Raw genomic sequence first — 60,741 nt, 5'->3', positions numbered from 1 at the left:
TGGGGTCCCCTGCCACTGCCTGGCTTTTAACTCAGATCCAAGCCATCTCCCTGCTATTGAGCCAGTCCTCCGGGATGCTCTTCACCAGAATGCCCATCCCGTAGCCCTGTGAATTAGCACTGGGGCAGGTGCAGGCCTGAGGGTGGAGTTCCTCCTGATAAACCCAGGGAATTGCAATTAGCAGAAGGCTAAGTCCTTGGCTTGCTCACTCCATGTTTTTCTGTAGGTAGGCTATCATCCAGCATGGGATGAGCAACATCATGCTCTCCAAATGGCCCTGTTGCCCTCGGTGTGATTCATGTTTTCCCTAAACCATTTGCAAAGAGGAAATAAGGGTGGGATTCCCTTGGCTCGTTCGCTGGGGTCTGTCTGTGCATTGCCTGTCATCGTGCCCTTCATTATGCTGTGTCTCTTCTAGAACATGCAGTGGAGATGGGACCAACTGAGTCTGGGGGTGTAGAAAGGGACAGATCTCCCCAGATGGCTGGAGTCTGGTTTTAATCTTGGTCTGCTGTAGATGGTGTGTTTTGCTCTAAGAAGCAGGGACTGGGGGCCTGTTCCTCCTTCGTGCAAAATTGCAGCATCAGGTTTGGCTTGGGGAGATGTCCCCACCAACATCCTCCCATCCAGGAAGTGGTCTTTGAGCATTAAACCACAATCCACGTGTGAAATCTTGTTTTGCTGTTGTGGGTGGTGCGGTCCCATCCCCTGAGCCCACCCAAAATTCTTCTAGTTCCCAAGTAGTCAAAACTGTCTTCTTAGGAACATGTTCTATTTGGTCAAAAGCGTCGCCTTTTCAGCAAAACTGCAGTTCTTGAACAATTCGCTCATAATGCCTCTGCGCGCAAGGTGATCGGCAATTGGAAATCAAAAGCATCTTGTCCTCACAAGTGAGCTGCTTCAGTCAGTCTCTGTTACAGATGTTCTTTATGCTTGTGCTTTGTGCAAATAGGTTGTTTGACTTCTTTTTCTCCTCAGTGTTTTTGTAAACGAAGTTGTTTGAAAGCCAGGATCCTCCAAGAGCTAACGCTTTCTACTGGATTCCCCTCTTAGCAAAGAGTTATTTTGGATGAAGAGGGATTAAGGACACCAATGGTACTAGCTCATGCTTTGTTCTTTTAAGAAGTTCTTTAGCAAAAAAGTGTTGTTATAGCAGGTGGCAGCTTCTGTTCAAGTGTGTGTCACAATGACCGTGGCTATGTCAACGAGCGTCTACATGCAGCTCTTTGCTCTTGCTTCGCCAGCCACGCGTTTTTGCTTTGAGGCAGTGCAGGAGGGATAGGTGAGACAATCAGCACGCTGAAAACCTTTACTGTCAGGTTGGTTCTGCCATGGCAGCACAGTGTAGAGATACCCGAGCCAGCTCAGGTGCCACTTTACATGGTTGAGCTCTCCTGGAGCTAAGTTAACCTATGGAGAGTTGCAGCTGGTTTGGGTATCTCTACAGTGCAGAAGAACCCAAAGTTTATGGCCAGTGCACGGCTCTTCAGGGACCTATATGCAATGAATTGGAGCATCTCAGATCCAGTGCCTGTGGAGAGGCATTTGCATAAATAAGGTCGTGAACCGTAAAACCTGAACTCAATTTTTGGAATCCTCTTCCAGCTGAAGCCTGAGATGTTTCAGCGGTGTAGTGATGGGAGATCACTGCTTAAGCTGGACCTGTTTCATAGAGAACCTCAGTCTCTCACCTTCCACTTGGTCTGCAGTTTTTTGGCTATAATGGTCTCAGGGTCTGGGTTCAATATAGGGGCTCTCAGTGCTAATCTATACCAGCAGCATTACTTCTGATGCAAAGGAAAGGGATTTTAACTCTCAGCCACCTCAGTCCAATGTAAACTAGCACTCAAGTCCAAGCCACAGAGAGCTCAAAATAGGTCCAGATTTCCCAAGGGCGCTGGGGGTTGCTTGGTTTGGACACATCTTTAAATGACCTTTATCAGTGATGAAGACCATCACTACACAATATCCTCTTGGTGAACCTTTCACTCTGTTTTTAAAGAGGAGATGTCACACTGAGAATTTTTTTTTAATTAATTAACTGATCTTAATTAAATACTGAATTCGCTTGCTTGCTCTTGATGAATTTTCATGATTCTTCACTTGCTGCTAAAGATCTTTCTCTTGTTCTAACCTGCTGGCTTTGGCATTGGTACCGTATGTTTCATGGTGGTCTCACTAGCATCTTTATGGCAACAAACGTATAGGAAGAAACTGAACCAGGTACCAGCACAGAATGACAAAAAATGTTGAATTTTGTCAGCCACAGCTCACATCTCAAAGTTTACTTTTCAAAACATGATCTCTTTTATCCCTGATTTACTGACCCCAATAATTCCTCTCTACCAGAGCTTGGTGACATGGCTGTAAGAGGTTGGGTTATTTTTTCCTGGAGGTTAGGGAGATACTGAGTAAGGGGGTAAAACTGAATTTCATTTGTAAAGAAAACACAACTAAGGTAATTTTTACTCCAGTGGGTGAAACTGCTGTTACCAGCATCTGCTGTCCAGCACGACAGCTTGTAACGCAGATCAGCGGCCAGGAGTATCTCTGCCCTCGGGGGCTTGCAACGTTCAGCTGGATTTTGGTATGGAAAAAGAGAGAATACATCCCCCTGAAAGGCCTCCTTGCTGCTTGTTTTCCTCAAACGTGGAATGAGATGTGTCACTGAGGGCGAGGGGAGCAGCAGAGACTTCACAGAAAATTTTTCATCGTTCCCAGCACTGGATGTGGGATTTTTCTCTCGTTTCTCTGTTTGCTTGTGCTCTTTTGGGCCCATGCTCAGTCACGACCGTTGCAAGCCACCAAGGGAGAGAACCCCTTCCCACAAAGGACACAAACAGCCACGGCGGCTTTGCTTTCCTGAACAGTGGCTACAGTCAAACGAGGTACCGCGGGGATCTATTTCATATAAGAGTATTTGGAAATAGAGCCAGAGCGGTCGCGTCAGCGGGATCACAGAACCAGTCAAGGCTGGAAAAGACCTTGAAGATCACAGAGTCCAACTGTGGCTGCCTATTTCTGCAAGTGATGGCTGTGCTGCAGTAGTCCCTTACTGCTGGGACTAACCTCCTTTTCAGTTATCGCTCTTCTTAGCTTGTTTTTAAGTGTTTAGACTCTCAGGCAGTCAGTTGTTAGGAGTGTTCACGGAATAGCGTCCCGCAGGGATTGCTAAAGAGTAGGGCAGGGCCGTGCAGAAGCCGGTGGCCAGGCGCTTCCTCACCCGTTGGGTTCCTCTTTCTAAATGAGAAACCTCCTGCCCGGCTGAGAGGGGAACCAGCCCTGCTCAGCCCTGTGAAATGCTGATGGCCAAAAATTGAGGGATTGAAGCCATCCTAGGTGGATTTTTTTTTTTTTAAACTTCCTGCAGTATTTGCAATGTTTTCAATCTCAGATACCGTGTTCTGGTAAACATGCTTTTTTATTTAATGGCACTCTCTGTGGATACTAAGTCCAAAGGGACTCTGTCACTGTTGAACAAACTTTAAAGGCCCTTCAACTGGATTGAAACTCTTAAGAAGTGGCTTTTGTTTTCTCCGAGCCCTCTCCCTGCAGGCAGCTCAGGCAGGGGAATAAATTGGGCTCCTTCATGGGCTCCTCCGCTGTGGGTCTGCCCCAAGAGCGGAGCCCTCGAGGGGCAGCGGCGTTGCAGCAGAGCTCTTCCCTGCAGCTGCCGATTCCCAACCGTGGAGAGATGTTTGCAGTGGCAAAGCCTTGGTCCAGCTGTGGGGAATTGCAGGAAAGGCTTCCTCTCAGCCTGGGAGGGTACCCATGCCTTCAGCTGAGGCTACAGTGCTCTTGGACAGTAATAAAAAATAAATAGAATTTTCAGAAAAGAAGGAAACAGCCCAATGTTGTCATTATGCAACACTCTGGCTGTTTGGGGCTATTCTTGTGGGACGCCAGCTTTTCCATCAGCTGGTTGCGCAACTCCGTTTCTAATGACATCAAAGGGGAAGGCGATGTTGGCCATTGAGAAAGGGCTGGAACAAAACTTCCTACTGGAGCTTGGGAAAGGGCAGCCCAGGGGCGAGACGGCTCCGGTTTCCCCCCGGGGCTCGTGCTGAGCTCTGCCGGCTGGCGCCGCAACCTCGGCAGAGCCCCGCGGACTGAATCGCAGCCTTGTGCCAGCCCTGGGAGCATCCGGCTGTGGAACAGGCCGGCTCGGCTGGAGCCGGCGGCACTTGGCTGCCGACCAGGGAGTGCGGCAGCCGGCTTCCCTGCGGTGACGGGAATCCGCTGTCGCGCCTCCGCCGAGGACCCTGCCCGTGCCAGGGCATCCCGCGAGACCTCGGCATTGAGGGATGCTCAAGGGGCTCTTAATTTCGGGTGGCTTCTTGAAGAGTTACAGCCAGCCAGCCTTACGCTGGATTTGCCCGTACTTGAGAAGTTTCTTCCCAGTTTACATGGTCCAAACTGGAACTAGCAGCTGGTGGGGGGGTGCGTGTGTGCGGGATGTGGCTGGGAGCCAAAGGCAAGTGCCGTTCAGCTGCACGTAGGAAATGTGGCTTGGATTAGGTTGCCCCTAAGGAACTGATGTCCAGAGGTTTATTTCTTTGCTTTTTAGCCCCCTGTTCCTTGCGTGAGAAGGGGTGTTGCTTCCTCCAGCTGTTGAAGTGTTAATGAGGAAAAAAAAAAAGTAAATATTTTTTTAAATATTGAATTAATTTTTAAATGGCCTAAAAGAGACTTTATATCTACACCTAAATTATTCCCGTTGGGTGATGTTCATCTCGGCGCAGGGGCTCTGCAAGCGCTCAGATGCTCCCCCACGCCCCAGCCAACGGGATGTAGTGCTGCGGGGTCTGGCTGTATCTCCTGCACTGGGATGAATATTACACGTAGGGAAAAAAATCCTGATTTGTTCAGGGGACAGGGTGAGGTCCGTGTCCCACCTAAGTCCTTGCAAAGGAAGAATTTTAAGTGGTACCCAGACCTTGCTCTGCCCCGCAGAACAAAAGGAGGGTGAAATTCACTTCTAGTGAATAATCTGACTTTTCAGAGATACCTTTCTTCTAAAGTTCATATTTTTGTTGGGTTTTTTTTAAAGACAGAAAAAAAGGATCTTAACGTACAGAAGAAAATCTAGATCTGATTTACAATTTTGTTATATTTGGTTGCTTTAAAAATATTTTACTAATTTAAATGTTGCTGTAGATGATACTCTATTTATTATAAAGGGGTAAATATCTTTTAGTCTTAATACTTCTACAGTAAGCGCTGTCTATTTACAGTGTTTGTGTTCCTGTCAACACAGCTATTCCACGACTGACCGAGTGCTGGTCAGTCAGTAGTGACTTAATCAAATTGCCTTGTAAAACAAAACGTCTCCTGCAATGTATTTTTTCTAGTATTTCTTGATTCTTTTATGTTTGTGGTTAACAAACCTGTTAAATGTTTGGGTTGTTCTATGTTTTGGGTTGTTGTTTTGTTTTTTTAACAAAGAAAGCTGAATTACAATTCTGTGGTTTCTGGTCTTTGCCTCGAAAACCTTTATTTTGCCAAAGGTTGCCTTGTTTATCTCACATCCATCAGCACCTGAGCCCCAGGTTTCCAAGCGTTCCTCGTGCAGACGGGTCTAGGAGCGTAGCTGAGCAACGACAGCATCAATTCCTCTATCACCATCCTCCTTTTTTCACTTCTAGTTACCGTCACCGGCTTTGCGTGTGTTAAAATTAAGGGAACGGGAAAGTGGGTGAGCTTTGGGCCGGAGGTGGTAGCAGATGGCAGATGTCCTAATTTCCAGGGTGTATCTGCATGGTTACGTGACAGAGATGCTGCTGGTAAAAGCTTGCAGCCAAAAAAAATGTCTTAACAGCAGGAAGGTATCAGACTTTACACAGGGAAGGCGATCCGCTGCTGCAGTCCCTCTTCCCCGTGTCCTTCCGCGCTGGAGAGATGCTCTGTCTGCAGGAGCCCCGGCTAGAGGAGGGGGACGCTCCGGCCTACAGAAAGGCGGAGGTGTGAGGGTCGCTCGAAGGTTTGCACTCTGGGATATGCAGATGGCGGAGCTCGGAAGTTTTCCTTCCTAAAGGAGACGATGGTGTTCAGGCTATTCTGTTGACATCCCCCCACGCCCCAAGAGGAAGAAATGAGCATGAAAGGAAGGCTGCAAAGGAAACACAGTAGTAAAGAGACTTCAGTGGTGAAGTCATAGGCTGAATAGATGTTCTACACAAATTTCGTACTGAATTTTAGGTGCTACAGTCGACCAATGTCTCGAACAATGAGAGAATTCACGAGAAAGAGGCAATTCTTGATTTACTCTTGAGCATTGTGGCTGTTTGGGAAAGGAACACTGGAAGAGAATCTGCAGCGTTACGTGCTCAAGCCCAACTTCCTTGTAAGACCAAACCCAGCTACCACAGTTAACATTTACCTTTAAATATATATGTAAAAAAAGGAAGAAGGGAGTTGCAGAAATGAGAATGCAGTTACGAGGATAACGTGTGCGGCGAGGCACAGGGGCTCTCCAATACGGCTTTAGAGACTCTTAGTGGAGGAATCCGAGTAATCCAAGAAAACATCTCGAAAAGCCAGCACGGCTAAATGGCAGAGTAGCCCGTGCCACTGGCGATTTCAAAGGGATCGTTCAAAAAGTGACAGTTGTGGCCAAAGAAGGAAAACAGGAGAGAGAATAAACTCTGGCAAATTAAATACAAAACCTCAGTACGACAAGTCAGCAGTACATTCACGAGTGGGACGCCCACGGCCCAAGGAGAAGGGCTGTGATGCCTGCGGGACACCTGGGCCCCGCGCTGTGCTGCAAAGCGCTTCAGCAGACGGGTAAGGCAGTAGCACAGACACAAAACGAGTTATTTGCATCCGTGTTCACTACAGACTCACTTGGAGAAGTTCCCGTGCTGGAGCCCTTCTTCACAGGGAGCAAGCCCAAGGAATTGCTGCCAGATGAAGCATCGTGTTTCGGAGCAAAGCCCCAGCTGTGGGATTTGGAGGCCTTCGAGAGCCGCAAAGGGTCCCAGATCGGATTAAGCGCTACCAGCAGGCGTGTGCAACCCACTGCACGACACGGCGGCGATGCCAGTGGGAGGGCAGGTTGCAAACGTGATGCCGGCACAGGTAAAGGGTCCAGGAGTAGCCCGGTTGCAAGAAGCTGTTGTAGAGGGTACAATGAGCAGAGAGACGGAGAAGAGAATCCTGGGGAGAAACACGCAGCTTTTGTACAGGGAGGTCAGTCCCAAGCCCACCACCAAGCTGCCAGGACCTGGTGTCCTCGGGGTTTGAGCAGCCTCGGGTCTCACTGAGCTTCCCACGGGGTTTGAAAGAAGGAATTAATCCTGGTAATAATTGTCTGGGAGAGAGAAAACACTGGTAAAAGTAGCGAATAATGGAGGGAGGTGGTCTGCAGAGCTTGCTCTTCGTTCGGGCCAGTTCAGCACACACGATCTGGAAGAGGAGATGGACAGGGGTGGCAAAGTCTCCTGGAGAACGAGGATTTTTCAGGCTCATCAAATGAAAAGTTGATTGCAGCAAGGGATCTCCTGGCAGGGCAATAAAACTGCAGGTGAGAAGAGTGTTAGGAAGTGAGAACAAAAAAGAGAAATTCCACTGGCTCTGCATACATAACGTTGCTCCCGGTGCTTGTCCCGAGCGCTGAGCTGGTCCGGTCACCCCACCTGGGCCCGGGGCTGCAGGAGAGGGAGCGGGAGAGGATGAGGACTCGCAGGAGCACCGGGCGAGCACTCAGCCGGACGGCCGACACAAAGGCAGGAAGTGTTTTTTCGCATGCGGCAGCATTAATCACGCGCTCAGTGTCAGGGGATGTTGTTGAGACAACTTTCATGTGTGCATAGAAATTCACAAAGAGATCAGATAAGAGGGTTTGTTATTAACCGCAACAGCCCTAGTGCAGCCCCAGCCTCAAGAAGCACCATTTTTGTGAGTTCGAGGATGGACAGACAAACCTGAGCAGGGCTCAGACCTCGTGTCATATGAGCCCTCTGAAAGATCCCCACTGACGGCTGCTGGAGACGTGGTCCTTTGGCCACATGTTGACTCTTGGCTCCCCCCAAGTTGTCCTTTCCCTCGGTGCCGCTGCAGCAGCCTTGCCTTCGTGCCCAGAGGATGAACGTTGATTCATCAACGGTGGCAGAAGCAGCTCCATGGTGGTAGAGGAAGCCCCGTGCTGGGCTTTGCCCGGGAAGGGCTTGCTGCACGGGCGCCACTTGTGGACCCAGCACGGTCCCCAAGCAGCACCGAGCTGTCTAGACCCATCTCCCCAGCTTCAGCCTCGTGGCTGCTGGTCTTTTGTCCTGGCAGCTGGAGGTTGCAGTGGTGATGGGAGGCAGCAGGCGTGGGAACGCAGCCCTTCTGGAGCACGCGCAGGCAGCGGGACCGATGTTTTTCCTTCCTCGAACTAAAAATACGACATTTTTCTCGCCAAACCCAGGAGCGCCTACGTGTTTGGGTGGCACAGAGAGAGGCACGGGGGCCTGCCACCAAAGAAGAGTGAGCCCTTGAAGCAGCAGGTAGAAATGCCTCTGCAAAGTGGAGGCAAGCCCAGCAAAAAGCAATAAAAGAGTTGTTTATTTGAAGATTTGTGTGAAAGATGAAAGGCACTAAATATGTTTGGGTTGGGAAGAAGCCACTAAGGGTGGGGCGTGACACAGGCTGGGAACTGCTTCAAGGCTGCAAACATAAATGAAAGCAAGGAGCTGACGAAGAATTGTGGATAGAACTAGTAAAGGGATCCTCTGAGGTAGATAAATTAATACACCAAACCCAAGATACAGGTATGAGGAAATTTAATAAAAGGAGAATTCATGTTGACAAACTTCCTTGCAGCAAAATACACTTGACAACAGAATTGTCCCCTTAATATTGAAGCAATGGAAGTTCTGCGTGGAAGTTTTTAAAGGAGTTGCTAATATTTCACCTGTTACACCAAAGCCATGAAGTAAAGGGGTCTCTTCAGAACATGCTAGTCTGTCCTGATTTTGCTGGAGACCTATTTAAGGTGTCGGAGCTCAGAGGCACAGGATTTATAGGAGAGTGGATGTAAATCTTTAACAAAAGTTTGCCTCCAACCCCCTGATTACCAGACCTTGAAATATAGCAGCGGGATTTTTTTACAGATACCTATAAGGTTCATTTCCCCCTGCGTATTTACTGAATATGCAAGGTTTCGGCTTATTTGGACTGCCACCCCCCTCGCTAGGACGGATGGCGCAGGAGATGGTGGTGTGGTCGGGGGGGGACCTGGAAATCTGGGCTTTCCTCCAGCCAACCACCACTGTGCCTGGCTGTGCCTCAGTTTCCCCAGCTGTGAACGATCTTGCCCACCTCCTGAGAGCAGGTAAAAAGTGCTGCCTGAAGCAGGTGAGGCAGTAAGTGCTGGAAATTCCCCGTGTCTTCATCCAAGCTGCACAGCACAAAAGATAAATCCCCGCTTGAATCCTTACATCGAATTAAAGACCAGGGAAGTAAGAAAAGACAATTCCTCTTGCCTGAGCCTCTCCACCTGTCCTTCCGATGCTGTCCTTCTGGGGCCACCATGCAAGGCACCTCGTGATCACATGAAGAGCTCTGCCAGCACCCTGTCCCCAAAAGTCAGCTTGCAGCTGAGGTTTGCTGGAGCAGAAGATGTATCTGTTGCCTTAGTCTTGTGCAATGCACAACTCGGAGAGCCTGCCGCCGGATTTGAGTTAGCTGAAAGCCCTTTCAGCACAATCCAATCACCCACCCCGTGCACCAGGAGCCGTGGCAGTGGTGTTGGTCGGCAAAGAGCCGAGCGGCAGCCCCGTTTGGATGGAGCTGGCAAGGCGCAGAGCAGGGAAGGATGCCGGGGTGAGGGACAGTCCCTGAGAGAACAGAAACAGGCAGGATGACAGATTATGTAAGAAAAATAATTCTTTTTTTGTATTAAGAGCTCTTTTCAACACCTCCTTTTGGAACGGATTCCCTGCCTCCCCTTTGCAGCCAGGGCAATAAGCACTGAAATGATCCTGCCCTGCTCTCCCGGCTTCTCTGCATGGGTTGTCATCACTTGTCACTGTGTCCCCCAGGGCTGGACCACGTCGCCAGCAGCGGCACAGACACGCACAGGTTACAAAGCAGCCTTGGTGGGTAGGGATGCATTTGTCCACGGCTGCCTCTGGGCAGACCAGTAGAAGGTCTTTGTATGTGCTCTGCCTATGCGTTGTGCCAGGCTCTTTGCAGGATTCAAAGCAAGCTTTGAGCAGGGTTTCATCAAAGACCTCTCCAGACTTCTGAAAATGAGGTGCTGTCCGTAACGGCATCAAGTTATGAATCTCGTAGCCTCCAGAGCAGTCAACAGTATTATCACAAAAATGACTAATAAAAATAAAAGGCACAGAGCTTTTTTTTTTACACACGCTAAGTGCCATAAGCAAATTCTAAGCATGTGGCAATACGCCTGTACAAACCCTAAAAGCGTAACTACATGGTGGGAACACGAGTGTGTTCTCCACTTTGGGCCAGTTTTCTGGCTGGTTTGGTCAACGTCTCCAGGAGCCTGGCTCTGAATTTCAGTGAGGTCATTTCTGCTCTAACTTGCCTGGGAAAATCACAGGCTCCCCCCTCTCCCCATGCGGCTCCTCGCCTTGCGTAACCGCTGCCGGCTGCAAGGGCAGGAGAGCTCGTGCCTCTTACCCTTTGGCTTTGCAGAGCTCGTAAATCAGGTCTGGGCATCTCAGGTATTTGGGAGGTTTTGCGGTATAACGAGCTGCATGGAGGTGCCGGTGCATGTTATATCTGAGAGCAAGGTTGCTGCAAAGACAACAGATCAGTTAAAGGAAAAAAAACAAAGTAATGTCTGGAGGGGATGCGTTACCTCTGCCAGGAGAAGGGCGGGTGGTGAAGCTCCTGCTCAGCAGATAGGGACCAAAGCCCTGCGAGGCTCCGTGTGATAAAGGATATGCAAAACACATTTGGGCCTGCAAGGACTCGAAATGAGGTTGCTGCTGGCCCTGGCTTTCAGTAAACAAAAGTCTGCAGACTAATTGCACATGGATCATAAAAACAACAGTACATGTAAGCTTTCTACATCGAGTCTTGAGAAAATCAAGCTGAACATTTTGGGGTTGTATCAACAGCAGCTGGGGAAGCGGTCGTGTGGCCACAGGGAGATCTGGCCAGCCAAAGACACACAAGGAGGAGCTCAGATTGCAGACATTACTGCAAGGTCTGAAAGGGATGCCCAGACTTGGCAGTCCACCCTGCCCTGCCCCTCTGCCAGGCACTGGCAGCCGTGAAAGCTGCCTGCAAGTCACTGGGATGTGGGCACTGCTGGGGGAGAGCTGGCTGGATCAAGGAAAAAGCCACCGTACGCCACGGGGACCCAAAGGGAACACGCTTTGGGGACCAAAGCTGCCTGACATGCTGGGCATTACCACCTTTTCACTGTTTCACTATTTCTTGCATGTTTGAAGTCAGCTGGTTGTTCATGTTGTTAAAAGATTTTCCAGACGTCCCGATGAACTGCAGGAGTTACAGGGCTGGGGACACTCATGCCAAGCTGAGCTCCCTGCTGGTAACTGCCGTCTCCTAACGCTGCTGTTGCCGCCTGTCCGTCTGTCTGCAGCGTTGCTCCTGCTAAATGGTATTTAGTCATTTGCCAACATTGTGTTTGCATGAGGAAGAAAAAAAAAATCATAGAATCACAGAACTGTTTGGGTGGGAAGGGACCTTTACAGGCCATCTAGTCCACTCCCCCTGCAGTGAGCAGGGACATCTTCAACTAGAGCAGGTTGCTCAGAGCCCCGTCCAGCCTGGCCTGGGATGTTCCCAGGGATGGGGCGTCGACCACCTCTCGGGGCAACCTGTGCCAGGGTTTCACCACCCTCATTGTGGAAAATGTCTTCCTTAGATCTAGTCTAAATCTGCCCTCTTTCAGTTTAAAACAGGCCCTGCTAAAAGGTGTGTCCCCATCTTTCTTACAAGCCCCCCTTAACTCCTGGCCAGCTGCAGGAAGGTCTCCCCGGAGCCTTCTCTGCTCCAGGCTGAACCCCCCCAGCTCTCCCAGCCTGTCCTCCCAGCAGAGCTGCTCCAGCCCTTGGAGCATCGCTGGGGCCTCCTCTGGCCCCGCTCCAGCAGGTCCGTGTCTCTCCTGTGCCGAGGGCTCCAGAGCTGGATGCAGCACTGCAGGGGGGTCTCCCCAGAGTGGGGCAGAGGGGCAGAATCCCCTCCCTCACCCTGCTGGCCACGCAGCTTTGGGGGCAGCCCAGGACACGGTTGGCTTCTGGGCTGGAAGCGCACATTGCCGGCTCCTGTCCAGCTTTTCACCCACCAGCACCCCCAAGTCCTTCTCCATGGGGCTGCTCTCCATCCCTTCACCCCCAGCCTGTGCTGATACCGGGGGTTGCCCTGACCCAGGGGCAGGATCCTGCACTCGGCCTTGTTGAACCTCATGAGGTTCACATGGGCCCATTCCTTGAGCTTGTCCAGATCCCTCTGGATGGCATCCCGTCCCTCAGGCATGTCAACCGCGCCACTCAGCTTGGTGTCATCTGCAAACTTGCTGAGGGTGCCCTCGATCCCACTATGTCATTGATGAAGATATTAAAGAGTACTGGTCCCAGTACAGACCCCTGAGGGACACCACTTGTCACTGATCTCCATCTGGACATTGAGCCGTTCACCACTACGCTCTGGATGCGACCACCTGACCAATTCCTCATCCACCAAACAGTCCACCCATCAAATCCGTATCTCTCCAATTTAGAGAGAAGGATGTTGTGGGGGATGTCAAAGGCCTTACAGCAGTCCAGGTGGACATCGGTAGCTGTTCCCTTGTCCACTGATGTGGTCACTCGATCATAGAAGGCCAGTAGGTTGGTCAGGCAGGACTTGCCCTTGGTGAAGCCATGCTGGCTGTCTCAAATCACCTCCCCGTCTTCCATGTGCCTTAGCACAGCTTCCAGGAGGATCTGCTCCAGGATCTTCCCAGGCACAGAGGTGAGGCTGATGGGTCGGTAGTTCCCAGGGTCCTCCTTGCTACCCTTTTTAAAAATGGGTGCAATGTTTCCCTTGTTCCAGTCACCGGGGACTTCACCTGACTGCCAGGACTTTTCAAATATCACAGAGAGTGGCTTGGCAACTACATCAGCCAATGCCCTCAGGACTCTGGGATGCATCTCATCAGGTCCCACAGACTTGTGCCTCAGGTGGTTTTGAACCTCACCTTCTCTTAAGTGGGACGGACTTTGCTCCTCCAGTCCCGGTCTCATGGCCCGTTCACTTGAGAGGTGTGGGAAGAGTGACTGGCAGTGAAGACTGGCATAATAAACAAATAAACCATATTGACGAAGTTGCTTGAAACAGTCTTTTCAAAGAGGCGCTGGCTTGCCACAATGTAAAGAGTTTAAGCTCTCACATGACACATTGAGTTGTGCAATTACTGCAGAAATCAGCATTGGCTCTAGACAGCATGGTCACGGGGGAGAGCAGGAACCTGATAAAGCAGCCAAATGGAAAGGTCTGGGCTGACGAGCTGCTAATTGGACAGTCTTTCCTCAGGTAGAGAAAATAATTGCTTCGGAATAAAAATGCCAGTTCTTAGAAAAAAGCCATTTAGAGCCACAATAATCGCAGTGTAGATAAGACCCTCTGAGTAACCAAAAATTACTATCACTGGTCACATTTTTTCTTTAGAAGCAACATCTGGGGATGGAAAAATCCTTTTGTCACTTGTTCTTGTTTGTTTTCTTCATATACCTCTAATATTTTCTAGAAAAACCCAGAAGCCTGGCATTACCTAGTTAGAAAGCCTGCAAGCCTCCTTCCTCTCTAGCTTTTCTTTAGTTTCCGTGTTTAATTAAAATCAACACTTTAAATTAAAACACAGAAAACTTAAGCAAAAATAGTCTGTCTTTTTCTAGTACCCCATGGAGTTTCCGAGCAGGTGCTATCACTGCTGAGCAAAGGTTAAACAGGTTTTTTCTGTCTTATTAAACCAAATTTGAGAGAACCTCCTGCACCCAAGACAAACAAGATAAACCCCAAAATCTTGCAAAATATTCTCTATGGGATTTTCTTCTTGCTGTATGGGTCAAATACCATCTGGATTTCTTCCCTGCCTTCAGCACAGAAAAATAAGCCTGCAAAACCACTTTTACACCCGCCTAATTCTGGCCACGGGCTTGCAGCCTCTTCAGTGTCTGATGCCAGACCCTACCGAGGGCCGTTGCAGCAGAAGAAAACAGCTTCCACGGTGGGAAAGCGCCCACAGAGACACAGTCCTGCCCCGTCTCCCCCCGAAACGGAGGGCTCTGCTTCCTTCCTCGCAGGAGGCTCTTTTTTGCTGGAGAGGAGCCTTATACTCAACCCAGCAGCCACGAGGCTGCTCAGTGCAGAGATGTGGTGGTGTCTCAGAAATGGGCTGTTTTGCTACAGAACAAGATCCCCAGCAGAAACACAATTCTCTGCAACTATTGGTGATTTAACCACCTTGTTGTCGTGGCCTGTTCTCACCTGTGTGCTGGGAAGAAGGCTTCAGCCTGAGCACTTTTGGGTGCTGAAGCCAGTCTGTTGATTCATGCAGGGGTTTAGGCAGGGAAGGATGTTTTAATTTGATTTTCCTTGCCCTTATTACATGAATTCCAGCCTTTCTGTGGAGCTGCACACCCTGCTTTGTGTGCCACAGTCTCCCAGGTGCCAGTCCTGGTGCGAATCACGGTGGGGCCAGTGCTGCTGGTGGTGTTTCGGGGTGGTTTGCTTCGAGCATCGATGCAAGTGCTGCGAGGGACACTCTGCTGCATCCTCACCCCCAAAACCCTGCCAGGATGGGGAGCTACAACCGGCAACCCGCAGCGGCGGCATGTTCAAACCCTCTCGGGGCCGGGGTTGGAAAGAAACCATAGAACAGGGGAAACTCCTCTCTTACCCATCTCTGAGAAAATACATGGAGATGAAAGGACAAAATTAACCTCAAGGCTGTTAACTCCAGCCAGGTGTGATAGAACCAGGGCTTGGGAAGAGATGGAGAATTGGAGACAAAGAGGAAAATTGACCTGGAATGAAAAAGGGATTTGATCCTGCATTAGATCAAAGAGCAAAAGGCACATTGGGAAGAGCTTCCCTGCGGGTGCATGGTTTGGTGGTGGGACAGGCGGAGGAGTGCTGGCAGGGAGCGGGAAGGCGCTGGCAATCCTCCCCTGTACAAACAACCCCAAAGGAGGTATTAGGCAGGAGGAATTAGGCCACAACCTTTCAGTTTAGCTTGCAGCACCTTGGAAAGTGAAGGGCTCTGGATACTGCTGCTCAAAGGCCAACGCAAACTCCCTGCATTGTTTGGGTGAAGTTCCCCATGTTTTTAGACTGATGAAGTTACCACCTGGAGCTAAAGGATTTTCCCCAGCTGGTCTTGGTGAGGTTCCCCTCACAGCCTCAGGCATAGGCAGTGCTCGGCCCGCTGCCTCTCCCCAGCAAATAACCACCAGCTTGTTCAAACCCTGCTGGCCCCCAGGTGCAGTGGATAAAGGTGAGGGATTTGGTAGGAATGAGGAACTCCAGCACCGGCCCGTGCCTGCCTCAAACTTTGCCCTTTGCCAGGCAAGTCTGTGCCTGGGGAGAGCCGCCAGCCTCTCCGGGGAGCTGCTTTGCAGTTCAGAGCACCGCCAGATCGCTTTGCTACGTATTTGTCTGACGTGTACCGATTCCCACTGGTAAAAAACAGAAGAAATGACCTTCCTGGCAGACCTCTCCGCTGGATGTTCCACGACAGTGGTGTCCTACAGAAGGACTCATTGCACTGTGTGGGCTGTGCAACATCTTCATTTCAGGGTGTCTTAAAATATCTGTACTCTTTTTCATGGACCGGCATCCCCTGGTGCCACAAGTGAGGTGGAGGAGCCTGTCCATGAAGGCAGCAGAGGGGAATGGGCAGCTTCTGCAGCTGGCGTCGCAGATACATCCCCTGTGTCCTGCTCTTCCTCCTGGTGCCTGTCCTGGTCTCACCCTTTGTACCTGGAGAGCAGGAAGAGCGATTGTATTAAATCAGAGCTGTCCCTTTGCACGGGAGAATAACCCACCACTCCCGCTGGCTGGTGTGCTGACAGCCTGGGCAAGAGGAACAGCACCAGAATGGGCACCCTGCAGCCCACTGGACCCGGGCACCCGGCCATGATCCCGCTCCCTCTCTTGTGCGGCTGGGTTGCTTCTCACCTCGGTCCCGTAATGTGACAGTTTATCTTGTGGGAAAGCGTGAAGCTGGCCTGAGTGTCAACAGCCACCATAGAAACCCAGTTTACACTCCTGATCCTTGCCAGACAGCGCTGCAGAGCAAGCAGCAGATATCAGAGTAAATATTGGTTTTCAAATGGGAACGAATTCCCATCTGCTTCATCAGCAGAATGGATCATTTGTGGTGTGTCAGATTGTTTTTCACGTGGTTATCTTTATAATAAAGCTGTGCTTCCCATTCAAACAGCACAGAAAAAAGCTCACTGTGACATATCACCAAGATCTGGTTTTTGCTTTCTTGTGTGACTCTTTCTTTTTAAGTAAGAGAAATGACATCACAGGTCAGGAAACCAAGACGGTTATTTCCAAGACAAAACAGTACACATCATTACAGCGATAGAAAAATTGTTAATGGATATTATTTTCACTGGGATTGCAGCTTGAGGTTAAAATTAAACCTTTTCTTTAAAACTGAGTCAGTGGTAGATAGACAGATATGGGGCAATCACCTATTACATCACGTCTGTAAAAACACCCTGAAACATGTTCAGAAGTGGATGTGATGTCATCGTTTAAAAACAAAATCATACTAATTGCTGGAGTTTGAATCTATCCAAACACTCGATGCAAGAGAACGGTATGTGATAAGGTGGTGGGCTTTGTAGATGAAACACTATCTTCTGCTGGAAGGAAAAAAGAAAGCTTTATCTACATTTCATGGTCCCTAAATTGCTAACCATCCCTAGAGGGTCTGCTAAGTTTTTGAGGGTTCACAGGAAAAAGCGAGAAAGAAGCAACTCAATATAATTGCAACCATGGAGCACGCGTCTCCCATGTCTCCTGCTCCATGCGCGGTTTCTCATACACACCACAACCAGCACTATCACACCAAAGCACAGACCCTACCGCAGCAGCTCCTTCTCCTAAAAGCTAATGCTTTAGGAGAGTATTTCTGCTCACAAGAGTGGTTAATATACCCAAACGTACCTTTTTAAGCCATCGAGAATGAATATTTTCTTTTCTTTTGCAAAACCACAAGGAATCTTGCCAGGATCATAATTACCTGAAGGTAAATGTTTAGCATGATAAGGGATGTATGGAGCTATCTTTACTGAGGGGCTAACAAAACCAGACTGAACTGGAGCTGGAGAACTTACCAAATCCCTCCACAGTGCATTGCTCAGAATGATAAAGCCTTGTCAAATCAAGGTAACAGCAGCAGGTACGGCAGTTAAGTTGATAATCTTATCTCAATGGCTATCACAGCACTACCAGGAAAAGCAAATGCCAATCAGTTGTGGAAAAACCTACTCACCCATCAGGACAGGGTCAGTGGCTTTTTGTGAAGATAAAACAGAATTCATTTCATCAGTGTCACTGTTACCGGGGCTGAGGTAGGTAAAAAATCAAACACTAAGGGTCAGTCCTTGTCCCTTACCTCTTCAGCTGTAAAAAATTGTAAAAGTGGGCATGGAAGAACAGTGAGAAACAACCCATGTCCACTCTTGCCACAAGGCAGGTTGGTTTGCTCCAACTATCTCTGGCCAACATTGGCCTCACAGGGTCTTAGACATGGCTTTAGAAATTTCACAGCTACCCCAGACAGTCTCTTCTCATGTCTCACTAGCCTGGCAGTCAGTAAGTTTTCTCTAATGTCTAAATTAAACCTTTCTCTGCTAATATATACCTAGCCTCCTCATCCTACCTGCCATGAGATTACTACAAGGTGTCCCTCCTTGAGAGTAAGCTGAGTGAGCCACCGAGACCAGGCTGACGTGCTCCCTTACGAACTTACGGAGGAAAATTGGTGCTTGAGAGCACTTGAATGAGAGCATTGTGTCTAGCCTGGTGATTGCAAGAAAAGCCAGGTGAGATACTAAACCCTGCTCTGCCACAGCATGCCTTCATATTACCGGGGATATCATTTGCCCCTGGTATTCCTTCTCCATTAAAGTGAAACACTCCTCTAAAATATCCTGAGGTCCTGTGATGAAGGGGTTTGTAATGGGAACTGAGCATTGGCTAGGTCTTAATAGAGCACTGATTATTTTCAAGTGAACTTGTATCTACCTACCGATGGAAAACAGGACTGATATCTGCATGCAGTGGCCGGTCCTTTGCGTCCAAGAGAAAGCAGCCTCTGCAAACCCCCTGCACACTCCGGCTCTGGAGATGGGGTATCTCAGAAACCAAGCGTGGGCTGTTCAGGCACCTCATGGCAGAATAAGTCTCGCTGGGTGAAACAAATGTGCTTGGACTTGTTCTTAGGCAAGCAAAAACATCGGATTAATAGTGACTCCGCACTCGAACCGCTTTCTCTGTCACCTAATTCCTAAATTTCCTCATTTCCTTAAATGAGGATTTAAGAAGAGGGAGGCACTACCTGAATCAGTGAAAGCTGGAGAAACTGAAATACAGAGGATTTCTTCACCTAAACAACCTCCCTTCTCTTGAGCACATTGTGCTGCTTTTCTCCTCGCATCCTGAAGCCTGGCCCTGGGCTCGGTTAGCCGTTTCCCGCTAGCAAGAGCTCTGCACCTCCGCAGATGATGCAACGTCTCAGCAATTCTTGCACCATGGTGCGGTGGGAGCCGGCTCAGGGCCCTTCTCTGCAGAGGAGCTGACATCTGGTGGGACACGAAAGCATTGCAAGTCTTACTACATTCCAGTCTGGGTTGCATCAGACTTAGGATTTGAATAAGGGGGGGGACACAGGACGATTGTGTGCATAAGGACAGGGGATTTGAAGGTATTTTTGGCTTCTTTGCTCTTATGAGCAATATGACCTCTCCCTGTGCAGAACTCAATTCTCACCCCAGGCTTTCTGGGGTTTCCTTTTACTCATTTATTTTCTACCCGGTTCACCCAATTGTTTACACTTCTCTTTAGAAATGACAAATGGGATTCAAAGATACCTGAGGTGCTGTGAATGGGGCTGAGCCCCAAACCGTGCACCTGGACCCAATCTCTCTCCAAAACCCTGACCTCAGGATGAGGTGAGTCAGGGACCTGTGCAATGACATTGGCATTTAAGAGGAGTGCCTCTGCATCACTGTGGTATGTAAATGAGTGGAAAAATATCTAAACACGCTCATAAATAAAATGGGAATAGAGCAAAACAAGCCCGATGATGGCTAAGGAAAAAGTTTCAGCTGGTATCAGCCAGACTCCATCCCTGTTATTGTGAACACTACTGCCTTACACAGTAAAGATTAAGCATCTCTAAAGAAGCTTAGGTAGCCTAATTAGTGGTTCACTAGCCTAATTAATGAAGATCCAGGACAGACATAAAGGCAGCCTAAGATTTCTGCTTTCTCATCGCTGCTCTGGGAACTGGCACCCTGACTCGAACAGAGTGATGGGGGCCAATGTCACAGAAAGACGTGACTATAGCTGGACAGAGAATTTCTGTGCTGGAGCATTTTAATCAGGAGCAGCTTCAAGGCTGGGCTGGTAAATATTGCCACGGCTCAGTGACACCGCAGATACCCTATGCACTTGAAATGCCCCCATCAAACCTCCTCTGATGAAATAGCGGAGGCAAAGACCAGTCCCTGCAGCAATCCGTGATGTCTGAAAAAGGACAAGCAAACGGCAGCAGTGACACGTGCAGAAGAATTCAGCTGCTCTACCAGGAAGTTTGCAGCGGCTGACTTGAATAGCATGAAAACATTAGTTCCCGCAAGAGTCCTGTCCTCCGGTGCTTGCTCATATGCGTGCATACACGTGCCATTGTATTGTTAGCAAAACCTTTCTTTGAAAAGAATTTCTGATTCTGGTGCTTATCAGCGTGGCGGTAAATTGGAAAGACACGTTCGGTAAGCGGTGAGAGCAGCACTTTCTCATGTGGCAGCTGTTCACAGTGAACAGCTGAAATTATTTCGCGGTCTTGCGCTGCTTGCGGGAAGAGAAGGTCCGTACCCCATGAACAGGATCCCCTGGCAATCAGCATGCACTCCTCGCCCTTGCAGGCAGTTTCATCTGTTTTACACAAATCAGAAAGTATATAATTGTCCCAGAACACAGCTTTCCTTAAAATGCTGATCAGCCTTATCACTGAGCTGGATATTTTACTACCCTGAGAAGACTCCTCTATTCCATCTTCAAGGCTTGAACTGCTGCTTGTGCAAAATGACCTTGTTTTCAGACAGAATCACAGAATCACACAGAATCACAGAATCATTAAGGTTGGAAAAGACCTTTAAGATCATCAAGTCCAACCATCAACCCAACACCACCACGCCCACTAAGGCATATCCTGAAGTGAAAGATCTAGAGCTACCTCCACAAATAAGCCTGGAGTGATGCTGAAGAATGAAACATTACAGCAGGAAACACATATTAATGCCTCCTGCTCTGTATCTGCCACGCTTCTTGTCCTGGCACTTCATGAGTAAATTAATCAAAAACAAAGCAAGAACAGCCAGGCTGGGCAAGCTTCACCTGTGCAGAAATATGGTGTGGAGGGGCTCAGTTTGATGTTAAAACCAAACTTCCTATTTTAGGCATTAGCTTTTCATTTTGGTGCTGAAATGGAAGCATCTGCATTTAAAACCAGAACTCAGAGAGGGGAGAGGCATGCTTATTTGCTCTGGCTCAGTGGTGGAAATGTTCGTTCTTATTTGCTGTAGATCAGTGGTGGATTCAGGTGAGAATTTATTTTACTATGTCTGTGGTTTTTTTTTTCCTCCAGGTGTTTTCTATATGTTAACTGAAGCCGTCATCTTCCTCATTACTGGTACTGATGCCAATAATTAGCACTATAACGTCCTCATCTAGAATACGTAAGATCGATGTATCATTATTAATCATCAGAAATGTGAATTTCTAAACCACTCCTCCTCTATCTAGCTTTTTAATACTATCTCTGCAGTTTTCTTTTCAAAAGCACATAAACCCCAATGAAGTCCCACGGGAATGGCAAAAGTAGGGGCTTTCACAGCTTCACTGAGAATTTCTGTCTTCACATATGACAATTTGCTGATGGATTTAGATTGATGTCCCTTGGGATGTGTATCTGAATAAAGCCACACTTTGTACTTCCCTCCAGGGATGCCTCTGCCTTCCTCTGCTTCCTGTGTTTTCAAGATATTAAAGCACCAATTTCAAAACAGAAAATTCAGGAAGCCAATTGAATGGCCATGAGATATGATCAGCTTCTGGCTATAAATGAGACTTGAATGGAGCAAAGCACCATCGCTGACTTGCAGCAGCCGCCTGCTTGGTCCGAATCCAGTTTCAGGTGCTACACGCATAAGCAGGGGCCAAGGGGCCTCTGCTGGACTGTGAGCACGGCCAGGATAAAGCTCCAGACTTTCTGAGTGACTTTTTCCAAAACAAGCCTTGGCTATGCATGTGCCCTTCCTTAACCCTCAGCCGTATGTGCCTTTGGAGATGAATGACTTTGAAATGCTGTCACCAGAGCCTGGGGGTCGTATTTTTTGTAGTTTTCTCCTCCCTATTTCACATGTGCAGAGGAGGAAAATTGCAGTCTGAGCCTGGAGCAGGCTGAGGGACCTGGTTTTTGACTTGTTACGTGAAGCTTTCCTGCATGAGTTATATACCACACAGCATTTAAAGAAAATAATTTTCCCTGGGCATCCTGACGTGTTCCAGGGCACATGCAGCATTCGGAGCCCTCAGCCTGCTGAATCCAGATGTCTCTCCTCTCAACAAGCTTCAAAAATCTTCTCCAACACACTGGTGTTCCCGGGTGTTATGCTGGCATGATTTTGCGTCCCCTTGCAAGCACTCTCGCTCCACAGGCCTACCAAAATCCCATTGCAGTGGACCCCACCAGCACGGTTGAAGCGGTCCCCACTCCGCAGCCCCACGGTTCACTCTGTTTGCAGGGCTTATCTTCATCCTCATCTTTCTATACAGACAGTGACAGAACACTAACATACCAGCTCATCCTACAGTTGCAATGCATTTTTGGTTGATTTAGTTACTGTGCTGTCAGCATGTCCTCCCGCTTAATCTGTGTCATTAATTCCTTCCTTGCTACTGGCTTCAGAAAGCATTAACAAGGGAAAAATAAATCAAGTGTTAGAGCACAAAGAAGACCTGTGGGAAAAAGCTTTTGAGTCTTTTCTGAAGCTTTCATGCCTGTTATTCTTTACTTTGCTGATACAGCTGGATTTACCATCCTGTTGAATGAGCATATTCCAGACTATAAAAAATAACAAGTAAAACCACGTGCTCTTTGTATAGGTCAGAACTGGAGACAGGCTGCCAGATATAACAGCATGGAACAACTTCATAGCAGTAGAATCAAATGTGCAAACACAGGCAAAGTCGAGCTTATGCTATGTTCCTCAAAACAAAGCGGAAACAAAACCTGAGACATAACAGAAATGAGAGTGTGAGGACATCTGTGCGTGGGAGCATGTGTGTGTGTGTGCCTGAGCTCGGCTGTGTTTGGGAGCGCACATCTGTCTGCCAGCTGGGTGAAGATGTTTGTGTGAATGTGTAGGAGTACATCTGTGAGTGCCGTGGGGGAACGTGGAGTGGCCTTTCCCATTCAGGGGGACGGGAAGCTTGTGAAAAGAGCTCACCTAAGTCAGTTTTGGAGTCTTAAATTCATGTTTTGGGGCATTGGTGCTCTCATGTCGCAATCTTTAGTCTCATCTGTACAGTGAAGGTGTCCATCGGATCCATTCAAGGAAGACGCATCTCTTAAGAGTTACCATCATTGCTACAGCAGGATTTCTCACCATGGTGGAGCAGGGGTATATTTATCCCTGAGAAGTTCATGCCCTGTTTCATGCTTATATTGTGCTTTTATTTTCAAAGTGCAGTGCAAAGTATTCTTTTTCCTTTCATCCTCTTTTTTTCACATAAGCCGTGAGAAACTAGACCATATACTTCAAGAGATCAGAGAACTCATACCAAGAATGTTCTACCCCACGCGGTTTCCCATGTGGTGGCTAGCTCCAAATGACCCCGAACATCTGAAACTACACTCAGAAATATGGAAAATAAAGTTTTTAGAATGCAATTTGAGCTCACAGAGCTGAGGATCTCTGTACAGTCAGTTATGGAAATAACCACGAATGATGCAGCACCCAAAAGGCCAATGCAAATGGGAGCAGGTGGAGCGGCGTGTGCAGGAGGTGAAAGACTCCTTGCTCCCCCGGTAAATTGATGCCTGGTGAAGACGTCAAGAGGTCCTGAGTGGGTTTCACAAAGATGCAGCCTTTTTAATTTAAAAGTCCCCCTAAAAAGAGTTAGAAGAAGCTCTGGACCCAGAGGATTTGGTGACCAAACTCCTGTAGACATCAGGAGGGGATGTGTTTCCACACACCAGTGTCTTTTTGAGGTTAAAGACCAAGAAGCAGCAGGGAGACTTCCTAGTCTGCATGTAGCGCCAGGGAACTCAGCAGAGCTCGTGCATCTTATGTTGGCTGAGAAATTGCCCCATTCACTTGACCTCGTCTCTCTGTAGCTTTCTGTTTGCTTCCTGCACATGAACATTGACACGCTGCAGCTTTAGTTGTAACCGCAATGTTTTCAGAACGATCGGACAATCAAAACACTGGTCAGGATGTATGTTGTCTGCAACCTCAAAATATTTCCCAAGCTCTTCCCTTTGTGCTTCAGGGCTGTTTTCCAAGATCTGAGGTTCAAGTGTAGGCGGACGTTCAAAGCATAGGATCTGTCCTGCAACTTCCATAGCATGTACTGGATGTTTGGGTTAACTTGGTGGGCATTGAGCTGCACCTTCAATGGATATCCTCGCTAGTTTTGCGAGAAGTGGTGGGTTGGACAGTGATGAAAACCACCCTGCTTCCAGGCAATGCAGGGTTTTGTGAGCATTCAGTGAAAAATATAGTGATTGTACTCCTTCCTCAGGAGTAAGAAACAACCACAAAAGCAATTTTGAAGCGCACGGGAATGAAAAGAAACTCAGAGCTCAAAGATGTATTTGAATTCCTATTTACAGTGTACACGTTGGTTAAGTGTTCAAAGTTGTCTTTTTCCCAGAAATTTTACCTGGGCTCAGCATCCATGTGAAATACCATGCAAAAAGCTAAATCGTCGTTATTCCTTCCCCACCATCAAGGCAAAGAAGCAGCTGTCCAGCATCGCCTCACAGTGCTGGCTGTTTCCTTCCGCTCTCCAACGCCTCAGGTCTCTGAGACCAGCCTGGGTAAAACCCATTTCCAAAACTTTGTGTCTGAAAATGAAAACACTTGTGCCGACCCCAGCGCCCAAGGTTTTCAACCCGCTGTTCGTTTTTATTTCTGCGCAAGGTCTCCCTCCAAGCCTGGCTTCCGCCTTCAGGCAACACCTAGGCCCTTCGCTTCCCTGGGAGGGACCATTTTGTGTGAGGGGAGGGGGCCATTTTGTGGGCTCAGCGGACTCCTCAGGGCAGGACTAAATGGGCCCGTGAGTCAAAAGGGAGGTCTGGACTCTCTGCAGGCGGGTGACAGGCGGTGTATGGAGCCGCGTTAAGACTTCTCCCCAGCCCGGTGGGGCTCATAAGGCTGGGCCAGGGCGGCCCCGGCTCGCAGCACTCCCCCAGCCCCGGCCCGGAGCTGGGGAGGCGCGGGAGGAAAGGCAGCAGGCTGATGCCGGCGGCGCCGGGTCCGCCGGGCCTGCAGAGGGCCCCCGCGGCCGCGCCGCTCCGGCAGGAGGCGGGCCGCGGCCTGGAAGCGCTGGGCCGGAGCGGGCGCCGCTGCCCGCCCAGCCGTGCGCCCGGGGCGGCAAGCGCGGCGGGGAGAGCACGGTGCTCCCCGCGCGGCCTAGCCCGGCCTTTCAGCCATGGGGAAGAAGGGGAAGCGGGAGAAGAAGGGGAAGGGGGCCGAGAAGACGGCCGCGAAGATGGAGAGGAAGGTGTCCCGCAGAGCCAAGAAGGAGGAGGTGAGGGGCGGGAGTGGGGGGCTCCGGTAGCCCTGGCCCGCGAGGCCTGGGCCTCCCTTGGGGCGTTGTGGCGTTTCCTTGGGCCCGCAGTGGGTCTCGGGGCGTTTTTTAAAACGGAGTCTGAAGGGAAAGCCGTCGGTGGCGGTGGAGGCACGAGGAGGTCGGAGGAGTGGGTTGGGGGCATGGGTATTTCAATTTGAAAGTGAAGGAATTTACCCAAACGCAAGCGGCTCTTGACTTGGTTAAGTCCCGTTGGTGCCCGCACATCATCAGCCGGGTGCAAGATGTGCAGGCAGAGGGATTTTGAGGTCAGCGCACATCTCGTGAATCTTTCAGGGTTAGTGTTAGGGCAGTCCTGGTGAAAAAGCAGTGCTCCCACTCATGCATGCGGTGTGTGGCTAAGGGCTGTGGAGCCCTCAGCACCTGTGTGAGGGCACTCGGAAAAGGGGAAAAGAGGATAAAGGGTGAAATGAAAATTGATAGAAGGAAGCCTTTTGCCATACCGCTGACAAGCTGGGTGCAGCATGTGCGAGAAGATGTAAAAGGAGGACAAGAAAATGCAGTTTAACGGTCCTTTTTTCCTTCCATCTTCCCCATCCTTTTCTTCTGTCCTTAAAAGCAAATGAAAATGTTTGTTTCTCTCACTCCTAGAGCAGGTGCTTGTATTTAGGCCTCAAAACAGCTGCTTTTCTGCAGTCGAAAAGTAGTTGTTAACAGCATAATGCAAAACTTAAGACATGGAACGTGCCAGTACATGTATACTGGATGCAGGGAGAGCTGATGCCATGCTGCAGAGGCAACATCCCTAGATTTTTGAAATCCCTGCTTTGACCACACCTTCAGAAGATTAATTGAAGGGAGGTGGTGAGCAATGGCGGTTGTAGGAGAGAGCATGGATCAGAAACTCTTCCTAGCTGCAATCTTGCTTCTGCTCTTGCAACTGCAGTGTATCTGCAGTTTGGAGGCAGATTTTATTTTTAATTGACAGAAGTTGAAAGGGAGTAAAAATGTGTGCAGTCCTTCTCTCCAGCTATAGTATGAGCTGGGAACAGAAGAGAGTTTCCAGTTCCATTTAGATGTTTTTCCATTGCAGACAAAGAAGAGGACTAGCTGGATTGTAGCATATCATCACTTCTGCTAGGGCTTAAATGATTTGCATTTACTTGCTGATTTGTGTGGTGTTTCTGCTGCAGGAATAGCAGGTGTGCACTAAATGCATACTACCCTTTTAGGACTCTTCTGAGTGACTTGGTAGTGTTTTAGGGCAGACCAATCTTTAAAGCATATGTGGAAGTACTCGGTATCCATTTCTTGTAGTTGAATGCAGGGAAGCTAAGCAGACAGATTTTTTTTTTTTTTTTTTTTTTAACAAGGGAAATCCTGAGGGTGAGTGCTGGTTTCATGTGGTGTGCGGGTGGCTCTGTGCATGTCAAGGAACTCATGTCTGGCTTATTTTCAGGAGGATCTTGAAGCTCTGATAGCAGAATTCCAGAGTTTAGATGCTAAAAAGACCCAAGTAATTGAGTCATCTTGCCCACCCCCCTCACCCAGGTAAGAGATTAAATGAGACTTTAGCTATCAATTACGCAGCGGTTGATGGTGCTTTTAATGAAATTTATATATGTAAAGTTATTTCCTGAGAGTGGAAGGCATAATATCTGGCATAGCTGGTAACTTGAGTTATAAAATAAGCTGGTATATTGAATCCCTGGTTAAAAAAAGGACCAAAAGCTTTTTTTTGGCCTTAAAGTCCACTTTTTAATCATCCCATCAGCACAAAGGAGGCAAAGAAGGGTTAGATTACAGGGCTTTGAGGAAAAATAAAAGTTAAGAGGAAGTTTTGGATTTGGACTAGAAAGCTGAGCAGACTTAAGAAGCAAAAGGATGTGTCATGAGATCAAGACGCTTTATCAAGTGTAGCTTGGTGTCCACATACTTCTAGGTTCTGTATTTCTGTTTCCTGTGGCTTGTTAAGCAAATGTCTTTCTCTGTGATACCTGGTTTCCTCTCTGCATACTGGGACAGGTCAGTACAATACTGTTAATCTCACAGGGGTGTTACAGTGGTCAGTTGGTTCCTCCTTGGGAGTGGCAGGGATCTGTCTCTGCATGGTGCAGAACGCTTTGGTGGTATGTAGATTAACAATGACCAGTGGTGACTGCAGAATAATGACGCAGATAAGATGATAGGCGACAGCCCAGTTCTACCCATATTTATGTGCCCTCATAAAACTAATTTTTGTTCTTGACACACCAGCATTAAAATTCAAGAGCTCACGTCAAAAGGCATGTTAAATGACAGTGTAACGTGTGCTCCTAAAATAGGAGAAGATTTCGGACAGTGTCAAATTAATCTTGCTGGAAGTTTTCAAGAAGTTAATTTCTTTGAGAAGTTTTTAGCCCTGGTATGAATATCACAGCCTAGTAATTTGGCAGATGATGGAGAGACCTTTGTGGCTAGAGGGCAGAAGTGCTAGTGCTAGCTGAGTTAAAGGCTGCAAGCTTCTGAGTTTTACAATACTCTTACACATCTACTGTTTTCTCCATCCCTCTTTCTTTTGCAGGCTGAACGGCTCCCTCTCTGCTCACCCTGAGAAAGACGAATTGATCCTTTTTGGAGGTGAATATTTCAATGGCCAAAAAGTAATGTATACTTCCATTTTTTTTTCTCGTTTATTCTACCCTCTCCCTGCCTTGTACTGTAATTTGCATGAGTCTCATTTAAAGTGAAATTCAAGGCAGCAGTCATAAAATATGTATCTGCCCCTGAATGAGAGCAAAATAGCCTTTTAATTCTGCTGTGATACTGTCTCATGCCTGAACAGTTGGCAGGAAGGAGACATGCTAGAACCCATTAAGGAGTCAGAGTGATTGTCTCAGCATCAATATTTCAGGGCTTCATAATTTCTTCAGACTTAGTTGTAGACATATCTGACCCTTTTTGATAACTATTGAAGAATCTCTTATCTTCCACCTTTCAAAACAAGGTACTTCTGCAGTTTTGTTGCTGTCAAGGTATTGCCTGCCTTGGAGATGTGTACAGTAGCAAATATTTGCAAGTGGGCACTCCTGTTACTGGATTTCTGCAAGTTGCAAGTGTTTCTGGTGCTTCTGGAGGCAAACTGGTCTTTACGAACCCAAGAAGTTGTATATACTGTAGCTTGAAAACTCAAGCCTGTCAATGATTTTTGCCCTAAGATGTTTGGTTGCCTTAGGATCACCAATGTGATGTGCTAAACTAATTCTCTTTGCTTCATTACCTTAAGCTGTTTCTGTCTCTGGAGTTGAGCAGCAGTTTGGGCAACATTAACCTGCACATCTGTGTTAAGCTCCACCTTCTTAAGTCCTCATATCTCAAGCGGCTTAACAAAGTGTTTGTGAAAGAACAGTCCAGTCCAGTGGATCACTGAAAAAGTTGCTGACTCCCAGTCTAGCAGACGGGTTGTTGCCCTCCTTCCCTGCCTGATGAGGCAGGTGAGCTTTTGCTTTGCAAAGCTAGTGCTGTGCTCCTTCTCCCCCAAACTCACAAATAACCTGAGGAGACCTCAGGTCCTGTGCTTGGACAGACTGACCCTGTCCAATGGAGAGCCGTGGTGATGTGTATTTTCTCTTCCTCTCTAACAGACGTACCTGTATAATGAACTGTATCTTTACAACATCCGGAAGAACAGCTGGTCTAAAGTAGAGATCCCCAACCCACCACCAAGGCGATGTGCTCACCAGGTAAAGTATTGTGTGCCAGAGCAGCAGTTGGAATTGTTCTAACGCTGTGCTAAAGACGGATGGGAGTTGATTTCTGCCCTCCAGCCAAGGGTTTCTGGGCCCTTTTCATTCTCCTCGTAATGGGCTGCCTGTGGTGTCACTTCACCTCTTCTGCTGAGGGGGTCTGTCCAAGCCTGTCCAAGGTGCTTGTGCTTTCTGATCACTGGGTAGCCTCTGGAATTGTTAAGTGTAGAATAAAGATTGGGGTTGTATCTGTTTGGTCAACAGGACTCAAGCAGGACTTGTGGTGGAGACTCTTCTTTTGAAGATGAACTCTCTTTGCTGCATTATATAGGGACCAGCTCAACCATCCATAATCCCAGGACGGCACTGAATTTTCAAAATGATGGTCAGGGTATAACTTTGAATCTGACCAAAGTGCTATGAGTGGCAGAGTTGCTGTGCATGATTATTTCGTTAATGCCCACAGGCCTACATCCATGGGCATTACAGATACTGCCGCTCCAGCAGTGTGAAAGACCAATTACTGTAGCGTATCCCTGCTAGCATGTAGCAGTTGGGCTTTGCCAAGTGTCCCAACTGTACAACACAATGGACCCCTAGCACTGACTGTGTGTGTCCTGCCTTTGGGTTGCGGGGTTTTTTGTTTTTTTTTTTTTTTCCTTTGGCAGATGGGCTGGGTTTTTTTTTTTGTCTGCAAAGGCAATAGACAAAGTTGTCTAAATTTTCTGTGGGATATCATGACACTCCCCTAGAATTCACTTCTCTGATGCCTGTGTCATTAAGGTCACTGGCTGGTTGTGACGATGAAGGATTTGGGTTTATTTACTTTATGTGAACACCTGCACATTAGAAACTGGACCAAAGACTTGTATTTTTTGCAGGTCTCTGGCCCTCACCAGCTGTCTGATAGATTATCTTGCCTTTTGCAGCAAGTGGCTGGGTGACTGGTACATTTCAAAAGCTGCCATGCAGGATGCGAATGTTACGTTCCTACCCATGGCCAAAGCTCTTAGAGCTCCCTGGTAAGATCCAGTACCCTGGTTAGATTCATATATCCTTCTTATGCTACACCTAAATGCCAGTTTTGCTCTGAGTTGTCTGTCCTTTCTTGAATTGAAAGGTTCTGACTTGACTTTTCAGCTACCTAGTGGTGCTTAAAATGGAACTTGATTTCAGAGGTCAAATTCCACAAGGAGACCATGAATTCAAACACTCGTTTCTCTAGGTGAAAAGTTGCTTGGTGAGTGTGGAGTTGAGGTGCTTGTTTGGGTGTTGGTAGCCAGCAGGTGGCTGTCTCGCAGCTGACTCTGAACTGAGCAGGCAGGCACTGCGTCAGGGAGCCGCAACTGGATTATAACAGAAATAAAATGAGAAACCTATCTGAGGAGTCCTGCTTCAACAATAAGGTTTCTGTCTGATTAATTAATTATAGTCACACAGGAGACAGTTCAGCCTCATCAGTTGGTGGGTTTGTTGTCTTCCCTGTGACTTTATTTTTAACGCATATTCTGCATTAGCTCAAAGGTAAACAGAAGCGTGTCTGTGGGTTTGTAAGTGCATTTTTTCAGTCTTATGTGTCATCTCTGGTCTCTGACTTGCGATCCTCTGTTGGAGTTTCAGTGGCTTCATTACATCAGCTCAACAGAGCTGTAGTGAGAATAGGTGAATATCGATGGGTGTTGTCAGTTCTTTAAGGAAAAAGCTTGGCTATGTAATGAATTTCGAGCCAGCTCTTCAAAAGGTCACATGCAAGTGCCAGCAGGCTGCTGTATGTACCTTCCCCTTAATCTTTTAAGCACTAGATACCCATGAAAATCGGGTACGTATCCCCTTTGTTTGGGTAACTTCATGTTTCCACAAGTCCTGCTTGCAAACACACCCTATATTTTCTCAAGATGTTTAATCATTGCATGTATAGGCTGGTTTACATGAGGGTATGGTCATATGTCTGATGCTAAAAATCTTCTCTGCTGTTTGCTGGGAAAGACAGGCAGGTAACGAAGCCCTTCTGAAGAAAGAGATCATTATCCCAATGTTGATCTGTGATGGGTACCCTGGAAAAAAACACTTGTGGAACAATTAATGTAAATAACCCAAGAGGTCCCAGTCAAGGAAGAAATTTGCACAGTCATGTCGTTTCCTCCTTGGATTTCCTTCCTTTTTCCTTAGTCCTTACCTAGATAATTTTAATGAAGTAGAGTCTTGCTCTTTTCTCCCTGCTTTTAACTGTCAGCTTGCATCACAACAGTGCTTTCTCTGTGCAGAAAGAACAAACCCCTTTGATCCTCTCTGCTGCGTGCCCTAAGCAAAGCAGTAACAATCTCCTCTTGTCCAAATGCTGCACATTTCCTTCTGTGTTTGGGGTTTTTTTGGTTGGGTGTGGTTTTTTGTGGGGTTTTTTTGTATTCAGAGGGAGCAGTAATGCTTTTCAGATCTTGGGAAGCGTCAGGTTTGGACTTGTGCTGCAGCTTGGCTTCTTTACTGTTTGTCGTTTTATAATCTACAAAAACTGCAAAGGCCAATTGTGCACTGTTAATTGCCTTTGCCAAAAGACTTTTCCCTGCATTACTCTGCCTGCTGGGTGCTGGGATGCTAGATGTGTCTTGGAGGCAGGAAGTGCCCGTGTTCCTTGCGTGGCTCAGAGTTCATCGGCCCCAGTATGTCTTCTGCAGGATGCTATTTTTGTGACTAAAGGATGGGTGGAATGTTGCCAAGCCTTATCTGTGGAGAGGTTTCCTTTTGGTGAACAGAGAGATTTGAACAATTGTTGTTAAACTAAATCCCAAGATGCTTCCTTGGGAGCCTTGAATTTGTAGAACTGGAACTCAAGATGCTAGGATGTGGGAAGAGCCCAGCTCCTTGGCCGACTTTCCTTTGCTGTAGGGAACGTGTGCTAAACAATGAATAACTCGTGTTTAAAATTCCCCTTGCTTCAGCCCTAGAGAGCTGCTGTTGTCAAGCAAGGCAGCAGCAGCCGCCGCTGCCACTTGTCTGCTCTCTGGTATTTGGAGGCAGTTGCACACTTCACTGATAAAGTTCTGTCTCTGGTTTTTGAACCCTGGTCTGATCCAGCTCTTCCTTCTTCTCCTGGCAGGCGGCAGTGGTGCCCACAGCCGGCGGGCAGCTGTGGGTATTTGGCGGGGAGTTTGCATCTCCCAACGGGGAACAGTTCTATCATTACAAGGATCTCTGGGTCCTGCATTTGGCTACCAAGACCTGGGAGCAGATCAAGTAAGTAATGGACCATCTTGTCTAGACAGTGCTTTTGCCAAGAAAGGTTGGACCAGGTGATCCTTGAGGTTCCTTCCAACCTGGTAGTCTATGATTCTGTGACGTGTTCTGAAGTCAGTGATGCTCACCTCATGAGGGAGTGTGCCAGCATGATCTGAGTTTGATTGCTGGTATAGTGCTGTGATTTCCCAGTTGTCTGCTCGTCTCTACCTTGAGTACAGAGATGCCCAATCTAGAAATGGTGGAGAGGACAGCCCCCAGAAAGTAGTAGAAATGAGAGATGTGTTCCAAGTCTACTAAGGCCAAAGCTATTTTATTTACTATGTGATTTTTGAAGCATGGGTGTGCTTGGGTGTTACTTAACTGAAGGAAGGGGTATCATGAACAGCACTCTGTCGTCCCAGCCATGGTGGGTGTAGATGTCCAACTTCAAAACAGTACTTGTTGCTCTGTCTGCCTGGGCTTCTCCTACATGAGCTGTACAAGACCAGTACAAGGATCTCGCCCAATTTTACCATTGCTTGAGAAGACAGCTTGTATCTATCCACAGAGCCAACTTAATTCCTGATAACTGGCATTTGCTGCTTCAAGATTCCTTGGGATAAACAAGCCAATAATTCAGACCTGTCAAAGTAAACAGGTGCCAAAAGCTCTGGTAGTTTTTGACAGGAGTTAAGATGCCTAAATATCTTCTGTAGATCTGGCCTAAAGTCCCCTGCTAATGTTTCCTTAACCTTTGACTTCTTAGTTTTGCTGCTCATGTTTGTATTTGCATGAGAGAAGAGGTCTGGTGGGTCATCCAGTGGTCTGAGAGGCAGGAGATGTGGCTTTGGGCCTGACTTTGATATAGACTTTCTCTTGGACTTTGGGGTTGTCTTGACTGTGGGATTAGTCAGCACAGCTTTGTGTGGGCTGAAACTGCCATGCAGCTGACCCTTGAGGTGGCACTGGGGAAAGCAGCAGCTTTGGGACATTTGCTCATTTGCTGTTTGACCTGTTGATCTCCTGGTTATGAGCTCTATGTCCTTCCTTCAGGTGGGAAACCCTAAATCTGCCTAGGTTGATCAGTTTTTTTGCCTCATGTACAGAGTGCGAGTGCCTGTTGTCTCTGTCTCTTGCACAATAATTGAGAGGGTGGTTTAGGACTGAGCTGTGCAGAGATGGATACCTTGGTTCTGCCTTGGCACACGCCTGGGGCCACACATTGAGTCATCATGCCTGTCTGCCTTTTCTCCCTCCTCCCTGTAAAATAAGAGCATTGATATTGCCTGACAAGGGGGAAATCTGGAGGTTTAATTTTACTGAGGTTAATGTAGCACTGAAGGGACTCTGGCATGGAAGGTGCAGGGGGACATATAGAGCCAAAGTGCCAAAATCCCAAGGAGTCCAAAACAGGCTGGGTTAGAAGGGTGCTTCACAGCACAGGATCCCCGCAGCCGACTGCGCTGCGAGAATCCGGGGATCATCCTTTTGAGTTGCTCTGGGAGGCTGAGAGAAAACTGTTTAATTGGTGAGCGGCTGGTTCCTGTCCATCAGTGTGGTTCTTGGCTCCAGACCTGGCAGTGTTAATCTAGTAACAGCTGTAATTTGTCATGTTACAGGAAGCCAGGTTTACTCTAGTGAGCCCTGCTTGTCTTTGAGAAGCAGGGGTAAGAGGAACCCTCCAAAATGATGGAGGGCTCTTTAGGAGGTGCAAAGATTAAAAAGACCTGTCTATGTGCAGGCTGATCTGCCTGTTGTTGTTAGGCAGAAGCTGACGTAATGACTGTGACTGTACCCTTCCCAGCTCCCCCAGAATAACTTCTGAATCCCTTGCTCAATCTCAGCCAAGTAAAGGGGATGAACTCAGATGCGTTATGTACCTACCGGTTTCACGTAAGCGGGCAGGGGGGAGGAAGTGATGCTCGCCACAGAATCCCTGCTGAGAGAAAGGGTTGACATTTCAACCAAACTCTCGGTTGAAAAAATCCTCACCGGAGAGCAGTGTTAATACCCAGCTGCAGGGAGAGTGAGGGCGGGAGATTGTTTTTTGTGAGCCATTGGAGAATCCGGATGAGGCTTCATTAGCTCCACCACTGATGGCACAAATTGTTCTCTTGTGGGTTTGCAGATGCGTTGCTGTAGAGCTGATTTAGGGTTTTCCACTCTCAAAACAAATGCTGCAGTACCTGACCTGCCTGGAAGGAGGAAACAAGGTGGTTATGAGGCTCTGCTCGTCCCACATCTAACCCCATGTGGGAGACCAGCCTTGGGGATGCTGAGTGTAACTTACACTGCAAAAGCACCTGTTCCCTCGCTGGACCTGAGCATGAAGTTTGCATGTGCTGCAAGTTGCAGGATGCCCCCAGCAGTCCCAGGCCCTAAGAGGACTACAAGCATGGCAAGAGGTTTTTGTTGTGATGGGTTGTTGCCGTTAGTGAGGAGAGAGACAGATTGGCAAGGTGGGTCCCTAGTTGCTCCTAGGGAGCAAGTTCTAGTACCACACTTCAAGTCGCCCAGAGCTATACTCCATCCCCTGGTGTTGGTTGTCACATGTCACTTTGGCTGCCATTCCACAGTGGGAGGATGCATTTGGAGTCATTGATACTTCATTGTTTCTTAATAGATAAAAGGATAGACATTTTCTAAGTGAGCATCATAAATTATATGGGTGGAAGTACCCTGGAGAGATGATCTTTTCTTTCTCTCTCCCTCCCCCATGCAGGATCTACTCCATTTGAGCTTCCTGATGTGTTTGGGTGGATGTCTGTCTTTCAGCCTTGCTGGAATTTTGAAAACGCCTGTGCCTTGGTCCCAGTGTTCGAATAAAACAAAGTGCATCTCCTCTCCACCCTTGGGCAGAGCTCCAAGAGCTGCATTAATGAGGCATCTGGCAGAGGAGACTGGGAAGGGATGTCTTTGTTTTAATGTTAACCTGACTGAGTGTGAAAATCAAGTTTCTGCTGCTTCTTTGCATTTCCATATGGCACCTTGATTACAGTCTGCTTGGAAAGGGGAAGAAGAAAGGGCAGAAATGATTGTTGAATTGTACAAGGGATTTTTTTCCTAATTCTTTTATAACTATGATCGTAACACGTGCTGCATTTCACTTCCTTCAGCATTTTGCTTTTCTTGCCAGGGAACCCCATTGCTGCTGTCGTTTTTTCACATAGGTTTCTCATGTCTATCTGAAGTCAAGCACTTGCTTATTTTGGATTGCCATTAACCAGCTGGGATGACTGGTGACAGCGAGGGGTCAGCTTGGAGGCTAGTGGTATTGGAGGAGTGAGCATGTTTGGGAGACTAAATGGAGGGGGCAGATTGTGTAGGTTTTTTGGGTCATGGTGGGGCACAAGTCCTGGTACAGCAAGCCTTTACATAGCAGGCCAAGCAATAATTCCATGTGTCCAGTGTGGTAGCAGTCTTACCTGAATAAATGCCTGGTGATAGACATTTGGGGTACAGACTGGTGTTGAGTAAACTCAGTTGGGTTTGGAAGACATCATTGTAGTGCAAATAATAGAGTAACATAATTATTCATTAAGAAATGTTTGGACAAGAGAGACAAAGTTTGTGTTTCTATTCCATGTGGGAAGACTCACATGTGCCCCATGTCAGGTGGATTTGAATGTATTGGTTTGTGAGGACTGAAGAGCTAAGGTGACCCTGGTGTGATCTGAACTTGCAGTTCTAGGAAATCTAGTTATTCCAGCCCCACAGCTTAGTTTTCAGACAATTATGTTGTTCTTCCTGGCCTACAGTTTGTGCGTCAGGCCATCTTGGTGCTGTAAGAGGCTTGACTGTAAAACACTTCTGAAGAGAAAACCTTGAATAACTCATCCCTCTGAATAACTCATCCCTGTGCTGTGTCTGCAAAGACTGCTGGGGAAGTGGATCTCCATTATCTCCTAGCACAGAGCACAGTGGTGGCAGTCTCCTTGACAGTTAAAAGTTGCTATATTTAGCAATATGTAGCTATATTTACTTGTGTTTTGCATGCACAAAGATGGTCCAAACACAACAAATCCCAGCCTGTTAGAAGACTTGCTAGCAAGTGACTTTGACTTATTGGAACTACTTTATCATGTGTGTGATGCACAAGGTTGCCTCAGTGCATGAACTGTTTGTTACTTTGCCTTAGAGCTAAGCAGTATTTTAACCTAATTGCCTCATTGCTTCCTAGAGAGAACATTCTTACTCGGCTCTGTGTGGCCCAGTGCACTCCCTCAGAGAGAGACAGGGAGCATCACACTTTAGGGTTGTGCTTGGGAACTGGCAGATCCCTCCTCTGTGTAGTTTTTTTTTGTCTTGATTTTGAGCCTGTATAGCTCCCTTCCTTTTAATACTGGAGTGTTAATGATACTTCCCATAACAGTTTTGTGAGATGTGGTGCTATAAATATTTCAGGGTAGCATTTCACAAGCGTATGTTTAATACTGTTTACAGAGAGAACTGGAGCAGTCACTGCAGTGCAGGATGCCTCTCAGCATAGGTTTATTTCTGATTGACAGCTCTTCTTGCTCATATGCTGTCTGTCACTGGAAAGGTCAGGTCCTGCAACACAAGGTAGAAAGGTGCATTGGTGCTTGAAGAAAATAAGGGTATTTTGGTGTAACATTGAGTAGACTTCCTCTATCAGCCCAGAAGTGAGCCATGTGAGCTTGTTCTTTGATAGATCAGGATCCAAATGTACAACTGTTGATTTACTTTGCAAGGGATCTGATTTGAGGGTTTTGTGCCTTGTGACAATTGCATATTCATTTGTGTACTTTCTAACTGAGTATACGAACACGTGTGTACACTATCTGTGTGTGCAATTGAACAGAACACTTGTTTACATTCACAAGTGTAAGATGTAAAACTGAACACTGAAGTCCTGGGCTTCAGCTGCCTCGTGTACTGGATGATAAAAATGCTTTGTCCTGAAATGGTCCTTTGATGGAGTGTCCTATGCATCATCACTTTTGTTATTATGGAAAGGTTCTGAGATTCATCTGAGCATCCTCATGAATGAAGAGGTAACTCACTTATGCAGTCTGTAGCCACTATGACATGCAAGTCTTTAATTGTTGAATCAGCTGAATTCAGGTCTGTTATGTTACTATAAGTCCCAGAGTAACTCCACAAGCAAAAGCAAATTCCTTATGGAGCAGTTCTGATCAGACTCATGCTGTACATGTGTAGAGCCAGTCCTTATCTAGACTTATCTTTTAATCTATTTTTAAAAAAAGTCTGGAGAATTTACAGCTCCCTCCCACATGTCTGCTTTTTGGTGTCAACCCCATGAAGTAGAGTATTAATCATAAAGTCTGTGAAACCATTTCCAAAATGCTTGTTTTGTACCATGAGCAGTGATACAGGTAAAAGGAGACCATTTGCATTTGGGAAAAAAGGGTTCAAGCTTGCGGCACGTGCTTTCTGGAGCATGGTTATACATTACTGCCAGTCCTGCTTGACTATGCCATTTGATTTTTCCAGCATTGTGTTTGGAGACTGGGGATGAAGGACTTTGGCTGTATGAATAGCTCTATGTAAAAATACTTTCTAAGAGCAGTTGTTGCAATTTGAGGAGGGCATGTCTTTACATCAAAGGCTGTAAGCTTTCCTTTATGGCTGATTCCTGCAATGTGTAACACTAAGGCCAAGGAAGGATGATACAATACTTGTGCAGGCTGAGGCCTCCTGGAACTGTGCTTCAGCATCAGTTCTTGTAGCTTGTATATCTAGTTTAAAGAATGGGGAGAACAGCCTTGTGATTGAGAGTAAGTGGCACTGGTGCCAGAGCGACTTCTCCAAATTCAGATCAGGTCTCATACTGGATGTTTTTGTTTGTGACTTTGAGTTAATTGTACACTCGTAGGAACTTGTTTATTAAAACACATACATCAATGGATAAACTTTTGATTGTTCAGAATTGATTTTTGACTTGGAGGAAACTTTTGGAGAATCTAGGCAGAAGATACTCTCTGAGAACAGGATTTTATTGCTCATGTTGATTTTTAATTCCTTATTTCCTTTAAAAATAAAAAAAAAGATTTTAAAAGGTGCCATCCTCTGGAATAATAATGTGAGAGCTTTGTTACAAAAGAGAAAATAATGATTTCACATCTTGATGAAATTAATACTAGAGGTGCTCTTCTGCAGGGTGGTACTTAAAAATCCAGTAAATGCCTAGAAAACCTTGCTCTCTGTTAGCATAAAAAAGTCCAAGCAATCAATATTAATTCAGTCTTACCCAAACGCTGCTGTTCTGCTTGGAGTTTTTCATTATGACTGGTGTGAGATTGTCATTTTTGATGGTGAATAAGGGCCCTCATTTTCTCTCTCCACAGAAATCTATCACCACTCTTTATAACAACCTGCTGCCAGTTAAAGCCTAGCAGTAGGGTTGCAGGTTTAGCTTTTGCTGCTGTTTTCAATGGTGAGCAGGTTGCCTGTTTGTTTAGGCCTTGATTCTGCAACCACTTAACACATGTTAACACTGCCTATTTGGGAAGTCTTGCCGAGTTCAGTGGTGCTAACTATGTGCACTTTGGGAGACTCCTCAGCGAGAGTGAAAATGTGGTAGGTTAATCCATGGGGGCAGAGAACACACAAAACAAAACCTTGTTTTCTCTGCGGTTTGGCCTGAAGTTGCCTTTGTTTTCAGAGTTCTTGAAGTTGTTTTTGTTCTCTCTTATACGATGCTTGGTCTGTGGGTGAACATGAAGGAAGGTGCATCTTCGTTGCCTCTCAGGAATATTGTTGCAGCTGCCTGGCTTCACATGAAGCTTTTGGATGTGACAGATGGGGTGTTGTTGCGTGTTCCTGGAAATGGAAGTGGCACTTTTAACTGAAAAGTCAAGAAGGCTTGAAAGAGCAGAACAGTGATACGTAGCTGCTTTTTTAATGTGTTAAGATAACAACGATGACTTGTGTTGCGGCAATGCTTTTGTTCTTGAGGAAGTCTAAGTAATTTATAAAGTCTTCTCACTAGATGGATGTTCTATCCTAACTGCAGGTAGATGAGTGAAGCCAACATGGGTACATGATTTCCTAAGACATTGAATGAGAGTGGATGTCAGAGCCAGTCTCTGACTTTTACGTGGTACTTGGAGAAAACACCTCTGTCTAGAATGCTTGTCTTGCAATTGTGGGAGTTAACTACTGTTCATTAAACTCTCCTGAAAAATTAGCTGCTGAGTTATAGCAGAAACGACTTCAAGTCTTTGGTTGCTGTTAGAGACTAGATGGCTTATCCCTAGGGATAAAATTGTTACTGCAAAATACCTGTGTTGCAGATACCAAGAGTTACAGGAAGTGCACACATACTGTTTTGGAGAAAAACACACATATGTATTAAGGCAACAAAATTCCCTATACCAGGAGAACAGAAGCTGAACTCAACCAGCCCAGCTCCCAGTGACTTCAATAAAAATGGACTGACACACTAACAGGAAAGACAATTTTGCTGATAAGTGGAATTTCTTTGCATTTCAGGGCATCAGGAGGTCCTTCTGGAAGAAGTGGACATCGAATGGTTGCTTGCAAAAGGCAGCTGATCATCTTTGGAGGTTTCCATGAGAGCGCCAGGTGGGTTACTGCATGTTGGCTGGTGGTACTGAATCCTCTGTAAAAAAGACAATAGAATTTCACCAGTAACAGAAAGCTGGACTGTAATGGAAGGATTATCCTCAGCAGTACTGTTACCGAACTAGACTTTTATGTTAGAAAGACAAGTGATCTTGATTTAAAGTCTTCAACTGTTTGAGAAACCATTGTACCACTTAGCTAATCACTGAAGTAGCTACTCATCCTTGTAGCTAAAGCTTAATACATCACTTTTGGCCTCTGAATCTTGTCAAAGAGCCTTGTTTTCCTAGAAACGTCTTCTCCAGTAGGCTCTCACGTACTACATGAGGTCATGGCTACACTGCCATGGGGACTGTGAAGAGAGCTGAGCTGCGTATTGTCTCAGAGACAGTAAGCAGCATAACCGCAGTCCCTGGGAGCGCAGTGCAAGTTGCAAAGCCCACCCTAGACTTCGCTGTGTCATTGGGAGTTTATCCTGTGCAGAGCATTTTCCTCTAGCAGTATGTGAGTTGGCTAGTAGAAAGAGAACAGGGATATATGTATATTTTTTCTCCACTCCTCTAGACAGACATAGCTCTAATCTGTTTTGATGTCTTGTGTTCTGGTTTAAGTTACGTTGGATTGTGTTAACTGGATAGAGTTGATAAAATCTTGGTTGTAGTAAAGAATGCAGAGAGGTCTTGCTTAAAGGAGTTTTGGCAAGTGCAAATTCTTGCACTGAAATGGTAACCTTCACCTGAACAAATCTTCTGTACATTGCTACGGCTATGGAAGGAGAAAAGCCATAAATGCAAGGAGTTGAATAAGGTGTTGCACCTCCTCAGAGGTTCCTGGTGCTGTTCCTGAAGTGATTTTTTTTTTTTATCCTTTCCTAAATGGTGACCATTACAAAAACCTGTGGTGTGCCAATTACTCTCCCTAGAGATTACATCTATTACAACGATGTGTATGCCTTCAACCTGGACTCCTTCACCTGGAGCAAGCTGGCTCCATCGGGGATAGGGCCTGCTCCAAGATCTGGGTGTCAAATGGCTACCACTCCTGAGGGCAGCATAATCATCTATGGAGGCTACTCCAAACAGGTAGGAAAAACTTTGTGGTAAGCCAGTGCACTATTTCCTGGATGCTGAACAGAATAGCTGATGGAAAAACTAGGGGCCGAAAGTGAAAACTAGAATCTGACAAGCTCAAGTTGCCTAAGTGGTGCCGGTGCAATGGTCTTGACCTGTGTTGGCTGTGGAGTTCTGTGTTTCGCCTGCTTGGAGAGGGCAGCAGGCCTAGAGCTTGGGAGAGCAGAACTGAGATCTCTGTACCGCTGCTTCCTTCTGCTCAGTTTTGCAAGCCTTGTCTCCAGTGCAAGATTTAATGATCTCATCACATAACTGCCCGCTGCTCTGACTGACACTGTTTCCGCATGTCAGGCAGCTGCCAGATGTCCAAAAAACGCTGGTAACAAGAGTGCAATGTTAGCCTGTGATTATGCCAGCTTGGAGTGGATGTACAGTTGTGCCCTTGGATTGTTCGTACACAGGATGGTTTAGGCTGCTGTGAATCATTACTACTACCAAAAGAGGCATCTTGTCTTCTAATTGTGCCTTTCTTCATGCAATTGTGTGCTGATCGAGGAGCTTTTCTTGCTTGTTAAAATGAATTTTGTATTTTCCCTGTTAATCTAATCCAATATAAGGAAGTGGTATCATAGAGGTAGGAATAAATAACTGGGAGAAACAGCAATTTTGGCAACAGTGGTGGTTGCTGCCAACTTAAAGCATTCTCGGGTAGTACTCGTCTGTATTCCAGCATGTGCAGGTTAAAAGCAGCAGCTGCCAGGAGAGTTGTATTTTCTTGCATCAGTGAAAGGGTTAAGGGAGCAGCACTAGTTAGCGAACTCAATAGGCCAAAGAAGACTTTTGATGAGCACCAGGCTTCCTCTGCTCTGCTTCTTGCTTTGTTAATCATGGTAATTTATACTGGATAGCCCTTTAGACCATATGTCCTCATTGACCAAGTATCCCTGTCTCCATGCTGGGTGGGAGGAAGTAAATATTTCATTGAGCAAAAGGCTCCTGCAAAAGCTGTTAAATGTTGTGAATGCAGACAGAAGACTCAGATCCTGCTGCTACAGTCTCAGTGGAAAAGCATCGCTTCCAGCAGCGTGTCGCTGGGGGAGGAGGACGCGTTGTTCTTCTGATGTGAATAAATGAACAAAGAAGAAAAGCACGGAAAGGGGAGAGAAGATAGTCTGTCTATATATTTAGAAGCATTTGTGCCTCCTCATGGCCTGCGCTTAGGGCTCTATCTCATCAGATGTGCATTTGATTAAATAGCAGTAACAATACAGAGGCATTTTCTACCCGAAAGGGCTTTGTCCTCTTCCTTTCTCTGGCCTGTTTCCTTACTCTGGAGGGTGGGAAGGAAGCATGAGCCTGCATGCTATGCTAGATGTGGATCTCTCACGGCTACTGAAAGCAGCTGGATCTTAAATGCACACTGAGCCGCATGGAAATACAAAAGTTGATGCATGTTTGCAGTTGGTTCTATTCCACTTTGAGGGTGGGCTCTGTCGCGCTGCTTTGGGTTGTTTTGAGCTCATAAAAATTAAGTAGAAGGGATGGGAGAATGCAAAGCTGCCCTCAGCCTTTATGTAGGGCACTGAGCAAGGATGAGAGCTGGGTGCAATTCCTCTCCAGCTTGAAGAACAGCTTTTACATTAAAAGAACCACTCCTGTTCATGAATCTACTTCCTTTGTAATATAGAGAGCTAAGTCTGCTGCTCTCTGATAATGCCATTCCTAACAAAGACTTTGCTTGTGTATTCTGTAGAACAAGTGAACTTTGAGGCAGGAATGGTGCAGTCGAGCTACAAAGCACTGGACAGAATTTTCTCTGCAGCTTTCTTGATATGCAAAGGCAACAAACCTTTAGCATGGTCCTGAAAATGTAATTCATCAAGATTTAGCTCCTTTAAGAGAAACACAACTTCATTAACGTGTGGCTATTTAATTCACGTTATATCTTTTGCTTATAGCTGATTGTGGAGCTGAGTCTCTCTGGGTTTACTTTGAAGTGAAGAAAATGTGTTTGGCTTTTGTACTCCTCCTGGAGTCATTGGCTGGGGTACTTTTGGGAGAAATGAGATGTAGAAGGTGGAGAAAACACTACTTAATTGGAGGTGGGCAGGCACAGGAGAAGACCTATTCCTTGTCTCCTATTAGAGGGGCAGATGCTATGTTCAGGAGTGCTGTGAAGACATTTTTGGGAAGACATTTTTGCATATGAAACCAGGCAGGTGTCCAAGTAAAGCACCGTTCACCAAAGTCATGTAGAGAATTCTCTTCTAATAAGAGGCAAGACTAAGTTGCACATGTGCTGTAAAAAACGTGCAGATTTGTGTAGGTGCCTCCTGAGGTCAGAGCTGCTACCAAGCCTGTATGTGGTGAGAATTGATTTGGAGGGAAGAGGAGTGAAAATCATAATAGCCTCTGTGTTTTAGTATTGGCATGATGTAGCTGTTGCATTGCTGGAGGAGAGTTGCGCTGTGGCAAGGCTGCTTTCCTGCAATGGGCAGTTCTGATGCATTATGTGCTGTGGTCCCCTTGGCCCTTGTAAATCTGCTTTGAAATACGTGCCAAAATAGCTGTGTGGTATAGTACGTGTTGCCTAGGGCAAAAAGAGATGTAAGCCCAGGAAATTCATAGTTATGGGTGGAATTGTAGGCATCTTTGTACCCAGCTGGCTGTTGGGCCTCTATAAAGCTTGAGCAATACTATCAGCTTGCAGCCAGGGATGTTCCCCTGATGGGGTGATCAATCTGCCTGTCCTTAATCTGGTCAGCAGGTGTTGTGAGCTGGGAAGGCAGAAGCAGAGAGATTTGGTCCCTGCTTTGATTTGCTGGACTGGCATGCAGAACTGAGCGTGGAGGGTCAGTTTTGAGTAATGTTTGTTGGTCCAGGTGGTGTCGCTGAATTTCCTTGATGTGACCTGAATAAGAAAGTCTCTTTCATGGCTGGGGAAGTAGAGGCAGAAAAGATCGACTTGTCTAAGGCACTCTAGTTCTTGTGGACAGAGCCAGGGCAAGAACCTTGGTACCCAGACATGCCTTTGCTGTGCCAGCCACTAGATTTTGCTGTCCAAGTGGTGAGCAACCAGGACACAAATGGTGAAAAAGGAGCTTTACCAACCCTGAGGGAGACTAACTTGAGATGTTGGTGCACAAATTGACAAGAGCGCGCCTGATGTTTTAAAATGCACAATTCTTAGCACAATTGTGTCCCTGCGTTCACATGTTTGATCTTCAGCCTAGAAATGGTAAAGGCAACTTCTATGATATCTTACAGAAGGGGGTGTTGTGGGCGTTGTCAGCTCTGCCTAAAATGTACCTCAAAATCCCTCAAGGTGCTCAGACTTGTTCTCCTGCTGATCTTAAAGATGTCCTCACCCGTTTCTTATGCTGGGGATGGGGCTTGCTGCAGCAAGCTGCATTTTTGGCTGTATAAAGCAATGAGACCTCTCTATTGCTAGGCAACGTGAGCGCACTGTGCCTGACTGGCACGGTGAATGCAGCCGGGAGGTGTCAGAGGCTAAACACTGCTCTACCTTGCAGGTGCAAGGGAGGGCTGACATGACATGCTTGCAAGGCTTTTGGATTCCAGAGAAGACTAGCGTGTGGGTTTTTTGTTTGGTTGGTTTTGGGATGTTTTTTTAGTGGCAAGTTTTGCAAAGCTGAATTGGATTCTGCTGGGAGATTGCCTGTGGCAGGGCTGAAGTGTTTGCCTGAACTGCAAGGTCTGGTGGGAGGGGTTCCCTCTGTAGTTCTGCCTGCTAAGGGCTTCTGCTAATTGGATGTATTTTGCCACTGTTGATCTTCTTTTATCAGACACATTTAGCACATTGTATTTGGGGAATCCTGATTCCCCTTCTTCTCAAGAACAGCTCTCCATGCCTCAGTTTCCTTGCTCTTTGAAGGGGGATAAACATGTGTCTTGCTGTCCATGGAGCTAGGGTTTTTTAGCTAATGCCAGTAAAGCTCTTGTAACTTGCTAATGTAGCTGTGTGTGCAAACAGTAGGCTGTGGATATCTGAGCCAGTGGTATGCTTGAAAGCAAACACCTGGAACTTCAAGGCAAGGACAGTGGGGGGAACAGGAGCCTCTTGTGACTGACGGAGCGATTTGCTCAGGGCAATTGCTGGTGAAGTGTCTGCTTTTGAGCCAGTGCAAGATGGGGAAAACAGGCATCTCTGACGACAAATAACTAACTCCCACTCCACCTTATTGGGCTTTTCTCAGCCCAAGAAGCTTTGTCATGTTGCATAGACAGCGTGTTTACTACAGGGAGCCGTGTGGTTTTCAGGAGAGAAATAATGCAGTTATGCTATGCAGCTTGTATGATAGTGAAGCCAACTGCTCTCTCAGTATTTGTTATTTCCCCTCCTTTTGTGCAAACAATGCACATCTTACTGTGCTCTGGCACATTTCAGTCCATGAGTCCCCTGCACATATGAATGTGTGCTGTGTCTAACATTGAAGGACAAACTGCAGCCTACCTGGGACTGGGAGCAAATAACCACTATTTCCATTATTGTTCGCAGACAGGCACTTTGCAGTCACTGGGGTGCACTTCATTGCTATCAGGTGTGAAGCCTCCTGCCCGTCTCTGTCTCCCTCCCTCCCTCTCCTCTGTCCAACCATCCCTGATGGCTGTTTGCTTAGGTGAGGCTTGGAAGGGTGTTCGATTGAGGTGAGGGACATACTAAAAAGGCTGCTGTGTCTCAGCTGTCCACAGCCTGCAGCTCGTTGGTGACTTCTGCTGCTTTAGACCTGTGTGACAGAGACAGCAAAGTGTGACATTGCCAGAACACGGCACTTGCTTGGCACAGTGACTCACAGCCCTTTGAAATTGAGAGCTACTGCTGTAGATGCCACAATACATGCACTGCCATGCTATGAATTGGTGTACTCTATATTTACAGCACCTTACCTAGAAGGCATTTCTTTCCCTTCCTGCCCTGGCAGCTCTCTCTTATGGGTCTGTTCAAAGTTAGCAGCTCCCAGCCCTTCCAACCATATCTTCAACACCAGCGCTCCTCTAACTATGCCTCAGAACCACTCACCAATGGATAAACTTGTTTTGCTTGTTCTTCATATGCTGGAGAACTGGCAGTGGCTGAAGGAGTCATCACTGTATAACTTCTTATTCAGAAAATAGGACTGTCACTGATGCTTGTTCCTACAGGCTTCCTGTCCCTGTGTGCCTGATGTTCTGTTGCTCAGGGACAATAGGTGGAATAATGCAGTTGTTGACTTCATGGAAGTGGTTGCACAGAACATGATCTCTCCAGTGTAGAGACAATTCTCCTGCCTTGAAGAATGTGTCTTTTCAGTTCGTTGATGGGCTTGCTTAGGTGCATGTGGAGAGCAAGAAGACACGTGAGCCACAGCCTCAAATTAACAAATTTCCCAAGACAGTCCTATGGGCAGACCCTGGTCCTTAAGCTAACTGAAGCTTCCCTTTTGCTGCACTGTGAGCAGAGTTCTCCTATGTCCTCCAGCACTTCATTATCTGCCTTCCCCGGGGCTTTTCAGCATCATGCAAGTTAGAGCGTTGTTGTGCAATGCCTCAAACACACTTTATTTCCCTTTCCTCTCTCCTGCCTTTCTAAGAATTGAATACTGTTCCTACGAATTGGATACTGGGCAATGTAACAACAACACGGCATACCCTACAACAATAAAACCTGTCAAGTGCAAGGCACAGAGTTGGGTACAGATGTGCAGCAAAAACAGGACTGCGCTGTGGCGTTGTGCTCTCAGGTGCACCCAAGCCCTCCTCCTTCCTGAGGACTGGACCCCAACCCTCCTAGCTTTTGCTGGGATCCGCTACCTGCATGCTGGCAGCAGTTACACAACATAGCCATTGCCACCAGGAGGAAGGGAATTACAAGGAAGTAGGAGCTCTGCATGAAGGGATGGGTGGATAATGACATTATTAAAAGACCTCCTACAGTGGTATTGCACAGTGCTGCTTTCAAATGCTGCATGTTGCTATGAGCGCTGGAGTACAGGGGCTTACAGTGAAAGGAGTAAGGGAAAATCGCGTTTAAAATGATGCACTTAATTGCCTCAACTGAGGCGTGATCCTGCTCTTGGTGGTGTCTTGCCGTTGCCTTCAGTAGTGGTTGAAATGGGGCTTCTGTTTCGGTTTAGGAGAAAAAACTGTTGCTCACAGCTCTGTGGGGCCCCAAATGCTAAAAATGACAGCTGCAGTCAGGCTGTGGTGCAGAGAGCGAGCTGTCACCTCTGCTTCGCCTGTAGTGGGATGGAGATGGGGGGGTGGCAGGGACTGAAAGTCTGTGTGCTAGTCACAGATCTGTACTTAGGGCCTTGCAAATGATACAGCACAGACGCTCTGAGCTTCTGCTCAGCATTCAAGGACAGAATCCCAGAGGGCCTTGCAAGCCCTGTGGAAAGTTGTCGTGTGCCACTTTGGTGGAGTGGGTATCGGCTCTCTTTTACAGCTAGGGGAGCAGTGGCACAGATGTTAAATTAGTCCCTTGAGAATGCCTGATACTGTCTGTGGCAGAGTAAAAAGCAGGACCTTGTGCCTCCTGTTTCCTTGGTGCCCCATCCTTCCTTTCTTCTGCAAAACAATCATTTTTAATCCCTTGTGACAATTTATTTATCTTTTCATAGTGCCAAAATTCCTGCCCTTAAACTGCATCCTGTAGCCACCTCCTATGAGCCCCAGGATCTCTGTTGCAGCCTGGAGAGCACTGCCTGGTTGTCGCAGGTGGAAGTTGGTTGTGGCTCATCACATGAAGTAGTCCTGGTTTGAATGCTATGGTTGTGAGCTGCCTGATGCTCCAGAGCCACAGTGCGACTACCTGCATGGCTGCTTCTTGCCTCAGTCACCATGTTTGCATATTCAGCACAGGAATGTACAGATTCAGGCTGCAATTAGGCTTACCTGTGGGGTGGCGAGTTCAGAATGGCACATGCCGCCATTCTGGTGTGGGTGACTTTCTAGGCCTTGAAGAGTTGGACCTCCTGTGTACTGAGCCACTGAAACTGTTTCAATGAGTATCACTGTCTTTCCCTTCTCTGCAGAGAATTAAGAAAGATGTTGACAAAGGCACCCTGCATACAGATATGTTCCTGCTGAAGGCTGAAGGTGCAGGCAAGGAGGAAGGTAAGCTACTGCTGCAGTTAGGAGGGCTGTGCTTGAAGTGATGCTGCAGGACTGGGAATACAAATCCTCTCTCTTCCTTTGAATAATAGACCAAAAAACCGCAAGCCTAGAACAAAATTTCCCTTGAAAAGCACTATGCCCAAGTGTTTGCTTTGGGGCTAAACACGGCAGATGAGTTGATTTAAATATTTCTTCTTCCCACTTAGCTAAGTGCATTTTTATGCTGTGACTCCAGCTTAAAAAGAAAGGGGCTAAGGTGAAGGAAACAGCAGTTTCAGGGGGATACTGGAAGAATTGTGTCCTCATTTTTTGTTTATGTATGCTGGAGAAGGAAGATGGGCTATCACACATGCAGGCAGAATTCCTCACCACTGTGGTCTGCAAAGGGAAACGGGTGCTTGTTGTGGCAGCAGACTGTATGCAGCACAGCGGTTCTGTCCCGTTCTTGCACTCCATTTTACAGCCTGAAAAGTTGAGGCTGTCTGCTTTGCTGAGCAAAGCTTGCTGGTTGGCTGAAGGCTGTAAGGAGTCATGGTTCTCAGCTCTAGGTGACTTGATTTCAGAGCTCGTGTAAATGGTAGCTCTGATGCAGTGAAATACTGGGGGATTGGAGCTTGTTGAGAAACTTCTGTGAGGAACTGGCAAAGCTCTGGAGGAGGGTTGGGGGTATACTTTTTGTCAGAGAATCACTTCTAGCTCACAGCATCGTCTATGTTGACACCTCCCAGTTGGTCCTGGAATAGTCTGAGATGGAGTGGAGGGTCTCCAGGCTCCTTGCATAACTATGTGAGAAGCTCTGGCCTGCACAGACAGCTTCTGGAAAAAATGATAAGAAAAGATATTTTAGGGATTTTTTTTGGTGTATGTGTGGGCGGGAATTATAAAAACATTTTGAAATTCCTGTTCTCTGGGACATTTTGATCACCGCTCTTCTGTTTCACGACAGAAAATCTTTGGGATTTAAGAATTCTCCAAACTGGAAATTGCTGTTTTGATAAATTCTGTTTGGTAGTAGTGGCTCACTTACAGACTCTTAAGAGAGAAGACTGGGGTGTGATCTCATGAGATTACCTACTGCAGGGATGTTACCAAGAGTAGTTAGTTGGTTGGTTGTTTTATGTGTGAATGTTGCCAGAAATAGATATTCCATCGCTTTCCTTAGGAGAGAGTGTATTTTGTCCAGGGCTCAGGGAATGGACAATCTTCGCTGAACTGAATTTCTAAAATGTTAAAATTGTGACAGATTTCTTTAAACCTTACCGTCTTAAAGTGGGATTTGGGGAGGAGGTTGGTCACATACATTGTCTGGATTCCAGACCCTGCTTGCATAGTCCTATTTATAGTATATCTCATTGAAATTGTGTTTCCTTCGGAAGCACAGTACCTAGCCAGTGCGTATGCTTCTCCCAGCCTGCCCTTTAGGGATTTGCTTTAAATCCAAAGTAGAAAGGCTTGGAGCAAAAGTGGAGGATTTAGAGCACAAGCCTTCTCCCACTGCTGAGCCCTTTTGTAAATTGTGGTTGGGTCTTCTCACAATTAACTGTACTTATTCTTGGGGTTAAGGCAGTGGTGCAAGTTGGCAGATAAGGTACCGTAGTAGAAGGGACCTGTGGAGAGAACTGGTGGAGGGTGGGTTCCATGGGATAACTGAGGTACCTTTCCTTGGTAGTCTGAGGCTATAATCAATCCTGGTTTGAACTCCACCCTCCTCTAAAGGTGTATACACCTTTCAAGGGGCTCCTTGCCCTGGAAAGCACACCCTGAAGGTAGCTCTCTGAGTTTGCTTTTATTGAAGACACAACAGCTTTCTAAGCGTAGAAGGGATATGTGGATTAGCTGCATGGTTTAAGTGGAAGTGCAAATGGTTCTGATTAACGCTGTTGTTGAAGGGGCACCGTGCAGTTCTGAGAGTGTCCAAAATGGGTCGTTGAGTTTCTTGCTGGAGTACTGAAGGGCCTTGAAAGATATGAAAACGATCAGGATTCTCCTTTGCTGATGCTCATATTTGCTTTTATCCGTTACCAGACAAGTGGGCATGGAGTCGGCTCAACCCATCCGGAGTGAAACCCACTCCCAGGTCTGGCTTTTCCGTGGCGATTGGTCCCAATAACCGCTCCCTTCTGTTTGGAGGTGTGCATGATGAAGAAGAGGAGGAGAGCATTGAAGGGGACTTCTTCAATGATATTTATTTCTATGACATCGGGAAAAACCGCTGGTTTCCTGGACAGCTAAAGGTTTTGTTTTAAAAATAACACAAATATATTCCATTAATTCTCCTTCATCATCTGACACATGTCCTTTGGGCCTTTTTTGGCCTTTCTGGCAGTGTGGAGCAAGCCACTATTTCTAGTAACTCAGGCTGCTCCAGAAGCTAAGCCACGAGATGTGGCTACTGCTTTGATCTGTCACCCACTGGTTGTGGAAAGGCGGAGAGGCTGTAGAAATGAAGCTGGGGATGTGCAACTCTAGCAGATTTTTTTGCTACCAGTCCAGCTGAATTCTCTAACTTTATGCTGACCTTCCCTGCCACATAGCTCCTTGTGGTCTCCATGCTGCTTCCACAATGTGATGCAGACTGTCACCCTTCTGGGGATAGAGAAAGCCTGAGCCCTGACAGTTCGGCACAAAATGAGAGTGGTTCAGGAGGCAATTCCTGTCTTCCAGGAGTTAGGCTGCATATGCCCTGTTGTTGTGTGATGCAAAATGAAAAAAGCAGCGTGAAAACATAGTTATGGTGTGTAAGTCTGACACGAGATAGTTCAGTAAAAGCTATTGTGAAAAGATCTTGTGTTGCGTTGGGATCAAAAAAACACTTTTTTTTCCCCAGTGTTGAGCTACTCAAAGAGATGAAATACTAACCTTGGCCCATAAGAACTTCAGAAATGTGGCCTTCAGCTCAGATCTTTGATTTTGTTTGAACTACTCTTAAGGGGGAAGTGAGGTGCAAATGACCTGGTTGAACTTCCTTCTTTCCACCCCAGCTCTTTCTGGCTTTGTTGTCAAAAAGAAGTCAATCACGTAATAACAGGCAAACATGCACTGAGGTGTTTGCTTCTGCCTGCCTAGCTGATTGTTTTCCCACCCTTTCGTACAGTACTTTGAAGGCCTGGAGTGCTTCCTGGTAATGCAGTGTAATTTAGCACCCAGCAATTGTTTTGATTTCACAAAATGGTGGGTTATTTTCTCTTGCTCCTGTCACAGCCTAGTGGACTCTGTGCGTGTTTGTGTGCACCTGCAGGATAGAGAGCAAAAGAGCTGTTTTCTGTTTCTTCAGGACATGCTGCCATTAATAGAGGAAGTAGGTCCATGCCATGGATTCTCCAGGAGTTTCATTGCTCCTTGTTTTATGGCTGGTAGAAGTTCATGCTGAGTGGGAGGTTGCACCTATCACTTGAGACTTACAATTCTAGTGAAAAATAATTGAATTCTGCCCCCTCCCTCTCAGCAGCATCCATAGTATTTGTATTAACTGCTGTACATGCTATTAGGTGTGCACAATTCACATGCAGTCTCCTCCTGTTCCTTGTTCCTATTAACAGGGACCAAAATCAGAGAAGAGGAAGCGAAGACGTGGCAGACAAGCTGAGGCAGAGGGTGCAGGAGATGAGGAGATAGAGAGGCAACCTCCACAAGGCCCAGTGGAGATAGTCAAAGAGGTGGTGGCAGAAGATGGGACTGTCATGACAATCAAGCAGGTGATCTCTGGACCTGCAGAAGAGAAGGAGAGGTCTGAATCGGAGGAGGAGGAAGATGGAACCTTGGCCCAGCAAGTGGAGCCATGCCCACGTTCGAATGCCATGTTGGCAGTGAAGCATGGCGTTCTCTATGTGTATGGGGGAATGTTTGAGGTGGGTGATCGCCAGTTCACCCTCAGTGACCTCTACAGCATTGACCTACATAAGCTGGAAGAATGGAAGGTGCTAGTGGAGATGGATCCAAGTAAGCCCTGGTGGTGGGATCTCTCTCTTTGCCTTTAGCATAGCAATCCCCAGAATATGGTTTCCACAGTGCTGTATTTTAGGGGAAAAAAACCCAAAAGAAACAACTATGGAGCTTCCTCACGGGTGGTGATGTGCCTTTGAGTAGTGTTTTCTTCCTGGACAGGAAAAAGCTTGGGAGTATGTGATATGTAGTGTCTTATGGTCACTGTCGCTGCAGAAACTATCTGGTCCAGAGCTTTGTGATCACTGTAGAGAGTGAGCTCTGGTCTGTCTACTTTGAAAACCAAGACATGTAAACAGAGCATCTTTATTCACGAGTGGCAAGTTCTGGCCTGGAAAGTGCCACGCTTGTCCACTTGGCAGAGGACAGGGATGTCTGCTCTTTCCTGTCCTTTCCTTCTCAGGTCAGTGAGGGTCTTGGGTACTGCAAAGCATGTGGGCATTAGCTAGCGTTCTCTCTTTGTACCTTAAATGTGTAGTATGTTTGCTGCATACTGTGAATACTCTGCTGGGCTGTTCCCAAGCTGGGAAGGCTAGCTCAGGGGATGTGGCAAGCATGGAATTCAGTTCCCTGAATTCCTGGCTACATGGTCATCACATGAGTGTGTTCAGTGGTATTGCGGAAAGCATTACCTGAGAGAACTCTGTGAAGATGGATTTGATGGATTTTTTTACTCATTATTGAAAGAAACAGTGGGTCTATCTTAGAGCAGCATATCTCTTATGGTAGTGGCTAAGTGATTCAGCCCAGGTCATGTGCTAGGCACTGTAGAGAGACATTAAAAAAAGGGTGCCCCTGCCTTGGAAGCTCACAGTCTGCGTGTGTGTAATGAGCAAAGGGCAGAAAGGAGGGAGTCTTGTTCATGATCACGGAGCTATGAAGTGCTAGGGAGGAGAGTTGACTCTTGTCAGCATCAGCACTAACCAGCTTTTGTTCCACAGCTTTTCTGTGTTTTTCACTGCTTCTTGACTCTATTTCATCTCTTCCCACTGCTCCCCATCAGAGACAGGCCCTGTACAGTGGGTGGATCTATGAGGGCAATGAATACAGCAGGGCTCTTAAGAATCATGTCTGTCTGACCTTGCCCTGGCATCCTCCATGACAGTTCTGGGTGTAGGACTGTGAAACGGCTTGTTATTTATTTCTCTGTTTTCTTTCTCAACAAAGAAGCACAAGAATGGCTGGAGGAGTCGGAGTCGGATGAAGAGGATGACGATATGGAAGGTGCAGAGGGAGGGGAAGAGGAAGAGGAGAGCTCTGAAGAGGAGAGTGAAGATGAGGGAGGTAATGATTAAAATGAAAGATGTCTTCATACTAATACAAAGTGGGGTTTGGTATGATACCTGCTGGTTTTGCTGCCAGCTTGGAAGGCCTCACTGGTGAGGCATCCAGGTGAGTTTTCCAGCAAAAGCAAAGTTTTCATAGTACACTGCTCTCAGGGTAGAGGAGAAATTGCATTGGCTACCGATAGGTTTTTAGGCTACTGCACTGAAACACAAGAGTAGCCTTGGATGGGTTGACACTTGGAAGAGCAGATTGTCTTCATTAGCTGTTTGTGACCTCTCTTTCTGTCTTCCTCCCATTGTGTGCCAGGAGAGGAGCAACACCCATCTGTTCAGCCTGATGAGAAGCATGCAGACTATCTGTCCAGGACGGAGCAGTATTGGATTAAATTAGCCCGCAGCAACATGGGCCTGGATGCTAAGGAGAAGAAGGTGGTAAAAGTGGCACATGCCATGGCAAAGTCTTTCTATGAAGATTCAGTCTAGATGTTGCTGAGGCTGTTCCATGAGTCAAGAAACATGCAGGGAGCAGTGGTTAGATCTGCTGAATTCAGCCTGATGTGCCAGGCAGTCAGCATGTCCAGAAGGTTTCCTGGCACTACAGCATTTGTCTACTCTGTGAGTGCCTCTGGGCTGACAAGTCTCAATTATGCCTACTTGGTTAATGCTCTGGATATGCTGTTATTCCCCTGGAGGTTGTGGGAGAGTCTTGAGGAACAGGATTGCTGTCCAAGCACTTACTCTGCTGAGGCTGGTGTATGCGATACTGTCATACTTTTGTTCAAAAGTTGGTTTGAGTCTCTTAAGACAAACTGCACATCACTATGGTTCACTGGTCCCAAATTCCCTACCCTGACTGGGGCCAGAACGTGTCTCCAAGGGTTTCTACAATAAACTTATTTGGTTACATCATCTTGGTGTTCTCAATTAATCCCACCCTAGCTCTTCCACTTCTTTTTCTCCTGATGTGGAAGAGGGATCGCTGTTTCCGCTGTGAAATGTGCAAGTAGTCATTGTAAGATGCACCGACGGCCCTGAGATGTGGCTGCACTGCCTGGAGAAACCTGGGAATGCTTTCATACCTTATCCGTATGAGAGCCACTGCAATCCCTGACGCATATAACAGTAGAAGTCTCTTCCTTTTTAATGTTAGCTGTATCAGGTTTTGCCTTTGCTTGTGGAATCTCCCAGATTAGTTTCTTGCATGTTGGCTGAAAAAGCAGTTGTCCTACAGGTGAATTCTTTATGACCAGTGAAATGTCCTACCTTGAGACCTTGTGGCATTTTGAGGACAGGAGGGAGGGGGCTGATGCTCTTAGCGGGTTTTTTTTTTTTTCACCCCTGCTTCCTGACTCTGCCCCTCTCCTCAAGGCATCGCTTTCTTTCCAGCAGAGCAGTGCTGTGGTCCATAGGGACAACAGATGGGATACAAGTGTGCCTGTTGCAGCAAACACGCGATGACTTGAGTTGACACCAGAAGGCAGTGGCTGTCCTTGTGCAGACAAATCCAGGTGCCATGGGTATTGTTTGGGCAGGGGCATCACCAGGGAACCAGCTCTCGGGAGAGCAGTGCTAGGTTCTGCAAGGCTAATTAGAATGTAATAAAGATTAAATAGAGCAGGCTGCCAGTGCGATTTAATTGTCAAGATAAAAACATGTTTGATAGGGAGGTACCTTCCATGCAAAATAACAGGAGAGAGGTGGAGACAAACCATTTATTGATAACCTAGGAAAGAATCCATAGTGCTTGCTTGGCTAACAGCATCAGTTGCCCTGTTGTCCCGTCACGTGCATTGGTTTGCAGTACCTTTATCTTGTTGACATTTGATCGTTTGTGTGTGTATGATGTCCGTGGCTTTCTGTGCAGTTTTGGGGAATCTGCCACTGAGTTGCATTTGCAGATTTTTGTTTTGTTTTGTTTTAATTTGTGTTTGAAAAATAATGGTTTTAAAATCACAGCATATGGGCACAGGACTCCATTCCAAAGGTCCAACTAGACAGGGGAAAACACACTTTTTGCCAGGTGTACTTGATAATTTCTTGCCTTTTCATATACAGATACATACCCTGAAAGGACTTTTTTTTTCCTGAGCTGAAGCTGGGTTGCAGCAGTGCCAAGGATGAAGGATAGTTTTGTACAGTGCTGCTGCAGCCGCAGGAAAAGAGTCTCCCTCCCCCTTCTCCAGTAGAGAGACTGTTGGATGAGGGAACTAGATGCATCAGATGAGCTGGAGTGTATGCAACGATTGTCTGAGGTTTTTCCTTTCATCTTTTCCTCAAGGGCTCTGGAACATAGTCCTAGTTGTGCTCTGTGCCAAGCTAAGTATGACTGGAGAAGGCATAGACTGGAAGAGACACGCTTCCAAGGAACCTGTGAGGCAGGATGGGCCAACAGTCCCGCTCCTGTGAGCGGCACAGCAGCATGTTCCTGCGGCCTCCTGTGGGGAGCACACCACCTGCCTCGCAGAGCTGAGGGAGAGGGGGCTTTGGGGGTGGGTTACAGGGGAGATGTTGGCTTCCCAGGGCTGTCGTTGCTGTGCTGTGAGGTTGGGCTGGCCTGGGTTTGGTACAGTTCTTCCCAGAGCTAGGGTTTTGGATGAGCCAGCATAGGCTGTGGCTGATCATATGGCTTGCTTCAGGAGGCTCTGGTGGCCAGCCTTGGGTTGTATGATGGGAGGCTGCTGCTGTGCAAACTGTCCTGGCCTGAAAATTGAGGCTTAGTTGTCAGCTCTGACAAAACGAGGCTGTAGCACTGTAACCGGAACAGCCTGCGTGGGCACTGAAACCCACACAGCGTCCGTTCGCACTGGAGCGTTTGCAGCCATTGGACTTCAAACAGAAATTAATTCTGGTGCATCTGCAGCCACTGCTCAGCAGATTGAACGTGACAAATGCAGCACTCCCTTGAGCCCTGCAGTCAGCAACAACCGAAGATCTGTCTGGACACCCTGGCCCATCTCTTGGTGGTGTAACTGCGGAAGCCTTGGAAGCCGTCACATGTTGGTTGAGCAGATGAAACCTCTGAGAAAAGGTAAAAGTTCTCTGTGGTGGAAACCCAAGTAGGGATGAGTGATGATTACTACTATGTTAAGTGCCTACAGAGGAGGTCTGAATGTGACGTGGTCTTAAGAAATGCAAACTATGATGCTTTGATACCAAACTGGTACTTTGCTCCTCTGAGCATTGGCTGAAAGTCCACTGAAGCTTGTTCAGGGTTGCTGGATCAGATATCTGGTAATGTTTCTTGTATTGGGTCCAAAAGTACCTTAAAGAGGAAGGTAAGTATTTTGCAGACAGACACACGGGTCAAGTGGCTTTCCTAAAATGATAGCCAGGAGAAGGGCCAGGGCTAGAACTTGGTGGAAAACTAGGAACTGAGAAACTCAAGAAGTGTCTGTCATAAGAGTAGTTATTCCTATCTGACATGTACAAAGAACAGCTTGTATTTTTTTTAATGTATGAATGCCCAGATAAAATTCAGTTACTCCTTTGGCATCCGTCAGACCATTGCTTTTGCCCAGCTCATTGTAAAGGGATGAATGTATAAACATTTACATAGGAGAAAGAGACGTCAGTATATTATATCTGGAAACAATCAAGCTGTTGGTTTTGGGTTTTTTTCAGCTAGAAGACAAGGCTGAAAGTAACTCTTTTTTTTACTCACTCCTTGAGGAAAATGTATTCAGTAATCCCTTTTCTTTGGGCCACACACACTGTAATTGCACTGTAACTAACACAGTGAAATTGGATTTTTCTATTATGTTTACACTCACAGCTAGGAAGGGAAAAAGAGAAGAAAGGAGAGTGCCAACTGAAATGCATTTGACTTTAGGGGTTACACAAAAAAGGCCATAGTAGAACGTCAGTGGTTTCATGTCTAGCTCAAACCTTAGCTTGTAACACATGGGATTGTTTCTCCCCCACATTAGTGTGTGTTGTAGTGTGACGAGTGTGGAAGTGAATGAATCTTCTGTGGAGTTTATCAGAGAGCAATCAGGGTAATTGGGCTGACCCAGAGATAAATGCTGTTAGTAGATGGAAAGCCTGTTCCTAGCATCTCGGCTTATGGGGTCTCAGTAATAGCAAAGACTTAGTTCAATGACGCTGAGTTGCTGGTCTCCTCGCAGTGCTGCCTACCTGCTGTGGTGGCTTATGGTATAAAACTAGTCCTGAACTCTTCTGCTGGCAATTACTTGTTTGTCAGGCTTGTCGTGCTCTGCACACGCTGGGCTGATCTCGTCCCTCCTTATTCGTCTTGGAGAGAATCTGGCTTCATTCACCGTCTGTTTTGTATCAGTGAAACTTCTGGTCTCTTGCTCCAGCAACACCATGGGTGGGTCCAACCAGTACTGAACACCCCTGAGCATGCTGTGTCTGTCAGCAAGACAGAAAGGCAAAAGACGCACATGTTTTTACAAATGCAGGTCTCCGAGGGATGGGGGAGTGGGAATGAGAGCGTATCAAATGCTTTAGCATCTGCTGGGACACAGCTGGTGGCCCAACAGCTGCAGCATCCCTCATCACATAACCCACAGTGGCTTTAACATTCCAGGCCAACAAGAAAAGAGCTTTGAAACATGCTCCATGCTGAAGGGGTTGGGAAGCAGTGCTCCTATTGCTTGCAGGAGTAATTCTCATGGCGCTCCCTTCCAACAAGACCGAACACCTGATACCAAAATGCAGGTACTGCTGGGGTGGGGGCAGCTGCTCTTAGGGAGGAGGTGAGAGGTTGCCTGGTGGTGTTCATGTTAAAAGAAATGAGTCTTTAAGAGAGCCTGAGCCTTACTAGACTATCAATGCTGTTAATAGTGTACCCAAATTGGGCATAAAAAGAAGTAGGCAGATGATAGGGATTGTGAGTCTACTAGGTAGCACTGTAGTTGAGCAAATGACACCTGTGAAGTGAATGTGAGTCTCTCTAAAAGTTTATCTTCCATTGACACCTCCAGATGGGGAACGAACAACCCACCACAGCATTTCTAAGCTATCCTACAACAAAAACTTGTAGGCAATGCTCAGCGTGTCTCAACATCTAGAAAGTGATGTTTCCTTTAACGTTATGGAGCAAGAGCCCTGCCATACCTTGGGTGAGGGGACACCACTCATGATGTATCAAAGTTATCTATTCAAACCTTTGGGCACAGATTAGTAGCCATGGGGGTTCATTGCCTTGTTGAAACTCCGTGGCTTGGCATGGTAATTGGGTGATTACGCACACCCTGGATGGTGGCAGCACTGGAGCTAAGTGCATGTGGGTTAATGTTAGTCAAAACAAGCCAATAAAAGGAACTCATGAGCTTGAAATGCCTCTGAGGGAAGCATAGTCTAGGCGGATCTGTTATTCAAAGGCATGTTATCTAGTGCTTGCTGTACTCAGTTGTGTTCCGCCATAGTTCAAGCCTTGAGGTCAGTGCAGAGCTGGTCAGGAGCTTTGCCATGAAGGTCAGTGATAGGCAACAACGTGACTGATGCAGTTCATTTAGGAGCTGTGTGAGGAGCTGACTCGTTTCCCTACACCAGGAAAACTTGTCACCACAAAAGAGTTTGCAAGGCCCATCTTCTGTGTGAACAATTTATGCACAGGGAGCAAAGCTGTGCAGCATGGGCAGGAGGTCCAGTCTGGCCCCTGCTCTGTTCTGCTCTACCACAAATCTCTGGAGCCAACCTCACCCTATGGCAGTTTTAAAAAAAAATTTCTACTTTTCCATCCTCCCTTAACATGCCAAAGCCTTTCAGGAGATCTAATTAGTTTCTGGGTTTCAGTTAATCCCTTCATCATTGAAATGACATTATTTCTCCTCTTGCCCCTCCCCTTCTGATGCAGTCTGGATATTTTTTTTTTCCTAGCAGTATTGAGGCTTCAGGACTCCTCACAAGGTAAATAGATGCTGCAACAGCTCAGTATCTCTGAAAGATCAGGCCCTGGAGAGTCCCAGCGTGCTCGGAGAATCTGGGTCTCGGGTACCAGCATACCAGACACCAGATGGGCTGGTGAGAAGCTGATGTGGCACGAGCAGGCGGAGGATTTTTGTATTCCTTCCTTCTTGCCCTCCCCAAAGACGTGGTGCCAAACCAGCCGGTCACTCACACAGGTGGGGTCTGGTCAGAGGACCTGGGTACCCCTGGGGAGGGACACACGGCTTTTTTCCAATGGCTTGACTGCGATGGCAGGAGGTGGGCTGGTTCCTTGAGCCCCAGCCCCTCCTTGTGTTTCAGGTGCTGCTTGTTCCACTGCAGGAACATAAAAATACCATTGCAGCCTGAAAAAAAATGATACCAACCTTCAGCTGTTTGCGTGCATCTGTCAGTGTGGACATAAAACAGCAGGTATATACAATTTACATAGATTTATATGCCACGATGATAGACATTTTAACGTGCCTTAGGTAGATATGCATGAATCCAGCGCTCATAAGACAGGGAAATATACTGAATTACCTCTCTCTCTGGGCTACTTCTCAAGTGTATTTCTGGCCTTGGGCAAATGTGCAAAGCCCAGAACTAAGACAAATTGCTCAGCTCCCCGTGATTAATAAAGGAATCATTATTTTTAAACACATGGTTTGGGAGCCAATTAATATTAGTCCTTGGCTATCTTTCATGCTGAACAAACCTCAGCTCGATGGAGGTTTTATCCCGTGGAACAAAGTGATGAAAAATCCAAGTTGCATGTGTGTTTGTACATAACTGCTTGTACATGGGCAAGAGCAGGACTAACTAGTCGGTCACCAGTGTGAAAAAGCTAGTCATAAAATCACTAGTACTTTTATTTGATTGATAACTAGAGTAATTTATGTGCTGTTTTATATATAACTAAATACCATGCTGTGTTTGCGTGTAACTGTTTATCCTGCTCCTGGCGCGATCTTTGTTTCATGCACTTCAATGTACAAAAAAAGTCCTTGAAAATCCAAAAAAAAAAAGAGTCCAACACACGGATGAGTTCCTAGGGCTACAATCACAATATGTCATTATTTGGTTCACTTCAAGTATGCAGCAACCATTCAAGAGTAAAAAAGATGACTAAGGACCCAAAAGGAAAAACAATAAAAAAGGAAGAGATACAAAGACGATGATAGACAGCTACTGTGGAAAATGAAATTAAAAAGTTACTGGGGTCTTGCTGCCTTCAGTTATCATTTACCCTGTCCACCCATAGCCCTCTGCCTGAAAAGGGAAAGAAAGAAAAAGAGGAAGATAAACTGTGACAGGAGGGAATAAGACCGTGTAAGGAAAAGAACTGAATTTAACTGGCACATGCTCTAATCCTTAGTTTATTTTTGGTTAAAAATATAGCAATCCAGTGCAGTGTAATAAGAAATCTGCTGAAAAGGTAGCAGAGAAACAGCTAAAACAGAAGCAAAGCAAAGCTGCGTCCACAAGTCAGGGCTCTACCCAACAACTCTGTATGTGAAACGTTGAGGAAGATTTTCTTTATCCCTCCTTTCCCCCACCCCCCAAATATATCTGTGTATGGGTTCATCCCACCCTTGGGTTCCTGCCACACTCGCACCCCTTCTCCTGTTGAACGGCGCTGCAGTGGGTAGAACTGAGGGTGGAATTTGGTCCCTGGACGTACCAAATCCCAAACAAACCATTTGAACCGTACCTGGTGGTGGCGGATCACCGGCAAAGCCGATCTCCCCAGCGGGGAAAGACGGCGTGGGAGCGGGGGGAGGAAAGAGTACAGTCATTTTTGAAAAGCGAGAGGACATCAGCCATCTCCAAGCAATTGAGCTAAGACCACACTCTGGTGATTGGGACCATAACAGCTCAGAACAGGGATACGGCATCTTT

General features: G+C 46.9%; 1 protein-coding gene across 1 annotated transcript; it reads left to right on the top strand.

Annotated features, from left to right (window-relative positions):
- Positions 1-24,927: 24,927 nt before the first annotated feature.
- On the top strand, positions 24,928-53,430 carry KLHDC4 (kelch domain containing 4; the record flags this gene model as incomplete). Its single annotated transcript, XM_082005939.1, has 12 exons — positions 24,928-25,026; positions 26,486-26,577; positions 27,590-27,668; positions 28,650-28,748; positions 31,846-31,982; positions 39,441-39,533; positions 40,456-40,615; positions 47,638-47,719; positions 49,745-49,953; positions 51,259-51,658; positions 52,829-52,945; positions 53,255-53,430. The coding sequence occupies 12 exons, from the start codon at positions 24,928-24,930 to the stop codon at positions 53,428-53,430; spliced, it is 1,743 nt and encodes a 580-aa protein (XP_081862065.1).
- Between the last annotated feature and the right edge of the window lie 7,311 nt (positions 53,431-60,741).

This window comes from Phaethon aethereus (assembly GCF_964289735.1).
Source record: "Phaethon aethereus genome assembly, chromosome: 13".
In the NCBI taxonomy this organism is placed as follows: domain Eukaryota; kingdom Metazoa; phylum Chordata; class Aves; order Phaethontiformes; family Phaethontidae; genus Phaethon; species Phaethon aethereus.
Note: the sequence above shows the minus strand (reverse complement) of the source record. Positions and strands in the feature narration are given on the sequence as shown.